Raw genomic sequence first — 72,089 nt, 5'->3', positions numbered from 1 at the left:
ATCAGCCTTTTGACAGCACACAACATGAAATGAAAGGATTTTACTCGAAATCCTGTAACACAAACTCAGTCTCAACCAGCCGTACCTTCGGTAGCGTTTCTACGCTAACGAAAATACCACTCCAAATTATTGCCAAGTCATAGTTAAGGAGCACACACCCCTGTAGCCACTCAGATCTGTAACCTTGGGATGACCTGTTGTTATGCCCCTTTGTACAGCTAAGGATCATGAGGCTAAATCCTGATGTTTTGGTGTTTGTGCAACCCAAGGGCGGAACGAACACCCAACATCAGTCATGGTTGTCCAGTTACTAACTGCATTTTGGCACACCTTAAAAACTCATCTTTTTTTTTTTTCAAATACACCTCAATTTAGACCTATACGTATCACGTCTTCTGTTCTACAGTGAGCTCGCCATGCACTACTCCTCCTGTGCATCTGTATTTGCTATACTTAAATGTTTATTTGCTTTATGATTTTGTATATCTTGCATGTTGTTCAAACACATAGCCTTTGCATTAGCTGCAGTTAGCTGCGAATTTAGCATTGTCACGGAACTGGTGTCTCATGTCCGGAACATTCTGGCTACGCGATACTGTATGCAAACTATTTCATTCTCGATAAAAGTCTCCGCTACGCACCACACTAAATAAATGTTATTATATAAGATAATGAAACGAGAAAAATTCCAAGACGCCATGAATGCACACGTTTGAAATAGATGTATTCTCATTTGCATATATGTGCAGCACAATAACCGCTTAATTGGAAGAACTGTTCCCTTTGTTAGGACTAAAAGCCCTGAGTCTGAAAATACAACTTATAAACAATACATGCTATCATTCCATATGTGTATAAACAGCATAACACGCAACAACAAACCACATACACACAATGTCCACACCCCAAGCTTTCATGATGCAGTAAATGGGTGATCTTTGACAATGGCTATTCATTTTCTCATCCTTCTTCTGAAATATCCTCAACGAATCATTGTCACCAGCCCCCATTTTTCAAAAAAAAAAAAAAAAAAGGGGGGGGGGGTGAAGGTCAGGTTCAGTACTTAACCAGAGGGGGGGGGCCTATCTCTTAAACTGTACTGTGTGCGTGAAGCTGAGGGAGACTGATGGCTGATCAGTAAAGACAGGCCTGCCCCCTCCCCCCCTCCCCCTGGCTGCAGCGGTCAGGAGGCTGAGGAAATGAGTCTATAGTATATTTCCCCCCTGGAAAAGATCCATATCTGTCTGAGGAAACCTACAGCGAACAGACCAGCTGTGGAATGAAAGGAGCATGGTGTTGGCTTCGGTGAACACTGTGCTGGGCTTTAACCATCTTTTCTATAAGCATCCACTCTAAAAAGGTGATAAGCACATCTGTACTCAGGTCTTTAATCAACGACTTGGGAAATGATACATATGTGATATGTAAATAAAATCTTGTTTTTTGGGATTTTAGCTTTTTGTTTGTTTGTTTTTTTTCCAAAAATTGAATTGTCTCATTTTCGTTCCACACGAAATTGTAATGTCTTTGTTTGTTTTGCTTCAAACATAATGAATGCAGAGGAAGCAATTAACGCTTTCCTATTAAATGTTTTCAGAAAGGAAAACAGAAAAGAAAAGAAAACAAAACAAAAAAAACAACTGACAACAGACAAACTGTAACAATGTGTCAACACATAACAAACGTTATTATGCAAACCTGACAGCATACGACCATGAATGCCAAAAAAAAAAACCCTAAAAAACTAAACAAAAAAATCCCCTCTGAACTGACAGTGAGGTAGATTTCTGACAGGTTTCCTGGGCACCCTACAGCCCCAGGGTTGGGGGGAGTGGGGGGGTAGGGGGGTTGTGGTAAGCAGAGGTTTTAGAACATCGCTCACCTATGATGTCAAACCACAGAGGACCCTGGGTGATCTCTGTACTGATAATCCCGACCAATTGAGTGACAGGATCCGTTTCCATGACAGCGAAGGTGAAATGGGCCTCATCAAAGGCCAGCGTGTCAGAACTGGGCGGGGGCTTGGGCAGCCACTCAATGTGAAGCCGAGCTTTGGACGTCCTGGCAGGATTACCGTCATCTGTTGCTTCAACCTGTGGGATAACGAGGGATTATGAAAAACAAAAACAAAAACGATGATTCTCCAATGAGACATGAGGCGAATTTTTTAATTTGTGGTCCATAATAATAAGAGAGAGGCTTATGAAAACGTGTTCAAGTTTTCGGGAAGTCGGTGTGAAACCCCCACGTGCGTTACCGTTAGGATACTGTAGTTTCCCGCTCCAAAGTCTCCTCTCGAGGTCACCACTCCGGTGGTTGGATCAATGTCAAACCTTCCCTCCAAACTGTCTTCCAGGCTGTATGTTATCATGCCATTTGGACCTTCGTCATCGTCACGGGCGACCATCCTGTAAACGTCCTGAGGTTGGTCTGTGTCGTGCTGTTCGGCCAGCTTGACCTGGAAGAGTTTATGGCTGAACTGAGGGCTGTTATCATTCTTGTCCAGGACCTGGATGACCACGGTGGCAGTGGAGCGTAGGGCAGGAGCACCGTTATCAGACACTATCACCTGAGGCATGAGAGAGAGAGAAAGAGAGAGAGAGCCACAATGTATCATATCTAATGTATTTTAACCATGTAGAGTGAAAAAGTGGATACTGGTTTAGTGTAATAGATACATGTTCTCTCAAGACTTGTTGCATAAGTAAATCTGAAAAAATGCCATATATATATTACCTTATTTTCGGTATTATACACTTATTTCCTTATACACACACACACACTATATATGTGTGTGTGTGTGTGTGTGTGTGTAAGACTATATGTGTATATACACATAGGATGTATATACTGTGTCTGTATGTGTGTGTGTGTGTCGTGTTCAGTTTTTTTCTGTCAAGTTTAAAAAAAATCTGCCAGATCTGCTGCTTGACTGTGCTCACCAAAAAAAAAAAACCCTAGTGTGGACAAAAGGCAGAGACCTGCGGCTTTATGACCTAATTAATGAGATGTAGAGCAAGTTAACTCACTTCAATAATGTGCTCCGCTTTTTGTTCCCGGTCCAGGGGAGAGAGGGTTCGGATCACACCTAAGTAAACAGAGGGGGGTGGGGTGTGGACATGTTGATCAATGGTATGGTTTTCAAATAAATGGTACACCTGTTAGAATGCCCCAGGGTTGTCTTTTTCACTCTCCCTTACCACCAGTTTGCTTTTTTAACCGTGTTTATTTAGTCAGTTTACACTGGTGTAACCCTTTGGGAAACCTTTGGGCTGTGGTGGATACAGCTTCTCCTCACCAACCCTGCCACGCTCTCTTTACCAAACCAAGTGGCCTGCGCTCTCTCTAAATCCCCTAATTAATCCACTAATTGTCGTGAAAGAGCCTGAAAATGAAGCAGATTTTGAGAGCCACCACACTGCAGACAACCAGCAAAATGCTGTGTATTAAATCCACATAACCGGTTTAGCAGTAATTGGTCCTTCTTTTTTTTTCTTTCTTTTTTTTTTTTTTTCAACCGTGCATGACGAAGAGTTTTTTTTTTTGTTTGTTTTTTTTAAAAGGAGCTGCAGACAACAAGGTTAACACAAGTAGTCTGGACAAGCTGCACTGGTTTACCACATCTGCAATAAACAGGATAGGGTGTCATTGCAGTTGCTGGGTCACGCAGGAAAACAGATACCCTCAGGGTCTTTCAGTGTTTACAGCACTCAAAGCGAACCCTGCTGGGTTTTAACGATCACCACTATTTAGGCAGGTGATTTTTCTTTCTCTCACTAAAGACATTGTAGAAAGTGTGTTTCTATCGTTAGCATGCACCTGGGCCAAGGACCCCGAGAGTGAACCCAGTCTCACACGGCGCACGAAACACACAACAGACATTTCAAACCGTGCCCAGGCCATGACATCACAAAAGTCCCTCAGTATTCACTCAAGAGTGCGTGATGTTTCATTAAATCCCCAATACACACTAAGCTAATTCTTCTTTTAATGTATTTTTTTTTTAACAAAGTTAAAATCAGCGCATTGTTCTCGGACAATAAATCAGGTCCTTTCTTGAATCTCTAAGCCGTTAAAGTTGTTAGCTTAGTCACACAGCTCTCTATCTCTGAGTCAGCTCACTCTTGGTCTGACACAGCGAGAAAGAACTACAGGGAAGAGATCAAAACGAATAGGTAATAAAAGAAAAAAAAAACTATTTTTGCCGCTGTTAGTCTTTTTTTTTTTTTTTTTGAGTTTGGCTTTGCATACTTCTCTCTAATTTGTTGGATTTTTTTTTTCTTTCTTTCTTTCATTTAATATTCTCCTTGATCCTCATGCATTGGACGTCCATATGATGTACAGTTTTCTAAACTATTCTAAACTATCTGGCCAACGTTATACAAAGTAGGGAGTGTGTGTGTGTGTGTGTGTGTGTTTTTTGAACATTTGTATGTAAGTATATTAACGTTCAAAAAAACTTTTTCGGATGTAAACTCCACATTAAGCCCTTTTTTTTTTTTTTACTCTTTAATCATCAAGATATAAGACTTCCACAGAAAGAACATTGTTAGATTTCGAGGGTGTTTTTGTTGGAATTAACCATCTCACAGAGCTTTTACATAATGTACTCTAACAAGACTGCTTTTCTTTATATGTCTTAAGTGTGGGGTGGAGTTCAAGAATCAACAATGAGAAGACAAGCCGAGAACGGACAAGCACAAGCTTGTGACTCGTGTTAATACCACGCTAATTTTCAATGCTACGTTTCAAAAGATCAAGTTAAGATCAATTTTGTACAAAGGCCACAGATGACATATGGTTTGGAAAGGGGGGGGGGGGTGTTTGCATGTGTTTCAAGGGTCTCATTAGAAAATTCACCGCGCCCATATCTATAATTTGAAAGGACTAGAAATATTTCACAGCGTCTCACTGAAAATTTGGCTGTGCAACTTATCCTTATGGTTACACACCTGAATCACTCCCAGGCTGTGTTCAAACATGTTGATCAAACTTTAAATACTGGTTGCATTATTCCAGTTCAGCAGACCAAAAGATGTAATAGCTTGTACAGTTTTATGGCTGCATAAATATCCTTAAAACATGTGTAACAACAAAAAGCCTATTACGTGCACACATACCCCATTTTATTAATACTATTTTTTTTTTCACCAGAGTGTAGCGCATTACTGTCAGTTTAAAAACGAATGTCCCACGGAGTGTTTTCAAAAGACGCACTGGGTAGAGGATTATTTGTACCTGTCCTGGAGTTGATGTCGAAATAGGTGCGCTGAGATTCTTGAATCTGGAAGGTTAATTTCCCTTCAGAGGCCTTGTCCACGTCTGTGGCAGCCACATGCAAAACAGATTTGTCCTTGGGCGCATTTTCTTGGACAGAGGCAAAGTAGACAGGCTGGGACAATTCTGGAGGATTGTCATTGACATCAAGCACTTCAATATACACATCTGTCCAGGACTCCAGGGGCACAGTGCCCAAATCCGTAACATAAACAGTCAGCCAGTAGTGAGGTACAGCCTCACGATCCAAAACGTCTGCGGTTCGAATTACACCTGAAACAAAAATAACAGTGATTTGTTCGTTAATACAACAAACAGGTACACTGAAAACATTAAAGTGCTGAATTCACATTTAGGTATGGCTAAATTAAGGGACTTATTGGTTGAAATGTGTCATAGTTTAAAAGTATTAAAAATTTTACGTTAAGGGGTAGCATTCTCCCAAGTGATGAGGTTTCACTAGGATTAAATTTAATTTTCAGAAGATATAACTTTTATCTTTGCACATCTTGGGATGGTGCTGTGGTCCTACACAGTCAGGGGTTAGACGTGTGGTGTACCATTATTAGGGTAAGAAACAAAAATGTACCCAAGTAATATGAATCGGTGGTGTTCCACACAGAGGGTTACTGGATTTCAGCCATGTCTGAAACCCGACACTGTGACTTTGAAAGCTGTGTTTTATTGATTTGTCTGACATGAACATGGTCTGTTTAAGTCATGAAATATATATATATATGTGTGTATATATATATATATATATATATACACATGCATGTAAAAGGCTTGTATGACAGAAGAGAAACAAACCCAGAAGGCATTTTACTGGCTTTTTTTCATCACATTAGAAAGCTCTTTAAAATCTGCTGTGAAATGTGGGTGTTTAATGAAACTATGAACTCCCAGATGCGCATTCTACAGAAGTTGCAGAGTAACTTCAGCTGTGCACAGAACTTAGCATTAATCAGTATGGAATTTCTCGTTTACCTGTTTCCTCGTCGATGGTGAAGATTCCGAGTCCCGTGCCGTCGTGAATACGGTATCGGACCACTCCGTCTCTCCCTGCGTCCTTGTCAACCGCTGTGAGAGTCAAGACTGAAGTGCCTACTTCAGCATCCTCCATCACATGAGCACTGTGCACAAACGAGGTAAAGACTGGACGGTTCAGATTTTCATTCACGTCCAGAACCTCCACTTCTACAAAGCAAGAGGACGACAAGGATCTGGGCTGACCGTGGTCCACAGCACGAACGGTAAGGTTATAAAACTGTTTCCTCTCAAAGTCTAGTTCTTTCCCCAGCGTCAATAAGCCTGTGGACGAATCCAAGAGAAAGACACCATTCTCGCTGTTCTTCAGGTTGTAGCTTACCAGTCCTCCACTGCCAAGGTCCAAGTCATAGCTTTCAACCCACAGCAAAACTGTTCCTGAAGGAATATCTTCAGGGACTTTTATCTTGTAGACCTTGGGTACAAACTTGGGAGGATTATCATTAATGTCCTCCAAGGCAACCACCAGTTCTGTCATTGACAAGAGCTGTGGGTCTTCTTTTGCTTGATCTCTGGCTTCAATCTTTAAGTTGTATCTGGGTTGGGTCTCCCTGTCCAAACGGCCAGTCACTTTCACCTCTCCAGTGATTTCGTCGATCCTAAACAAATCGGTGAACGTCAAAAGGGAATATTTGACGGCCCCATTGTCATCTTTGTCAAAGTCCATCGCGTGCACTTGAAAGATGCTCGTTTCAGCTTCTGCGCTCTCAGGAATGGTCAGCACGTACCTTGGCTGCTCAAATAATGGTGCATTGTCATTTACATCCAAAACATTAATAGCTATGAATTTCCATGCAGAATACTGGGGAGTGCCTAAATCACTGACCGTTATATTCAAAATGTAAAACTCCTTAACCTCCCTGTCTAATGTACAAACAATCTTGAGTTCCCCTGTGTTGATGTCAATAGTGAAACATCCATCTTCATTCCCACTTGAGATAGCATAGATTAGCTTCCCATTGAACCCAGAGTCAATATCAGTGGCTTTAAAGTGCATTATAGTTGAATTTAGAGGAAAGTCTTCCTTGACATCGATGGAACTTGGAATGCCAAGCGAAAACTTAGGGGAGTGGCGATTTATGATATGAATATCAGAGATCAGGTCCTCTTCTTGGATGCTCAGTACTGGCTTCATAGATTCAATTAGTTTTTCTGTCAATTGTTTTAAAACTCCTATTTCTTTGCAATGAGTAGTGGCTGTTTTGTCCTTGTCTGTGACATGAATGGTAACAGTGGTAGGGTCAGAGCTATATTTTCCATCTGTTGCTGTTATTTTCAGCACATAGGAAGGACTTCCTGTCTCAGCAAAGTCTACAGGGATGGGTCTGGCCAGCGTGATGTTGCCAGAGACGGGGTCAATCTCAAACAGCCCGTGATCGTTCCCCGACACAATGCTGTATCGGATCTGCTCCAGCTCATCCAGATCGATGGCCGTCATCTCCACAATGGTTTCGCCTGCAGCGAAGTCTCGCGGTATGGACGCATTGCACGCTGCCGTCTCAAATAAAGGCACGTTGTCATTTATGTTAGACATGGTGACGGTGACGGCACACTCGCTCACGTGGCTGAAGGGGCTGCCACTATCAGAGGCCCAAATTCTGAGGTGATAATGCCTTTTCATGAGCTCATAGTCAAACTCCTCTGAGGTGGAAATAACCCCAGTGAATGGATCTATGGCGAAAGGCACTGGAGCAGTATTGGCAATCGCATAAGTCACAAAACCATTGTTTCCCATGTCCAAGTCTATGGCACTGACTGCTAAGATGCTCGTTCCTATAGGCACGTTTTCTGGTAGCGTGGCCTGGTAAGAAGCTGAAGTGAATTTAGGGATGCTGTCGTTTTCATCGACGACGTCAACTATGACGTGTGTCACGGCTTCCCCGTGATTTGCAACCACATCAAACTCGTAATGAGATCTCTTTTCAAAATCGAGGTACTCTGAGGTCACGATTACGCCTGTCTTGCCATTAATTTTGAATTTATCACTGTCAGAGTTAGCACTGATTTGGTAAGTGACATTTGAGAGAGTTGGATGCACTGATACTCGGACTACGTAACTTTTAAGAGGGGAAAATTCACTAAGGGCAACGTGATATATTTCTTTCAAGAATGTCAGTGGTGCAGTTTGGGGTGAGGGAATATGGATATTCTTTATTGGGGTTAGCAAGGGGATATTGCCTCTCTCTTTCGCTTGAAGCGAGATATTTAATCCAAATGGGTTTTGTGACCAGTTAATCCTTTTTGTGGAGACCACTTGAAAGTCACTACCCTGCAAACTGGATGGTATAATCTCAAAACACTTCAGCTGATCCTCTTCAACAATACTCAAAGTGGCAAGGTTTCGCTTTGCCTGAGGCTCCACAATGACATTCACGGTAATTCCCTCATCGTCTGTTTGAGGTGCCATGAATCTGATGTGGTTGGCAAGAGAAATGTTTTCAGTTATTTTCTGAACCGTAATGGCGACTCTCGCAACATTGCCAAATTTCTGCACTCCAGATATTTTCTTTGTCCTGTCCTCTGCCAAAACCGTGAGGTCATACCTGTCTCTCTGACCGGCATTGAGCTTTTTGACAAGGGTGACAATCCCAGTAAAAGGGTCTACAGCAAATGGGTGAGATGTGGTTGTGAAAGAATAATAAAACTCAGCGTTGCTGCCAATGTCTGCGTCCGTCGCGCTAACTTTCACAACGCTTGATTTCAGCGGCGTATCTTCCTTGATTACCACATTGTAAGAGGCAGGATAGAAAAGCGGTTTCAGGTCGTTCGTATCCAGCACCTGAATCGATACTTTTGTTCTCGCTTGATATTCATAAGTGCTCTCCTTGGCCTCGACGGTGAGAGTGTAGGCGTCCCGCACCTCTCTGTTAAGCAGAGCGGAATTGCTGCTTCGTGTTTTTATGCGCAGAAAACAGAAGTCTCCCAAAGAGACCTCTTCTGCTTTAAAAAGTTCGTCGTCATCTCCGGCGACAATTTTGTACTTGATCTCCCAGAAAGGATCTGTTACTACGATACCCATTCGAATGGGGCTTTCCACGTAGGTCCTGGGCGGAGAGTTCTCATTGATGCTAGCATTATATAAATGATGGGTGAACCTGAGCAGAGAGCTGTCCTTTACCAGGCTCGTCTGACTTCTCGATAACTGTATTAAGACTGCCGTGACAGTGAGCAGTGTGGCCCAGTCTTTGAAGGCCATCGTCACGCCGTCTCCACATGGACCCTTAGACCTAGTTAGAGGAGGGAGGAAAAACACACGTTTCTTTCATTGTTTTTGCTTGTTTTGGGTTTTTTTTTAAAAATACAAACCATGACCTGTTATTAAAACATAATATATTAATACTACTTCTGAAGATTTTTTGACAAGGCTACTCACTCACAATAGCCCCACTGTTCAAAGTGTGGTTCGTTGTGACCACACACCCACGTACGTACACACACACACACACACACACACCTCTGTACTTGTCTGTCTCATCAAGTGAAAGCCCACAGTAAGGTATTTTGTCTCCTGTTCCAACATGCCTTGACAAAAGCAGCATTACATTGTTTGAGCTTGAAAAGAGCCTCAAAGCTATTTTAGACAGGTGCCACATTTTCACACAACAACAATTTACAGGTTTTACCTGGGATCACTCATGGTTGTAATACTATTTCAAAGCCACTGAAGTTCTGTTTCATCAAAAGAGGTCTCTTTGTCGCTAAGGGGCATAACAAACAAATTTTTCCTCTGGAAAATTAATTAATGCTTATCTTTAATATTCACTTCTGCTTTTTATTTGGTTATTTTATTTTTTTTAATATTAATTTTATAGACATGCTGTTTTAAAAAAAAAAAAAAGTGTGTATTGTCAGGACATGAAAAACAAGTACTATGTCGTGTTTTGTCAGGTCTTCTCCTTTGAGACAAAAGCCATAAAAAGATCACTTAAGAGTGTGTATAGAAATTTACCACAGGAAAATGCTTTAGTCTGCCTCCATTAAACACAATCTAAACAGCCCTTAGCCCTCTGTGTGGATCGATTATCTGAACAAAATCTCTTTTTCTAGCCATTATGTTCTACTTCAACTCATTTTCAATGCGCCTTCTCCTCTTTACAAACCTCCTTTGCAGGCAGGCGGATTAATTATTTAACGAGGGGGTAATCCATCAACAGTAATCTACATGTGATAATCTATATGTGATAAGAAACATAGAATTAAACCATAAACTGTAGGGGTTTTTTTTCTTAATTCACCTGACTGCTGTAATTCATATCAAAAGATTTACATATACAAGCCAGTGCCAGGTTTGAGCTATAATGCATTAAAAATACTGAAAGGAAAGATTCACCACATCACTAACCTTTTCACACTTTTTGCACTCCAACCCTCAAACACCTTTGAAACAGGCCACTGGGCTCTGTAGCCAAGTGTTAATATTCTGACAGCTAGCATCCGCTGCTCAACACAGTGGAAGTGTGTGTGTGTGTGTGTGGGGGGGGGGGGTGCTATTTCTTTATTTGACTGTTTGCATTCTTTGTTTAGTGGTTTGTATTGTTCAGGGTATGTTCTGTGGACTGTGAGGTCAGATATGAAGGGGGGAAAAAAGAGAAAAACATTTTCTGAACAACATCCAACTCATATTCTGTATATTTTTTTTCTACTGAAAGCCACTCTAAGTCAATAATCTAGGCCAAGCTCCATCACAATGGCTTGTTTGTTCTTGATTTCTCCGGTTTCTTTTTGTCCTCAACCAATGACATAAATCAACATTATTAATTAAATATGCACCTAAGAAAAAGGACGTAGTTTGGAATGAATGCCTTCACTGTTGGGAAGCATCCTACTTAGTATTTGTAGCTAACATTTTACCTTGAAATCAAGGTAAAAAAGAAATCAACCATTCTGAGTGCATTGCTTGCTCAGTAATGTGGATATGTCAACAAAGGAATTCTAGTTTGGACATGTGCAACTATTTAACTATCAATGATGGCTGATAATTCAGCTACACAGAAACCACTTAGCTGGTTATTTAGCCAGGTACTGTTAGCATTCAGCAACTTGCTAATTGCTTGCTCTTACAAGCAGAGAGAGAGAGAGAGAGAGAGAGAAAACAACTATATGTTGGGTCATATAGTGTTAGTGTGTGTGTTCATCAAGTACTTTCTCATATAGGATGAACACCCCCACCCGCCACACACACTCCCCCTTTAATTTAATACAGTTGCCTAAATGTTGTTTATATGCTGTGTGTATGTTTATACTTCTGTTTGAAATTCTTTACCCCCCCCCCCCACATCTGGCCCTGAAACTTCTTCTAATCTTCTAATCTGAGTTCAAAGCCCCATTAGAACGACCTACATTAATTTGGTTTCGGCAGAAATGAGGGTAATTTAAAGGCCAATCCATATGGAACTCAGACAGCTAGTTACGGTTGTGAAATTCCCATCAGGCAGTGACTTGTGTGTTAGCAATAGGATGTGTTATGTGTTCATGCCCTGAGGTCAACATGATCTGCTACCTGTAGCCACTTGCTCAGCCAGGCGGCAAGGACTCTAAGATCATGTTTCAATATTATCTCTCACACCACAAGCATTTGACGAAATTGGCACTTACAGAAAAAAAAAAATCTGATCTGCAATCTTGTAATCTGTGTGAAACTATGAAAATATGAAAAGAAAACATCGTAATGATCAGCACTGAAGGAGAGAGAACTTCTTTAACGTTTAACAGAATATTCAGAAGGTACAATTCCATCTCACTCCTCCAAGCCATTTCAATTTCTCAACTTTAATTTTTCCCACCGAAACCACTGTTTTGTTCAAATATTAATTTCACCATCTCAGTCTTTCTGAGGATCAGGTGAACAAGTAAAAAAAAACTCTTTCTAAATCCGTTTGCTGGCATCGGGAGGACACCCACACAGCTGATGGTTTCGTCTTAATTCTTTAGGGGGCAGAATGCTCAAGGTGCAGAGATAAGGAAGGAAAAGCAAAAAGATTTGTGGCTCTGAACTGTGAGTCAACTTGTTCTCCTAAACGTGAGTCATTCAGAAAATACAAGTCTGCACACTCAAGATGTTTGCTAAGACAGACTGTGTTCGGAAGAATGACACTGCCCTTCTGTATGTTCTGGAAGTGTTAACAGTTACAGTTTCCGGGTGAGACAGATGAGATTCCCACTGTGCAGTCGTGTCTAATGATCAATGTATTTAATTAAGTGCACACACAACCATCTCTCTACCACAATAGAATGTTAATTTTTTTTTTTTCACGCACGCCAGTCTTTCTTAATCTTTAGACAAATAAGTAAAATACTTCTAAATTACTGCTGATAGTAAATTATCTGTTTTTTAGTCATCTCGTTGCTCTCTGAACTGACCTTTGACTTTTAATGAACATGTAAAACTGCAGCAGGCTTATTAATTCCCACACCCAGTGCTGGAGGCAGAGGCAATTACCCAAATTACTGGGAGGGGTCTCAAGAATGGACTCCTAGGAGAAATGGCTTAATTCCAATTTAGTGGGCTCAACGCACTTTTATAGAGGGTCGCCTTCCTGTGGCCCCTAAAAATCTTAATGCGCCTCTCTGCGAAGCCAGAGTTCACTCCCTCCTCACATCGGCGCCTTTCTGATGACTACACAAAAATGTAAGGAACAAAACACGTGGTGCGTTAAAGAACTGAGTTTTGAAACGGAGAGAAACGGTGAGGAGTGGAGAGAATGACTGGAGGGTTATCTGAGGGCACGTCAAATGAAATTCTTTTTTTTTTTTTCTGTTAGTTTGCAAGCACGTCTTTTTAAGACTAATTTCCCTTATGCCAAAATTTATCCCACAATCTGAAACAACCTGTCTGCAAAAGTTAGCAACAGAAATTAAAGCAAAAAAAAAAAACCCTGATTGAGACCACTGACATAACTGACACGGCTGTGAGCCTGTTGCTCATGTCTACCACGGCATGTAGACTAACCAAAGTGAAAGAGCTTTGCAGACACTTAGCCACCAAGAAATGCTCAGAACTTTAGACTTACCTGGGTTCCCGTTGGATAAATCTTCCCTGAACTTTTTTCCTCTCGCGTCTTCAAACTTTCTGCGCTTAAACATTCCAACACGACACCGGTGTCGCTTCCTCTCCTTCCATTATGTGTTTTACATGGAGTACTGTAACTCAGCAAACTCAGCGTCAGCTCCGGGTAACTTGGCTTTAGCTGTTGAGTCGTCAGTTGAAATACTGGTAAGATACCTTTTTCCCTCAGGACGCTCTTCCACACCCTCCCTATCCCACTGACACCGGCCCTCCCTTTCTCCCTCCCTCCCCCAACAAGTAAGGCACAGGAGCACAGATTGTGGGCTGTTTGGGCTGTTTTTCTTTTGTTTTTTTTCTTCTCTCTCTCACTAATTCTCTCTCTCTCTCTCTCTCTCTCTCTCTCCCTTTCTCACACACACACTAATTCTCTCTCTCTCTCTAATTCTTTCTCTCTATCTTTTTCTCACTCAGTCTCTCTCTCTCTCTCTCTCTCTCTCTCTCTCTCTCTCTCTCTCTCTAGTTCTCTCTTTCTCTCTATCTCTCTCTCTCTCTCTCTCTCTCTCTCTCTCACACACACACACACACACACACACTTTCTCTCTCTCCTTTTTTGTTTGCATATGGGCTTGGAGCAGGTCCAGGGAGGTTTTCATAAGTCTGTAAAATATGGGTGCTCTTGTCCTCTTGTGACATCTTTCGTCAGTGAACACTATAACGTATTGCTCTTTTCAAGTAAACCTTTATTGTTTAGTACTCCCTAATGTTACTCCTATTATTGAAGAACAGAAACATTCTCAGCATTAAGGTTTGTCGATGCTGTGTCAACAGAATTTATTGAGCTTTTGATGTTTTGTATGTGGTGAAGCAAAATACCACCACTCTGAAGTCAAAGAAAGTGAGTAAGTAACTGGAAACACAGATGTTCAGTGCACTTAAAGCAAAAAAAAAAAAAAATAAAATAAAATGAAATAAAAGAAATGTAATTACATGCTATGTGTTCTCATGCTACTGATAAAAACCCCGAAGCCTGCTGTCTTTGTTTTATTGTTGTGTAAACAGAGATGTGTTCTCCCGTTGGATTAACAGGGGTGTGTTGACTGAAGAGCCTCAGACAGAACGGAGAAGACAGCACAGACTCAACGCTCTCCATCAACAGAGCTGTATCGCTGCAGGCAAAAAAAAAAAAAAAAAACCACTTCTCATCACTGATCCGGGATCAGCTGCAGCTCCTTAAATCCCAATCCAGATCATCTAAAGCCGAGAAGCTTAAGTGGCCTGAGAGCAGCACCGAACGGCCAGTTTGGTGTTTCATTACGACTCCCGGCCAAAAGGAGATGATGTAAGCAGGGCCCATGCGCTGTGCCAGGACCCACCAAGATGAGCACATGGACCCAGCGAGCAGGAGAGTGGGCATGGCCCACAAATAAGACTCAACAGAAGGTGGGCACAGTGCCACAGGCAGCAGGTGGACCATGCAGAAGCACACGCCGAAGATGAAGTGAAAAATGTACAACCCTCAGGGCAGGAGAGAAGGATTTAGCAAGAGAACCAGCTGGATCATAGCTTTTTTGTTTTTTGTTTTTTTTTTTTTTGCTTTTTTTTTTAATGTTTATTTATTTAATTCTGTTACACTGCTAAGCGAAAGTGGTGAAGGGGTCCGTAGAGCTAAAATTCTCTCTTGAACAGTACCAAATTGTGGATGCTAAGGCTAACTTATATCTAACTTATAATCTGGAAAAAAAGAAATATAGGTTTCAGATGTCAACTAAATGACAAGCTAATTGCAAGCTATTTGCTCTGTAACATATGTCTCAAAACTGTCATTAAGCTAATTGGTCATTCATTTAAACATGTCTCTTAGTGACATAGGTATGGCTCCAGCTCTCAGATGGAGTGGACCATATTTCTTATCCTTTAATGATTTATTTGACTAACGGAGCCACATTCCTCTCCAAAACAGCAGTATGACCTATGTCTAAGTTTGGAGCTGTTCAAAAAACCAACCTTCATGCCTCCCACCCATTCTCTGAATAAGGCACAAAAGCTTGTTCTGAGGACAATGAGAGTGTGAATTGGGCAGCTTTCTTCCTCTCCTGGACTTGGGTCTGCTCTACACACATCTGAGCCCTGGTCCTCTGAGACCACAATTAATTCCAGGAGGAAGTTTTGGTGTAATGAAAACCAGCAGATCAACATTTAACACTTAATGAAAAGATATTGTCTTGTATTGTTTTGGGGTTTTTTTTTTCTTTTCTTTTCTTTTCAGTTTGGATAAAAAATGTTGGTAAGTGTGAGTACAATTCAGGTTCATTTTGAATCAAATACTTGATGTAATTTTATACTGCTGTGCTTGATAACTCCACTGAAGTTATGTATGAAGTTATATATGTAAGAGATAGATAGACAGACAGATAGACAGACAGATAGATAGATAGATAGATAGATAGATAGATAGATAGATAGATAGATAGATAGATAGATAGATAGATAGATAGATAGATGGGGGGGGGGGGGACTGGTATCAATGAAACGAATAGTTCTGAATGCCATGTAATATAAAATCATGTACTGGAGTTGTGATGGCTATCCTTGTTTCCCTGAAGAGACCCTGTTGAAAATACTGAAGTCCATTCCAATAGACAGGCCAAACCTACGGGCTGTATTAGGAGGTAGCTCAACTTTAACTCTGATAAAAACCGAAAAAAAACGTCAAAAGTAACGCAAAAGAACGTCATATGTTATGATGGATCCGTAGAGAGACGAGATGTCTTATGACAGAGTAGAAACCATTTAAAATTATGTTGAACGTTTGAAAATATAAGCACACACGATTAACTTTTGGTGATTAAAGTGGAAAGCTTATACAGTATTTCCAAGAAGATGTAAACAGCTGCGAGAATTTGGCAGCGAGATCTGGCTCTCTTTACATTTTTCAATCCTCCTTCATTACCGTCTGGTTCCTTCTTCCTCCTCCCGCTGAAAGTGTATAGTCCGATCGGCGGAGCAGATCATAGGCTGCCTGCCTCCCCTTATCACGTCTCTGCCCACAGTAAGAGCCAGGGAAAGAGAGGGAGAGAGCGAGAGGGTGCTGGAAGAATCTGTGCTGACTCCTCACATCCACGCAGCCAGCTTTTTACCGCGCTGCCACCGCAGAGGCGTTATAGAGCCATCATGAGTCGCGCGACATGACATCTCCGCTGCTTTTTCCCCCAGAGGCCATCCGCCTCCTAAACGCGCGCCCTGAGATCACTCCCCCGTCCTCTTTATCTGTTTTATTAATTTATTTTGAACGCGAGCACCGATTATTACTTACGTTACTTCTACATAGGAATATGTCTGTATGCACATATTTCGAATGTTGAATCTGTTACATGTGTTTTATCCTGTGTGTCACTCATATTTATCACTGTAACACCCTTCTTTGCGCAAACATCTGTTGAATTTTGAATCTGCTCTATTGTTTTTATACTGTATGGTATCCTGCACAAAGTGTCGTCAACTGCTGTACGTCCTTGCACTGAATACCAAGAGAGGTTGTAGTATATCATTTACATATGGCAAATAAAGTAATTCTGATTCTGATACAACATGTCGCTAACGTTTTAAAAGGACAACGGACCAAATTATACGCGTTAATCCGCTGTGATAAGTATCCATGACATCTTGATAAATCTATTTACACAGTAGCAAACCTGTTAAAGGTCAGAGCTCAGAGACATCCTTACAGAGATCACTATGCTAACATCAGGTCTTTTCCAACTGATAACAGCAGCAGAGAGCAAAGAGGGAAAACATTGTTTTGAGTATGTTTGAATAGGAAAGAGTCTTTCGACTGCAGACAGTTGGTCTCACTCTACTTCAGTAGCTGTAAGAGAGAGTCCCGCCCCGGGCTTTCAGGTGTCTGTCAAAATGATAGACACACGAATGATTGAGGGTCACAACTGTCCACGCCCTGTAAACAGACAGCTGAAATCACTGACCACTAGACTGACAGGCTGGTTCCTCACCTCTTAAGTCGTGTTTGTGCTGGAGCCATGCTGACTGCTGGACAAGTACTGTTTGTAATACCACAGGAGGGTCAGAAGGTTCTCAGTTTTTTTTTTGTTTGTTTGTTTGTTTGCTTGTTTGTGTATTTTATTGAGAGCATATCAAATTCAGTTGCAATCAGAATACAGTACATTTGCATGTTTGTGTGTGTGTGTGTGTGTGTGCGTGTGCGCGCGCGAGTGAGTATGTGTTTGAGAATATATGTGTGTGTTTGCGTGAGTGCATGTCCCTGTCTATGTGAGTGTGAGTGTGTGTATGTGTGTGACAGCATGTTTGCGTGTGTGTGTGTGTGTGTACGTGTGTGCATACTGGTCTCTGTCCTGAAGGGGGAACAGAATTACAGAGCCAGGCTTGCAAAATCACAACTGAATATCATTTGTTTGCACTTAAATAGGCACAGATCACAACATGTCCAACGCGGGGAAGCGATTATCGTTGATGTAATTGTTATAAGCTCTCACGGCTTCCACTCACGTCAAAATATCTTAAAGAACTGAATCAAAGGACCAGGCTTACAGTGCAATCATTTGAGAAAAAAAACAAGTACATTCAAGACAATTTGGTGAAGTTAAAGCCTTTGAAGTGGGAGCTCCATTCTCAGAGTGTGTAGAGAGAGAGAGAGACACTGGTCGTTTGACACGACTCTGATTCATAAGGGCATTCCTCACAAATGCTTGGCCCACAGAAGAGCTATGGTATGAAAAACAAGTTCACACCAACCGTGGATAGGGGAGAGTTTGATGATGCTTTGATAATTTTTTTTCTCTCCCCATCTCATTTTTGTTCTGAGAAAAAAAAAATAGCAGATGAAGATAGCAATCAAACATAGCACAGATTAGAAGAAGTAGAATAGCTGGATTTTCTGTGTAATGCATTTATTATTATTATTACTATTATTATTATTGTAACGGCAATTTCTTTTCTGTTTTGAAAAATTTGTGCCACCTCACGAAGAATCAGAAAAGAGTAAAAAAAAAAAAAAAAGAACAGAGGATCACTCCACGATTCAGCGCAAACGTGGTCTTTTTCTGCTGACTGACACTCGGACACCTTCGGAAAGAAAGAAAGAAAGAAAGAAAGAAAGAAAGAAATCACACCTCAACTGTTGTCACAGCTCTTAGACAAATTCAAAGCAGATTCACTCATGGGAATTCTTCTAGTAACCCAAGCAATCATAGCCCTGTGTTGAACCGCATCTCACTCAGCAAAGATATGTATGAATAGTGACAACAGCTGAATGGATGGGTTTAAAATTGCCTGCCTGTTTATGGTCTGTGTGGTGATACAGCGTGAGATTGCAGGGGTGAACACGGAGAGTGCAAACACTGGCAGCTTGCTAATGCGTCAGTTTGTCGTGGGAGCAGTAATTGAGAATCACACTTGATGGCAATTTGTGCGTGATAAGGGAAGTCTCTCGCCGCATACAAACAGAGGGCAGAGTCATTTAACAGATTGAAAAAAAAGAAAAGAAAAGAAAAGAAAAGAAAAGGGAAAAAAAAGACAGTGCTTGTCTTTTAAACAAGCATTATGCCTGAGGAGAGACACTCTACCCTGAATGAGCAGTCTGTGCACTGTAATGGGGAAGGTTATTTCATTAACTTGTTTGACTCAGAGAAATTATTCTTTTGTAAACAGAACTGGGGGTTTCTAGATATGTCAAAATTTAGTGTCATATGAAATACAGAAGCATGAACATGACATTCTCAAGAGAATGGAACAGGACATTGTTTCCTATTCGCATAATACACGCTACATTCTGAAAACCAGGTATGGACAGACTGAAACTATCTAATATGTAATATTATCTCAGTTAATATCTCATATTCCTGTAGTATAATATTGAATAGTGAATATTAAATGAGTTTTCCTCAGTACATAAATAAAGAAATAAATCTTGCTGTAACAGGCAGCGCAGTGTGTCAACTTTGCCAAGACTTACAAAACTTGACATCTGGAGTATTCTGCAGCAAGCCTCTTCTCCATTCAGTCATACATCACAGTTCCATTTTGTTTCTCTGTTTCTCTGTGTGTGTGTGAGTGTGTGTGTGTGTGTGTGTGTGTGTGTGTGTGTGTGTGTGTGGGTGTGTGTGTGTGTGTGTGTGTGAGTGTGTGTGTGTGTGGGTGTGTGTGTGTGGGTGTGTGTGTGTGCGCGCGCGCAGAGACGAGAGCAATTTTCTGAGAACAGAACATCTTTGTCTGGTGCTGTAGAGGAAATAGACTGACCTCTTCATTGTTAACCATTGGCAGTTTATGTTTGTTGACACAAAAAGTGGACTGAAGCTGCGTGCGTGCGTGTGTGTGTATGTGCATGCGTGTGTATGTGTGTGTGAATGTGTGCACGCACACAAACGCATGTCTGTGAGTATTTGAATGTTTATTTGTATATTTGCGTGTGTATGTGTGTGCATGCGTGCGTCTGTGTAAGTGTGGATGTGTGTGTGTGTGTGTGTGAATGTGTGCACGCACACAAACGCATGTCTGTGAGTATTTGAATGTGTATGTGGGTGTGTGTGTGTGTCTGTCTGTGAATGGGTGTTTGCAGGCACATGTCTATGTGTGTGCCTTTCAGTGTTTATGTGTGTGTGTGTGTGTGTGTGTGTGTGTGTGTGTGTGTGTGTGTGTCTGTGTCTGTGTCTGTGTCTGTGTGTGCACACGCATACGTGTGACTGAGTGTGTGTGCAGGTGTGTGTAGTTATGACAATGCAGAACTGTAACAGTTTAAACATTAAACACTGTGGATGTCAACAGCACTGGGACAGACCTTAGGTTGAAATCTTGATGCTCAACAAGTCTTCTAAACAGCACAGTGACCTACTTCACCATCTCAAATGCAACTGCACTTCAAGGATTTTTTTTTCTTTTTTTCTTTGTGACATTGGACTTTGCCATTTGCCACACAAAGCCTCAACACAACCATGCAGATGTTACCCTCTACCAGATATTGCCTTAGAGATGCCTTTTTGCTGACTGATTAGACTAGTCAGGAAGCCAAACACACACACACACACACACACACACACACAGATGCAATCAAAACAATGAATTAGGTCCACATGTTTAGTGCAGCTGCACAGAATAGAATATAATTATTGGATAATGATCTGAATCTACCATTGTGAATCCTCTTATTGGGTAAGAGTGTGGATGTGGAACGGCTTAATCCATTTCATCTCCCTAAGCCTTAATCAGCCAGCATACTTCTACCAAGCTCTTACAAACAGGTTTCTCAGACAGTCTCTGTCATGAGGGTGGCACCTCAAACGTATAATTAAAAAACAGGATTGATCTCTCTCTCTCTCTCTCTCTCTCTCTCTCTCTCTCTCTCTCTCTCTCCCTCTGTCTCACTGTCTGTCTGAGGAGAGGAGATATGCCTCTGAATTGGATCTGTGGTGATAGAAAAAACCCACATTATTACATTACATTATGACTTCTCTCACAGGACCCCCAAAAGCTCAGACATGCTGAGACTTTGGAATAGAATAGAATAGAATAGAATAGAATAGAATAGAATAGAATAGAATAGAACAGGTTATTTTGTTCAAAGATGCACAGGGGGTAGGGGCACACATAAATTATATACAGAACATTGTAGTGCATTCACATTACAGGATTCTCCTGTAAAGTACAATATAAATATACTTAACAGATTTCAGAACAATACAGACACACACACTCACACAAACACACATTTATATTTATAACATCTCTGAAGAGCTGCAGTACACAAGAAGACAGGCAATGTTCAGTGTTCAGTTAAACCAAATGGCCCCCTCCTGTGAGCAATGCTTCCTTCCCCCCCATCTCCTCCCCACCCCCGGCATGGGAGTGAGGGAAGAGGAGTAGAGCCTTCTCCTGAATTACTATCACCTGTTCCCTCTCCAAACCAGCCCCCGAGAGCTGGGTGCCTGTGCAGGCAGGGTGGAGGGCTGGTTGTGGAGGAGTGGAAGAAAGGGGAGGTGGAGAGGCAGATGGAGCGGAGTAGGTGGGAGAGGGCATGGGACCCAGCTCAGCACACCATGCCCAGGAAACACAATCAAAACTCCCAGCAGACCCGCTGGGACTGACACGCATGGCTCTCTCTCTCTCTCTCTCACACACACACACCCAGACACACACACACACACGCCAGCAAACATGCACTCTCTCTCTCTCTCTCTCTCCCACACACACCCAGACACACACACACACATGCCAGCAAACATGCACTCTCTTTCTCTCTCTCTCTCTCTCTCTCTCTCTCCCACACACACACCCAGACACACACCAGCAAACATGCAGTCTCTCTCTCTCTCTCTCTCTCTCTCAAACACACACACACATGCACACACACACACACACCACACACACACCAGCAAACATGCACTCTCTCTCTCTCTCTCTCTCTCTCTCTCTCTCTATCTCACACACACACACACACGCACACACCAGCAAACATACACTCTATCTCTCTCTCTCTCTCACACACACACAAACACCAGCAAACATGCACTGTCTCTCTCTCTCTCTCACACACACACATACACACTCACACACACACAGACCATTACACTCACTCTACTCTCTCTCTCTCTCTCTCTCTCTCTCACTTACAGTTGATTAGCACAGGTCTTTTTTTACATTGCCATATGCCTGAGCATATGTGCGTGTGCTGATGGCATGGAAATTAATAGTACACACCAAGCAAACGAGGGAATTAATGCATTGATCGTAGACCTTTTCACCGAACAATCTAAATATGAATGAATGATGAAAAACACAGGAACGTGTTCTTATCTCTCCAAGATATACAGGGCATATATATGCTATCTATTAAACTTTCACAGAGACATCAAAGCAAATGTGTGTGGTGTGTAATACATCTTGGCTTTTTGGGGGCATTTTTATTCTTTTTTGTTGTGTGTGTGTGTGTGTGTGTGTGTGTTGTTTTATTTTCTTTTGATTTATCCCAAACATCCATGTTGAGGGTGCAGAGAACTGGTTTAACCAGGCGGTCTTTTCACTGCACTGCAGCTCAGCGCACAGATGCAATGTTGTTAGTGTTGTTAAAGTGATAAAATTGCTTTAATATTCCGTTAAATAATTCATCAGACCGCTTGTGCCGCTAATTCCAATGCTTCAGCAAAATGACCATCCCATTCTACGTCACAGAAAATAAGGAAAGACAATCGCCGTTATTCCTTCATATGGTATTTAAAATGTCTTTTCTGTTCACCCCCCCCCCCTTTTCGTGTATCAGTGAGAAAGCTGTAGCATTGTTCCATCTCATCTCTTCATCTCTTTGTCATATTTCTTTCCTCCATCATTAAAGACTGTGGAACAGGCCTTGGTAAGCAACTCTGTTTCAGGCACCGTTGACATACAGACAGTGTAGCAGATGCACATGGTGGAAGTGTGACTGGACCGCAGGGTCCAGATAAGATTACGCTTTATTTTCATTCTCATTTGAAATAAAGAGCCTCTGTGTGGAGACCATGGAGGCTTGTCTCCGCGCCGATAACGGTGAAAAAAAGGGATTCTTTCTGTTCCAGTTATTAGATAAGAAAGAATGCACAGGGAACTAAAGACATCTTCAGGGGCCCCCTGGCAGGCGTGAACTACACACACACACACACACACACACACACACACACACTGACATGGCAAAGGTTAAGCTGTAAGCATTCATGAGGATCTGAGAGAGAGATATCACTACATCCTCTCCTACATAAATCTTATACCCAAGAGTTTTGAACTGGGTTTGTGTGAGAAGAGACCTTTTGTATATAGCACACCCCATTTAAAATGCATATGTTAAGATTACTTGGTGTCTGCGTTGTTAATCAGACACTGCATTGTCCAAACGTGAACGTTTACACAACCTCTCACGTCAAACGACTGACACATGAGCACATTCGTGTACACACACGAGTGAATTTGGAATGTAGGTGAAAAGTACGTTTTCATCTCCTTATGGAAGCACCTATATTCCAACCTTTCACCCAATCTAGCTTTTAAGTGCTGAGTATGCTCCTTAAAAAAAAAAAAAAAACGGTGTCTTTTTTCCTCAAAACGGCTTTGCCCCAGCAAGTCTCAGTATCCCTGTGCGGGCAGATGTGTCTGTCACTGTTGCTCAACAGTGCTCCGGGCAGAGCTTATAACAAGGAAGTCAAACTGTGAAGTTTTAACTCTGTCAGTTAGCTCTCTCTCTCTCTCTCGCTTCCACATCGCGGTATGGCAAATATCATTAAAACCAGGTCCGGGTCCAAAACGTGCAGAATGCAGAAAACTGTCTCAGATTTATGATTAGCTGACTTTCAAGTTTGAGGCTTAAGATATATCATTAAATGTAATTCCTTGGATTTTTTTTTTCAGAATTCATATCATGTCAAAACACCATCTCTAAATTACTTTAAAGGGGGAAAAAAAATCCATGCTTATAAGTGACGAGTTAACTGCGTCAGGTTTGCCATGAACTCTCATAACAGTATAATGGAAACAAAGGCATTTCAGTTTTCACAAGAAATATGACGTTTTCTCCATATAAAACCTCTGAACTCTGAACTGAAAAGTGTAAAAAATAGCAAAAGATGTGTTTCAGTGTGGCAGTGTTTTAAATATGCTTATTTGTTAAGGAAATCCTGAAAGCGACCCCCGTTTAACTTACTTTATTTATACAATCTGTTGACGAACACCACTTTCACCTCCTCTGTGAAATGTTTATTCATGATTCAGACAGAGGTCAAATCCTCTCTGGGAGTTCAGAGGACAAAAAAAATAGTCTTGAATATTTATGGCTGTGTAATAACCAACCACAAAAATAGTAAATGAAATAATTAAATAAGCAGGCCACAAACCACAAAATAAGCAGATGGGAAAACCCAAACGATACTTTTTTATCAACTCCTTCTAAAGCAAATATCCTCGTTAAAAGGTCCAATGCCTCCCTCTTGCCAAGGAGTTACGGATGAAATTCAACACAGTAGTCTATTTTAAATATCGGCTATATCCGACAAGGTGTACATACATCTCTCGCAGACAGATACATTTAACCCAGATCATGTCTTTAAGTCAGGAGGTACATTCTTGTGTTTTGATATATTGGGCATTTATCCAACGCTTTGTCAGTAGTAAAGATGGAATGATGAAGTTAGAGCTGACATTTAAACTAACCTCATATTTATAGCCTCTCCGCTGAGGTGACAAGAAGGTTGCTGTGTTCTAAACTACACTGCCCTTGAGTTATTCTAGCACTTAGGTCAAACGGTAAGAGAAAAAAAGACGCTTTCGTGGCTGATAGTCGCGAGATCTGTGTGGTCATATGGATGAGTGAAAGCACAGCCCATCAATGCGTCGTAATTATGTTAAAGAGCTATTAAGTTATTATGGCATTGTAGGTGCATGAGTTACTCACTGGAATTTGAGTATTAGTGACACACACCCCCCTCCCTTTCCAAACCCAAGCCACCCCACCACTCCAAATTCAAAGGAGGTATTAAAGCGAGAGAATTTGGAGGATTTGGAGGTGCGAATATGCAACCTGAGTTATGGGCCACGGGAGGTAGGTGTTTACCCCACAGGTGTGTGTCACCAACCTGTTTGTGTGAGAATATGAAATGTTTTACAGCTGCAAGATGCAAATGCACCGTCATTTCTACTGAGGTCTAATGGACTGCATCTTGGGCCACTGGCAGGGTGGATATGATTAAAGTAGGCCTCCACTGAATAAAATACAGTAGAGTAGAGCTTTTAATTTTTTTGTGTATTGCGTCAAGATACGACACATATGCGACTCGGTGTATGCGTAACGCTCTGTGGAAAGTTACAGAGAAGTACACCAAAATCTTCCGTTCATATCACAGAATTCGACAGGTTCTGAGGTGAAACTTGCATTCTTTTCCCACCAGCGAGTGAGGTCTGACGGGAGTAAAAGAGATGTGCACGGAGACAACTTTCGTACGACCATCAAGTCAATACTTGGCAACGCATGCATATCAAGTCTGAACGCTCTGTTCCAGGGCTTGCATGACTGAGATCTGAAATGTGCGATTAAAATCTCTCTTTGCTTATGCTTCAGTACAACACATAAAAGGCAGCTCGCCATCTCCCTGTCTTTCTCATCAACTATGTAAAGATCACAATGAGAATATGCGATACCATGTGTTCCGTTATAATAATAATATGTTGCATTTGTCATGTCCCTTGTTATATATTTTTTTTACCATTTCTGAATACGAGAGATTCATTTTTTGTCTCTGTAATTCTGTCAATATCATCTGAGCAGCAGCCTGTGAAGGAACAGAAGAAAAACTGCTATTCTCCAATCTGAGTTATTACTAGATGTGTTTATGTCTCTATGTCTAGTCCGATTTTGGCACAAAAGACAATGTTTTAGTACCTGCTAGAGGCAAATCAAAACAAACAGTACGGCGTCAAGCCTTTCAGATGCGGAAAGCATTGCAGGCAGTGTAAATTAGTAGAGCACATCCAAAGCACTTCAGCAGCACCAGCACGCAGGGGTTCCGAAGCCCTGATCTTCGCATTTGTTTCTGCAACATTCAATCGCACGACAGTTAACTTTCGCGGCACACATTTTAGCACATTCAGTCATCCAGATCTACCATTTTTACAGCATATATGAGAGTTAGAAACATCACGAGACTGTGGTTTTCAGTGCGCACCAATTAACCAGTGTTTTCTACATTTTTTTTTTGTATTTTCATGCGCCGAAAACGTGCCCTACATTGACTGGTCTTTTGTAATCACACCTGCTCAAGTGTGCGGTACAGGACAAAATCTCTAATCCCTTTTCAGAAAGTCTACCAATTATCTCATTTACACAGAAGGATTTTTTTTTTCTAAGTGAAAAGTCCCCGTTGTTGTTGTAGTCTTAAATGTTTGGGAACACTAACGTGGCTTGGCAGAGAAGTGTGTAATCTGTTCCGCTCTGATGCCGATCGAGAGAAAGGCATTCTGCTCCCAGGATATGGGCCGACAGTTCAGCGTGAGTCCATCGAGCAAAGGAGATAACATGGCTTGTATAAATTACACTGCAATACAACAGCGACAATAATATCACTGCTGAAGATTTGTATGCACGAGCTGAACGCACAGTGGTTCTCTACGATGAAACACACTTATTTCCACATACTTATTTACGCATATTTCCTATAGCAGGCCCGCATACCAATACAGTGAGACGCACTGAATTTATGCAAGCTACAGCACATTTGCACGATTCTGTAACACTGTACTAAACGCTATGTTTTGCATTTGCGAACCTGTGCTTATTTTTTGCGACGTAGAACTGCTCTGCATGTACTCAAGGCACATATGACCTCAGCTTTAGACCAGGCGACCAAACGTTTTATCACACTATGTGTTGTAGTGTGCATGTGTGCATCATTTAAGAACAAGATCTCCACCTCGTGGTCAGAAATAGACAAAACGACGATCGTTACGCGTGTGCACGCTCATACTTCTGTCTTCCAAGTCCAGTAAAAACAGGGATTGCCGAAGAGGGATGAGAACGCACGTCGAGGCTCAAGTTGCTACCTGTGGATTCTTTGGCTGAATCATCCTCGTGAATTTCATCATATCAACATTAAAACATGCCCGTCTCTTTTAGACTTACATAAGAATGAATAAGGCCTAGAAACACGTGAGGATTTATAGAGGTGAAAAATATGGAATGACTGATGGCCGTGAGGCACGAGGCCGACAACCTGCCTGGATCGGATTGGGAATGATACAACTTTCAAAGCTGTAGGAAGTCATAAATACACATTTATTGATATCTCATATCTTTACTGGTGTAGAGTGATGGACTATTGCTTAAGAAGAATTAAATTAAATGCAGTTCGCATTTACTGAGTGCCCTGAAGCTTGAGAAAAAAACCTCTACCAAACGGCTTATGGACTGACTAGCATGTTTTATATTAAATTATGTTTGTAGGGTAAACACACAGTAACGCTCTGGAAGTAATCTGCATCACAGTAAATGTCGTGGTTCAAGTGCCTTACCTGACAATTAACTAAAGAACACCAGAGATTACGCACAAAGCACCCTAGTCCTCCCGCCTTTAGAGGGCATTGTACTGCTCTGCAATAAAGGACTAAACCATAAACACGGAAGAAAGTGACCAGAAACATTACCGATAGTCATTTAAAGCCTGCTGCGAGAAGTTGTTTACGCTCATTTAGTCTAACAGTCTGTCTTTGCAGCGCTCAGTTGAGATCTGTGCTCAGCCAAAAGCGAAACAATGAGGAGCAGTATTCCCCTGCTGATTGCCGTATGCACATTCAATCTATGTATGCTGCAAGGTACGTGCAAGGCACATTTCAGGAGAAAATTAACGAAGGTGAGTGGATTGTAGCGTTTATCATATGTAATGGACCTATTGAAGCGACTCGATGAATAAACAGCCTTGACAGACGTGTACATGAATAACCTGTCATGCCACCGTATTGTGATCTAATCAATGTTTCACATAACCGGACAGATGTGGGGGTTTTCTTGGGCAAACTGCGGGAAACCTGATGATCCGGCTGTTTTAAAGACACTAGAATTGTCTCCTGACCCCATTGCTATTCCGGGAGATTTAACAGCAAGTGCAATGGGGACCACATCGGTTGAGCTAGCCTCGCCACTCGCTGTGAGTATACGTATCCGTGACCTGAAATTGTTATGCAACGAGTTATTTCCAAATTTAAAAGTATTGAAGTTATTTCAGTTGTTAACGGTCTAATATAGTGGACAAAGTGCTCCGAGCCGGTCGCGTTCTGCAAACTCAGTTCATCACGTCCTGGAACATAATGTTCGAGACCATTATATTGTGTCGTTACACCTTCTCGCGCCTTTGTTTTCTTCTTAGTTTTTGGGACTGGATCATAAGCTATGTCTGAACAACAACGCTGGTTTGCACATTTCTGTTTATGGAACTGATGTCTCTTCCTTCCTTTACGTTTCCTTGACCTGCCAAATTAAAAGGCACTTGTTTTGTTAGAGAACTAGAGTTCTCATGGTTCCCCACTGGTTTCGTTCAGGAAGTTCACCACAGACTCTAAAATGAAAGAAAAAACTATGACCTGAAGTTAACGCATGCTATATTTAGTGGGCTACCGTATCTTTTTTTAATTACTCAATGTTGCGTTAGTGCACATTTCAGCTCGTAAAACTGTGTCCAAACAGTGAGTTTGGTAAATTCCTCTACAGTCGTAACGGTTTAAAATTAGCCTCGTGAGTAAATTTGGATTACAGCTCCTTGTCTGCTCTTACAAGCCATACTTACAAAGAATATGTTTTTTCTGTCTTGGCTGAAACTAATTTTGTGTGAGATAACATTAGTAATCATTGTCTGTCTTGTGCCAAGAGACCTCTGTTTGTTTTGCTACAGTTTGCTCCTGTGACTATCACAAGACAAACTGTAAAACTGGGATTGTCCAACCAGATTGTATGTCAATGCCTGAAGAAAGTATAGCCAACAAAACCTTAGGCTCTCTATCCTGTTTGACCCAGATATTGCTCTGGTCTGCTTATGTATTTATCCATTTAAATTGTTTTCTGTTTAACCCCCCCCCCCCTCCCCAAAGTTGAATGTGACGCTGGAGAAGGAGGTTGCTGGGATCTGGATAAAGGTGCCTTGTGTGGAGGAGGTGGGAAGCTGCCACTATTCTGACATTTGTGAGCTTTTGGACACACTTATTCCCCCAGGGCAGGACTGCCCCGAGCCCCTGCACACGTACGGCATCCCATGTCACTGTCCCTTCAAAGCTGTAAGTCTGCGTGTGCAGTTTCACTCAACACTCACTTCACCATACAAGTGTATCATGAGGCAAACTCAGCATATAGAGAGGTGCTCAAAATTTGCTGACCTCACTCGATCCTTATAAGATACATGTTAACGAATATTACAGCTGCGGTTAACACTGCTTTGTTTTCTCTGACCAGCCATGTGAGCATTTACGTAAGGGGGGGGGGGTGTCTAACATGTATAATGTTGTAGCAGAGAAACATAGAGCAATCTGCTGTAGCTGAGAAGAGCAGTATATTGTTGTGCAGGATTGTAAGGAAATGAAATCTGCTGTAAGTGCAAAAAGTACCACAAAGTCCCATGAAAATGTGTGTGTGTGTGTGTGTGTGTGTGTGTGTGTGTGTGTGTGTGTGTGTGTGGGGAGGGGGGGGGGGTTGTTTGTTGGCAGCTGATGATGCAGGCATAATTGTATAAGGCTTAAATGTATAATATCCAATCAGGACATTGACAATGACTTAATAGTTTGTTCTGCTAAGCTTCTAAACTGTTGTAATCATATATGACCACTACTTATGACTAATAAGCATAACTAATAAGAGATAAGCAATAATTATAGCATCAGTGTTGGAATTAATCTAATGGGCGCCCATGATTTTCACTTGGTGAATTTGACAGAAACATCTTCATGTTAGAGTCCTTTGTTTAATCTGATAGACCTAATTATTTCAGTCTTTCCATAGAAATCCTGACATAGTTAAGCAATCTTGCCATTTTATAAATATATTTAAAAAATTATACATACATATATGTTGTACATTGGAGTACATCATTAAAGAATAAAAAGGATGAAGCTTTCTTTGGTCTTCATGTGACATAAAGTTTTGATGTGCCTATATAGAAAGTGATCTGCCTTTCAGACATGAGCCTTGTGTTGAAAGGAGAAGTTAGATGGCTAAGCTCTGAATCCAGATTTATGGTAGACCCCTCTGATCTTCCCCTTGACTCCAGGCATTTCTCTGATGTGTGACGTGAGAAACTGTCTTGCTGTGAATCACAAACAGTTGAGTCTAAGTTACAGCGTGTGTAGCGTGCGCCTAACAATGCATGTGCTTAACCTTATTGATACATACGATGTTTTAGACTTCCCTTATGGGTTTATATGTTGTACCATAATATTTCGAGAACTAAAAATGTAATAATGATTTTTAAGAATGTTATTTCCTCACTCAAGGAGAACAAATGTTGTCTTAACGCAGCCTCACTCATTTTTCAGTCTCTCTCTCTCTCTCTCTCTCTTTTAAACTGTGTTTACTGTTAACTGTGTCTGCTCACACCCTCACTAACTCCTGTCAAACTGTTTCTGTCACAGGGCGACTACACGCTGCCTCAGACCGACTTCTACCTGCCGGACGTAGACCTGCCCTTCTGGCTCACCAACGGCAACTACAAGGCGCAGGGTGTTCTGGGAAGCGATGGGAAAGAGCTGAGCTGTGTCAAAGTCAGCCTCTCCATCCACTCCACCTAACCCCTGGGACTGGGAGAAACTCCGCCAAACTACTGCGGGACATTCATTTCATTCCTCTGTGGGTTTTTTGGTTTTTTTGAAGTATCTCTGGGCTCCGTTAAAAGGGTTCTGTGACTCGGGAGACATGGACAATTGCTGTGAGAGCATTTCACAAACAATCACACTGATCTTCCACAGGTTAAGTATTAGTTTTAGAATGCAAATTTAGCTGAGAAATTCTCCTTCCAGCCATTTCAGAAGCGATTTTACTCGTGTCATTTTTTTTTTTTTCCTTAAACTAATGGAATGTGAACTTATTAACTCGCTTTTAAACTACATTTATGTTCGATTTCTTTAGGCGTTGTTTTTAATGGAAGCTTTATTTTATATGTTGCGCATACACTTTGCACAGAGCAGCATTGATTTGTTTTTGTTTGTTTGTTTGTTTGTTTTGTAGATGTTGTTGTATCCCATGATGCTGAAAGGGATTTTTTGTTTTAATTCTAATGCCTTTTGGTACTTCTAACAAAGGTTCTTTACTATGTTTAATCTGTCTCTCTATATTATTTTGGGAGTAAAATATGAGCGCACATTTTCTCTTTTTCTGTTTTTTTTTTTTTTTTCATTTCTTGTTTACAAATGGTGGTCTGTTTAGTGTACCTTGATCACATTGCACAAAAGCATTGTTTTGTTTTTTTTTTGTTCAACAGTAATAACAAACATCACCACACCAGTGCCTAAATAAGACATATGTCCAAATTTGTGAATTTAACCAAAACCTATAGTTCTGTTAATAGAATGTTATGGACTTCTTATGATTCTGAATAAAGGTTTTAATGAATATGGCTAAAGCTTAATTGATTCTTTTTCTAGAGTTTTAACAGACTTAAATATGACGGTGTTTGATTTCCTATGGTCACATGAAACAGTCAGGTTATAAGTAAGAGAACCCCTGGATAACTTTTTGTGTGTTTCCTGAAAAAAAGGGTTCAAAAACTTTATCCTGTTATCTGATTTTAAACCATGAGGGTACCATAACAAGTGCACTTTTCCTGCCTCAGGGAAATCCTGTGGTTTATACCTCTGTTGGCCACTTGGTGGTGCCATTTTTCAAGTCTGTCTCACATCTGAGGGTAAACACTTGACAAAGCAACACAGCTATGAAACTAATAATGAAATAAACTTTGCCAATAGCAATTGGAGTGGATTTTATTGTTAATGATCTTTCCAGACTAAAGGATGTTTATTTCTAAATAGAAATGGGTTTTTTTCCCTCTTTGGACCCAACTAAGATTGCTGAGAAATGTCTATAATTCAAACACAGCTCTGTATTTTGTCCTGTGGGCCTGTTAAAGGTTTGGTTGCCAATGTTCAGTCAGGTCTTTTCATCTGCCCTTATCATTCTTGTCATTCCTAATTTTGTGAGCTCTGCTGTTACCACTCAACCATTTTACTTATTCCAGATGTCCAGGTGCAGCCCCTTCTGACAAGAACAGACTATCACAACGCTCTGAAGTGTGTGAGTGTGTGTGTGTACTCAGTGTTTATGCATGAAAAGATTTTTTTCTTTTGATTGTCTGAAACACAGTAACAAATTATTACTTCAAGGTTCGAGAGGGTGAATTTTAATTTGATGATCAAGGGAGAGGGAAAAAAAAATAAAAGGATGCTTTTCATACTGTGTTTGAAATCGCTGTGATATGTTTTCAATACATTTTTGTCCTTTATACACAACACACAACACCCCTCATTAACTTGTTTACTTTTAAACATTTTGTTTCTGACAACCACAACATTCTCTCTCTCTCTCTCTCTCTCGCTCCTTCAGTTCACACATGGTCTAAGGAAAGCAATGGAAAGAATGTTATCTCACAGTTCACTGTGAAAGAGAGCAAGTTTTTTTTTTTTTTTATTTACTGGGAACTGACTGGAACTGGTCCTGTTCCCCGTTTGTAATGGTGTGGCTGAAGGAGTCGACCCATGTACGGCGATCCATGGGCCTCGCCTTTCTAAAGCTTCCCCCCTAAAACACATACCACATCAACACTGGGTGGTTTGACAGAAAGGCTTGGTACTGGTAGACCTAAGTCTGTCTGTTAAAAAAAAAAAAAAAAAAAAAAGGCTAATGTTTTAAACCCCTCTTAAGTCACATGTCACAACAGTGTACGCATGCTTAGTATAGCTGGTGTGTGTGAACTGGTTCCAAGCATTATAACGACAGAGTTACTCCAGCGAGTCTGCTATGTGCATGAGCCCCTCTAATTGGTTTGAACTATGTGTTAATCAGAGGAAGTTGTTTAAAGAATACTTGAATGCGGTGGGAACTGGCAGGAGAGACTTGTGTCTGGAATATTTAACCCCCTCTCCTCACTAAGAACTAAGAATAAATCCGCCTTTTGATGTTACTAGAATAAAAACTATTAATGTTGTTAGTTCATTTTAAGGGCGTTGTCTCAGTTTGAGCCGCATATACAACGTGTCCAAACAAACAAGAGAGAAATTAAAAAAAAAAAAAAGAAATCTTCTCTTTTACTGTTTGACCATGACATCATCCATTATTCCTGTCGTTATCCTACCGTTGTGAGATTGGAGTGTTGTTCTTCCTGTAGATAGTGGTACAAACCCCGAGTTATCTGACAGCTTGCCTCTTTATTATTGTAACCAATGAAAAAAGAGCGTGCTGGTAAGTGAGACTTTGCAGCTGCTGCCCCATGGAAAGTTCCTCTGTTCACACAGAGTTCCATGTAACAACTGCTATATCTTTTTTATGTCAGATAAGGGATGCCCCATAAATAGACTAGGTTTCAAAAAAAAAAAAAAAAAATGAAAGTGTTTCAAATTCCTCACATGATCTGAGGTTGAGGTATCACATCTATGCTTAATATAAACCAAACAAGAGAGCCAAGGGGATAAAAATAGAACAGGCCTCGAGGAGCGCCGTACGCATTACAGTATATTCGACCCTGGCATTACTGGCTCAGATGAGAGCTTCGCTATGACGAAAAAAAAAATCAGGAACAAGGACAACGTTGTGGTACAAGATAAGTTATTTCACCTTACCATTGAGGTATGGGATATATTAAGAAGAAATTAACTTCGATTTGTTCATCCCACGCGTTAACCCTTGTATTAATGTAGCAGCTCAAAACTAAAGGGAAAAGTAATTTTAGGACACTTTGTAGAAAGTTACCAAGCAGATGTTCTGGTGTAGCCCACGTTATCGAAGTGCATCGACACATTCCACATTCCGCCAAAGCCGGCTAACTGCTGATGGATGTTTTCTCAGAGTAGCGAACTTTTAAATGGAAACGAGGAAAGGTGTGCTTACTCTCACATAGCTTCAATACTTTCCTAGCGTCCACTTTAGCTTCCTGGCAGTGACATATCACTCATTAGATCTAGGCCTTCCATGGATCTGCATGGGTTTTGTTCATGCCAGTCTCCATATGTCAGTGATTTGGTGGAATAATTACAGCTATGATCTGCTCGCAAAAAGGAAACCAACAGTTCACAGTTTACCCAGACACTTTTATGGACTATTGCTTGTGATGTACGTCTCGATACTATGCGTCTCCTCAATTCCATGTATAACTATATAATTTAGAGACGGTGCAAATCTAGACACTAAATGCAGTCAACTTGGGCATTAGTTCGAAAACGTTGTCATTCAATTGCTGTAGACTAATGCTAATTAAACCTGCTTTGTTTAATGTTCTTCATTATTGCACCTCATCCGATGTATTTAGTCTGACGGCGTCACAATAGCGTATGGAACAGTACACACTATTATAGAACTGGGCGGGGGGTGACATTCGTTTATCATTTGTACTCCAGTTGTCTATCGCACTGCTTTTGAGAGGCTTACGTTTGGAGCCCGCCCACTTTCAAATCAAGCAACCTCGCGCTGTAGAGGAGGCTGAAGAGGAGGCTCTTGAGCAGAACGACTATTTGGAACGAACAGTTACCCCCGTTAAGTGAGGAACAAGGCGATCTGTCTGAGTTTAGTTAGTGTAGGTAAAGAGGTGAGACTTGTTGTAGGCATGGGTTGCTACAACAGCAAGGCATGTAGCCCAGACTCCCAGAGAAAGGTAAGTTTTTCTTCTTAACTTTTCGCGAGAGAGAGAGAGAGAGAGAGAGAGAGATCCAAACGCCGACTCAGTAGCGGAGTCTGCGGTTCTCTGGAATATGTTAAATGTCTTACAACTATGAATTAGATCTCTGTAACATCAGTTTGCCTTAACGCCCCTTCCTTCTTGGGAACAGCAAGATCAAGTATGTTCAAAATAACTAATATTAGTTTTTAGGATCTGTGTATGTTTTAATTAGAATATTCTTCTCCGTTTAAGAGGGTGCCTTCAACGCCTTTATTGAGTATATAAGTTTGTTGTTATCGACTCAGTTTAATATGACCGGTTGGTACATTTCCGCGTTTAGCGGTTCATATCATTTGCCCTCTGTTCTGATTGTTCCGCTTCTATCAAATGGACGTGACTATGTGATCAACCGAGTAGCTCCCAAACAAATTTCTACGACTAGTTGAAAACAAAGCGCAAACTTACGGTCACTATGAGTTCAACTTTTCTGATTTTGAGTCGTTCAACGAGACGTTGAGTTCGATGTGCTCTTAATGTGATTCTGAATCAAGCTAGTAAAACGTAGCCTTTAAACCGGCTTTACTAATGATCTTGGTCAACTCGCATTTCAAACAATCTCACATCTCAGTCAGTTTGGTAACCATATCATTAGCTAGTTTTCAGAAGAATATCACTTTATGAAGCTCTCAACATCCCCAAAACATGGGTTTTTTTTCTCTCCATGTTAGTTTTCAGTGTAGCGTTGCCAACTCCCAGTAAACCCCCTGCTGAAAAAGCCTTAGAAAAGCTTTGATTAGCCCAGATTGTTTGTGGATTTACAGTCTGCAACTGCAGATGGATGCTGTGCCAGTTTCTTTTTTTAAAGAGATCTGACGCGATCTAGCACAGGCAGACCGTTAACCTTTATAGCTCACCTAACCATCTGTGGTGGACACAGGCAACTGGAGAGGTGTGAATACCCCCAAAGGCAAGACAAGGAAAAAAGGCTTTAGTCACAATTTACTGTAACAACGTCATTCAGGAGATGTTGAAACAAACACCACATGTAGGATAATGTGTAATGAAAACGTGTTTACTTGAGGGCAGAACTTTTGGCTTCCTGCTTAAGAGACTCAGTAAATGTGTCTGAGTATTGATGTGGGTTTTTTTCATTAGTGGCATGACGTTTATATGAACAATCACAGTTTGAGGTCTTAATTCAACTTAAGCCCCACTTGTTGAATTGACCAGCATAGTCAATCGCGTTGGCTTGTAAACTGGGTAAAAGTCAAAATAATAAGTCAGTGGTTTTTGGTTGAATAGCATCATGTTTCAAATGTGAATTTAGATGACTGACTTTGCCTCCCAGGTATTGTTCTTGTGTGGTTCGGATTTGTCTGACTGATGGCTCAGCGCTTTCATAGAGCCAAAAGCATTGACTACATGCTTAGAGCCGCAGCATGAAGCCAAACTGCACCTAGACCCCTCAGTATTGAATGACTGCCCTTGTTTTCTGGTAGGAAGTCCTAAAGAAAAGCCTGAAGATTCAGTCACAGGTTTGTGATTGCTATATAGATGTGGTGTGTGTGTGTGTGTGTGTGTGTGTGTTTTAGTGTTCTAAGACACAGCCCAAGGATTGGTCTTATGATCATCTCACAGACTACACGCAGGGCAGGAGAATCAAATGTGCAAACTAAAGTTGGATTGTTCCATTTCTTACCATTTGCCTCCTGGAAGAAGTTTAAGCCTGTTCTGTTCTGTAGAGGGCTTCAACGCTGAATCAGAAGATGGCATTACTTTTTTCTTTCTTTTTTTTTTTTTTTGGTACTACATTTGGCACAAGGGACAGTTTAAATGAAGTTGCCTCATTTACCTCATATAAAGTAGATGAGGCTGATTTTGAAACAGAAAATCCCCCAAATCTTGAAACGAGCAATACACAGGGTTCGTGTCAAAGCCTAGGAATATCAGTTCACAACCCTGACCCCCACCCCCACCTCCATGCGTTTGACCACTTAGTGCTCTGTGTCTGCCCTGGTGTTTTGGAAGCATCAGTAGAAATTCGGCACGTGAGTTTTAAACCGTTAAATCACCTGTGTGTGTGCCCTGACTCTGAGAACCGTCAAACACTCCCTGCTGACCTGGGCATTCCTGCACGTCGCCATGGATGCGTTTCCCCCGTGGAAATCTAAATACCAGGCCGCTCCTGGGTCTTGACACCGGGGGGGGGGGGGGGGGCTATTCGAACACATGGTAGTGATAAGTAATGATCCACTGATGTGGCGTATGTTTAACATGGCCATTCCAACACTGTCTTTTTCTTTTCTTTTTTTTTTCTTTTTTTTTCTTTTTAATGTTTTGTAAGAGGGGGCAGCAGACTACTGTCTGTGGGAGGGTGTAAGAGTATTTATAGCCTTTTTTTCTTTTTTTTTTAATCTCGCTTATGTGTTCATGTTCCCCCATGACCATTTTTTATGAATGTTTATATAACTGTTCGCCTGTGTGCACTGCTGCTACTCCTGCTGCTGGTTAGATGAGCCATCCCTGAAAGACTCTCATCAGAATAATCACTGCTAGGCCAACAAACAAAGCTCAACAAATAATAATAATAATAATAATAATAATAAAAAAAGTTGTCATTTGCTTAAGGTAGACTTCTGGCATTTTCACATAAGCAGTTCTGTGCTGACTGTACATGCATTCTTATTGTGCAGTTTGGCAAAGGATGATTTTGGTGTTGTGAATCAATGGATTTCACATGCATGCCCATGGGCAGAGATACCACAAATCCTTTTATGTCTGTTTTTGACACTATTAGTCCATTTGCAATGCTCTTTATCCACCCTGTACACTCAGATTGGCTTGCTTTTAGTATAACCCATGTCACATCAATTTCACAGCGCTTGCTGAATTTCAGATTAAGGGAAAGATGCGGTCGGAGAATCCTAAAACAACACGGTGCGCTCACAGTTCTGCACTCACGTCCACTCACTGAGAGAGAGTCACTGTGCGGAGTCTGTAATCCTTACGTTTTCATTTTTGGAATAACCCACCCACTTACTCTGGTGAATCACTGTGTCCTTTCTGTGAAGTGCCTCCCCACTTCAGGTTGGTCACTTACGTAACTCAATAGGAAAGCTGCGTTTTAACGGCTACGCTCGACGGCGGAGGTTCCGTTCTGTACAGAAAGGACCCCGAGCGTTGTTCGCTGTTTAATGATACTGGTCGAGGCGTGAAGATATGCTGTGTTACTGTAAACAATCTGTGGGTGATGTCAGACTTTCAGCGACACCGTGTCACTGGCATGTGGGAGCGAGAATTTTAAGACTGCTCTGGAATGTGGAGGATATGTACTTACGTGAGACGACTGTAGAATTCCAAAACTCATATGAATTTCACATGAAGTTCATTATTGTTTGATTGCTACTGATCAATATTTGCACACCACACACGGTGCTTTTTTTTTTTTTTTCCCCCTTTAATGTCAGTCAGGATTTGTGTAATCATTAAAGGCGTGTTAAAAATGTTGGATAAAAATGCATTTTATTTACTTTTTATATCTTATTTACATCTATTCATTTTTTGACATTTGTTTAAGAGAGGTCGGGGGGGGGGGGGGGGGTTGTAATTTGATCTATTGTCAGTGTATCGTGTAGAAGAATATTAGTAATTGCTATTCTCCCTCCGAAATGTCACTGCTTAAAATGAAACATTGTGTTCTGTTCCCTCGTTCAGAAGAAAAACAAAGTAAAACAAGGAAAGAAGAACTCAAAGGAGATCGGTGCTCAGGATGGAAGTGGTAAGTGGTTTCCTGCCCTGCGCCCCTGTCATAACTGTGTATACGTGCGCTGGGCCTTGTGCCGCGGTGCTACCTGTCAAAACACCTCTACATATAAACTGACTCCTTTAGTTTAGAATCACAGACTGTGCTACAGGTAATATCGCAGGTAACAAACACCTGCTTGTGTGTTTGTCTGTGTCTGTGTATGCAAACATGCATATATAGATCATAGTTTAGGGACGAAAGGTATCGGAACTGCTAGCGTAAAACGGCGAGTGAGGTTGTTTTGTGTTTTTTGTGTGTGTGTTTTTTTTTAAATACTGTGTGCTAGGAAACTCCTGCTCTGTGCTTATATTCATATACCTGCTATAGAAACATGGCAGGCAAGGGCATGTGAACTGAACAATCAGTTGATTTGTATCTCATAAGTTATAGTTTATTCCCCTGAAGATGAATGATTTGTGACGCCAGAGTTTCTCTTCCCTTTTGAAAAACAGTTGCAGGTGCGCATTAGTCTTGAATTACAAAGCTCTTTCAGTGTTGGTTTCAGACTTTTCTAACTGATTATAGACCTAGTTTATTTTGCGCGAAAACAGTCTTTCACGGAGCTGATGAGTGATAGATTGCACGTCTTCCAAATTCATTGTTAGGCTTTGTTGACTTTGGCCTCAACCAGTGACTGAGTAATGGTATGATGATGAGACCTAACCCATGGGTTCTGACTGTGTGTGAGATTATGACTTCTGACTGAATGACACCGCACAGCATCTCGGATGGTTCTTTTGGGAAAGACGGATCCGAGGCTGAGTGATCGCTAACGCTGCGTTGTTGTCTCCCTCCAGGAAAACTCCCATTGGACGAGCTTTGCGCCGGCGTGGAGAAGCGTCTGGAGCAGTACGTGTGGCAGGTCAAGGTCCTCCAGGATGCTTTGGAGGCTGAAGGAAACCTGGAGAGGGACAAGCTGCTGAAGACCAATCTCCATGGAGATCTCTGCCTGCTAGTCCACAGCATCACTGAAAAGGTCCAGCATTTCACTTCGAGTCTGTGTCTGAACTTTTACACCTGTAACACGCCGTTCAATCTCACAAGAAGTCCCCCCCCCCCCCCCACAAAGACATGCACCGTCAAGCTGAATATCATTCACAAGAGAGAACAGAAAACAAATACCAGATGACGCAGATGTGTAAGGTATTGTGCAGTTGTCAACGGTAATGATAAAGCGATGCCTTTCCATTACGGTATGAAACGGGAACAGTGCCGATCTGCGAGCGTTTGTTATGATGCCTGCTCAGCACTTCATCCTCTGCACGGACTGAACGTCAGGAATACTTTGGCACGCTGAGGTATTAGGAAACTGTGACCGACGAAACCAGACCTGTTTTACGAGAAAGCCAGCCCTTCACAGACCTATAACTTCAGAGGGCTTTCTGTTTCTTTTTTTTTTTTTTTCCATCGCATAATGTAAAGAAAACACCTGTCCTTTACAACAAAAAACAAAAGATGACATGTGTATTAACGGGCAAGTAATGTCTTCCCCGTCTCTGTGACGGAGTTTCTCAAAGTTGTTCATCTAGTTCTCTTTAAACTCAGAGACATTCCAAGACGTCAGCTTTAGACAGGAGGAAATTTCACTTTTGGTGGAATAATTGTACGTTTGTAGATGGTCACACTTTTTCACGTCCTGGCCCACTGTAAAACCTACCTGGACATTTTCCTTTTTAACTTAGATACATTTTTCTGCAAAAGAAAAAAAAAATTCATCCCGTAGCAATGCTAAAAAAAACACACTAAAAACTCCTCAGATTCACCATACCATTAACAGTGTGTTCATATTGAATTCTCCAGTGAATGTGTGTGTGTGTGTGTGTGTGTGTGTGTGTGTGTTTTTTTTAAATATCGCTTGAGTTAAAAAAAAAAGAAAGAAAGAAAAAAAGCTATTTGAGAGCATATCGTGTATAATTTGGTTTATAGCGTTCTTTTCATTCTCACAGGGGACAGGACAAAGCGTTATATTTCACTCCGTATATTTCAGCATGTTAAAAAACGCTCGTTGGTATACCTACCAGATTTCAATACATGTAAACAGTCTAAAACACTGGAAAATGTCGTCCCACTCAAATAACATGTTGGAAAAGTCCGTTTTTTTTTCTAATATTATAATGGACCCATATGTCATAATGGGTGAATTCTCCCTCTCAAAGAGACTCCCATTTCAATACAGGGGAGGGCCAGTCCATTGAGGTCACATATTTCACTGTGTTTGAGTAAACTGATGATACTTTGTCTTTGCGTCTTGTGTCTTCTAGGTAAAGCAGGACACGGCCAATGAACTCCAAGGTCCACATGCGGAGCAGATGAGGAAAACCTTTGAGGAGCACACCAGCAAATTACAAGGTCAGAATGGAGGCACATAAGAGGAGACACTTTCCAGAAGTCTCCCTGCCTGTTCACATTTCTGAAAAAAGTTATGATTCATTCATTTCTGTTATGGAATTGTTTGTGTTATGGTTGTTAAGAGCGACACCTGCTGGAAATTTGTTTATTTTGCCTTGAGCAGAAAAGGTTAAAAAAAAAAAAAAGAGAGAGCGAGAGAGAGAAAATGATTCATATTTGTCGAACCAAGTTCACGTTTGGTTCACGAAAGACGGCATCAGGCTCATGTTTCTTTTACTTTGTTGGGTCTGTGTTCAGGTTTGATGTTCCATGTGTTAATGGTTTCCTTTAAACTAAATTCCGTTTGACGTACGAAGCTCGTCCATCAAAGAAACCCGTAAAATAAACCGCTCGCTCGGCCTGTCAACAAAACAGCAGCAGGAAAATGAACTGAAACCCAGCAAATCAACCTCACATTCATCCTCGTTACATAAGTCTGTATTCCGAGTCTGTATGAATGCACTGTAAATGTAAAAGAGCATGTGACAATCAAAAGGAAATTAACGACACCCCTCCCCCCCTCCCCCCCCGGCTGCGCTAACCCATTACACGTTTTGAGCGTTCGTCTGAAGACACTCTAAATGAAATGACTTTCGCCCCCACAGAGTTGGAGCAACTTCACACCGAGGAGAAAAAGACCTTAACCGAGACACATCTGGCAGAGCGGAATGAGATGAAGGTAAAACATATGACCAGCGATATTCATATTCACTTACCCTGTCACATTCTTATTCACTTACCCACTGTATGTTGCCCTGATGTTAGTCCCTTCATTAGATTAACTCAGATGTCGTGTAACAAACACTGCATTATGCGTTTTTATTTTTTTATTTTTTTCTTCTTCTTTTTTTTTTTTTTTTGGGCACATTACTCATATGACATGACTGGTGTGAACTCTGTGTGAACCGTGAACAGGAGCAGATAGAGTCGCTGACAGGGGAGTTGAAGCACTTCACTGAGCTGAAGAGAAGAGTCGAGGCGTCCACCTTGAAGAAGGATCTGCAGAGAAATATAGAGGTACGATGGGCGTAGAAAACCGATCGAGCTTCTAGATGGGTAGACCTGATTTACAATGGGTAGACCTGATTTTAGGATGGGTAGACCTGATTTTTGATTCTCACGAAAGGCAAAGTTTGGGTCGCGTAAACGTCAGAGTACTTTTTTCGTAGAGGTTAGGGTTAGGGTTATTGTAACTCAAATCTATATTAGCACCCCTGAGACAGAAAGCTCTCAGATTTAGTGTATTTAAATGAATGGTATGATATCTGGCACCTCTCTCTCTCTCTCTCTTTTTTAATGAATTGTGCTTTAGTTTGTTCTACAAAACTTGCATCCATTTGTCCTATTACTTACCCCTTTTTCTTCCCCACAACTTTCTCTCTCTCTCTCGCTCTCTTTTTTTTTTTGTCTCCACATCTCTCTATCTTTCTGAGCAGACACACGGCAGCCCAGGTGCATTCTGGGAGCAAGAGCAGGAGAGTCTGTTGTTTGTCATTGAAATGAAGTCGGAGAGTATACAAGAGCAGAGAAACAGACTGCTGCAGATGGAGGCCTTGGTACACACACACACTCCCACACACACACACACACACACACACACTCCCACACACACACACACACACACACACGTGCTCACCTTTTTTGGTCCGAATGGAAAAAACTGACCTCTTGCACCCTCCATTTCCCTTAACGGTGGTGTGGGAGCTATGACGGAGTCATATGTTTGTGATTTTAATGGTTGTTACTCCCTTTGCACTCCTGTGTACTCCTGCACTCCTGGAAGATTACACAGCGAGTGTGTCGGGGGGGGGGGGGGGGGTGTACGCTCATCAGTTGTTTACATTCTCTCTCCAAGGATATGCTAGTGAACATCAGATCTTCGAGTCCTGGAGCGATATTCAACACATGAATGCCTTAAAACCACTTCTCCGCTCCTGTCGTGAGAGCGAAGAACTCTCCTCTCGTGCAGAAAGTGCAGATTTAACGCTCATAAAAAAAAAAAAAAAAAAAAAACCTCCCAGAGTTGGCGTGTAAACAGAACTCAGACTCACTGACTGAAACGCACAATAGTGTTGACTGTCCCACCAAGGGATCCCCCCCCCCCCCCCCCCTCAAGCTTGTCTTCTGTAGATGTGCATCAACAACACTTTCTGGGGGGTTTTTTGGTCTTTGTTTGAGGCACAGTGTGTTAATTAAGTGTGTATTGTTGTATATCAGAGGCACACACACACACACACAGTTTTTAATCCTCGTGGTTCTGTGCATCTGGAAACACGCCTCACAGACTCTGTGGTTCTCCACTCCGCCCTGCTCTGTTCCTCAACCCTTCTCTGCCACTACTTGCAGACTTGATCGGATATTTTATTGCCTGTAAATTATATGGTGTTGCTTTTTTACATGCACTCCTTTCATAAGGACTTTAAGGACAGAGAGATGCAGTGTCAGAAAAAGAGACTCTGGGATGGTGTGTATATTGATTGGGCCAGTAGCAGACAGGCTGTGAATTAGAGAAACTCCAAATCCCATAATGCTTTGGGCCTCAAATTTGAAGACAGTGTCCCTTAAGTATAACACTTCATTGTTTGCATTGTGCTGATATGGAGAACAAACACACAGGCACACTACACTTAAGCAGCCGTCCATAAACAATGAGGCTTCTTCGATGAATGAAAGGCGTCAGTTTTGTTTGATCCTGTCTGTTAGTGAAAATGTTTTTCTGATGATTACTGCAGGCGGAGAAAAAGCTCTCCTTGGAGGATCAACTCGTGCATGTTCTGCAGCAGAACGAAGACCTTAGAGTTCGGATGGAGAACTATCAAACCCTTATTCAGTAAGGCCTGTTCCCTCCAGTTATCCTACCCCTCTGCTCAGTTCTCAATGCCTAAGTCCCTTACTGGGTGTCATCTGGTACCAAAGGAACATCACTTTGAGCGTTATACCATAGTTAAAAAGCTTCTTTATCAGTCTCAAGGATTCTGTCAATGTTTTTATTGTTTTCCCATAACCTCATGTGCTGTGTCAGGTGATACTGTCAGGTGATATACACGAGTCAGCACCTTTTATATAAGTTCAATAAACTTTGTTTGTCCTACTAGCTTTTTGTTACTGTAGCAATACATGGAACATTGGTGGACTCCTTTTTCTCCCTGTTGAACGAGTAGTACAGTTTTATTTCTGTACATAAACGCCACCTAGTGGCCATATGTATAACACGACGAATAATGTGTCGAGTATTTGAATGAGCTGGAAGACCAGATGTTTTTGAGAAAGATTGTGTAAGGTTGAGGGGTGATAGAATGAGGCGATCGTTTAGGAGTCATCTGGTCCGCGTTCCCGAAACCGTCACACGTCTTTTCTACTTTACAGGCAACTGTCAAAAGAACAGAGGGACCTGCAGGAGGCGCTAGAGAGGCAGTGCATGGAGAACCAGAAGCTTTCTCAGGAGAAGGAGGAGCTCCTCTTCAAACTGTTGCACAACCAAGACTCCTCTCGCTCCTCTCGCTCCTCTTTCCACATGTCCGCTCCCGTCCCGCAGGCCTCCGTCAGCTGATGGAGCTCCAGCGCAGCCCTGAAATGTGACTGCCGTAACCAACCTGCTCCCGCCTCCGCTTCACTGGGACCTGGCTCTGCTGACACACTGCAGGAACTCTCTCACATCTGCCCGTTTGCCTCAGTGACAGTCAAACTGAGAGTAGGAACTCATGTGCCCCGTGAGGCCTTACACTGATGTTCATTTTTTCATTTTTTTTCCATTGTTAAAATGTTTTTATCAAACTTTTGCTACCCCGTTGAAACAGTTTGCGTTATGATACCGAAGAATTCTTGCGAGGTTTTTTTTTGTTTTTTTTAATCCGCATAACTATGGAAAAAAATTATTCTGACATGGAGCGAAACAGCGACTCAAGGGTTCAACTGTTATTTTTTTTTTCTCTTCGCCGTACGGGACAAGAAAAAATGCAGTCACACTAAAATGTGTTTTTTTTTTCTCCAAAGTGTAAGAACAACTTTTTTTTTTTTAACCTGTAACATTTCCAAAACCAAAAGCACTTCTAAGTGTTTTGTTTTTTTTCAGATGCACTAGCACTTTTATATCAGTATTTTTATGTGTTTGTGTACGTGAGAGAGAGTGTGACAGACTTTATTAGCGTGCTGGCACAAGACTCGTGTATCTGCATAATCACACTTTGGATATGGTCACAAGCGTCAGCTATGAGCACCTGGGTAATTGGATGGAGACTTTTATTTTGAAGTCAAGTACTGGGTGATAACAGGAGAAATACAGCAGCGTTTCTCTGATATTCTCCGAACAACACAACGCACGTGTTCAGCTGTTTCACAAAGGGGCAACGTTAGCACTGGTGAACTCGCCCAGTCGAAGAAAAGACGGCATTGTTGGACATGGCTCAGAGTTTGTCAAGACGTCAGCGTGGATGGATGTTTTGTTTTGTTTTCTTTTCTTTATGACTTTTGTTTTTAATGAACATCATGTGACTTGTTCTTTCTGTGCTACTGTAGAATTGTTTACCTCTCGATCGGTGCCTTTTGTTTTTGAACATCAAGTCACAATAAAAGCTGTATCTTGAATACTGTATTTCCTATGTCTTATTTTTCATCTCTTTTGTCTGAAACAGATACACTAGTATAGGGCAGGGGTTACCTGGGGACTGGGGCCTTGAAATATACTGACCTCATGCTTTATATATCACTTAGGGATAGTTTCTCAATTCTTTGTGTCAGGATCTTCTTTAGCTGCTCTGTCAGGCCAGAATATTACCCCAGGCTCTGATTAACTGAATCTGTGTAAGTGCTGAATTCAAATGAACCGCTGAGACAGAATGAACTTGGTTGTGTGAGTTGATCTACACAGAGCTTCGTTAATTTCCCTCCGTAACCACCAGGGGGCAGAACAGAATAGAGTAAATTGGGAAATGAAACTGATCAAGTCTTCTCTGACAGAAGGCAAGTTCTCCTTCATGCTGGTATCTCAAAATCTGCTATTTAAGTAATATTAAACAGCCTCGATTTGACTGCACCAATGAATGTTTTACACTCTAAGCTTCTCACGCTTCAGCTTGAACAGATCAGTCAGCACAGGTCACTGAGGTCAAAAGATATTATCAGTGCAAAACCTCAGAGTTAAGATTACGTAGATTTTCATAGGTAATAATTAATCTACTGTTCTATATTTGTAACATAATTTTTTATAGGCATATCTATCTATATATCTATCTATCTATCTATATATTTTTTTTCTTATGATCATACACTTTTGTAGTTCAGCTGTAAACAATATATACTAAACATAGCAGGTAGCTTTTAGTTCTTTGTGATATTAAAATCATTAAGCTGAATAAAAGCACATGAGCTGAATGGTTTGATGAAATGCCATCTATGAGGCAAAAAGATCACAGAGAGACAGAAACCTTTAAACAGACTTAGTAGAATAGCATTTAATACCCCTTAGGGAACTAATGGCCATCCCGTCAGTAAACAGCTGGACCTTTGAGCATTTAGTAAGGTTAACTCACCTCCTTACTTTCACTATGGCCAGTCAGGCGAGAAGGGCCGGTGGGTATAGAAACGTGACCATAGTCATGTGATTGACAGACTCATTGGTGATGTTTGTTCCTTCTACCGACCTTGTCAATTTGTTCTCTCTCTCTCTCTCTCTCTCTGTCCCTCTCTCTCTCTCTCTCTCTCTTTCTGTCTGCCGCTCTCTTTAGGGGCTGTTGACCGGATGTTAGGATCAGCGGTTGGGTGGCTGTTTGACATGCTGGGACAATGCCCGGCCAAGCTGCGGGATAAGTGCAGGTCAGGCCCCCCTGTTACAATGTCATGCGGTTCCCAGAGCATTTGCCAGCCACCTGGGAGCCCCTCAGCGTCCGGGGATGGAGAGCTCTGTCGGGCAACAAACACAGCAGAATAAGGTCCACAGACGCGCAGTCGACAACGCATAGTTCTGCAGGCAACGTGTCAAACCAGTGGTCTCCGCGCAAATGGACTGGATAAACCAACATGTCCCTGTTTATATTCTGTAAAAGGAAAAAATGTGTGTGTGTGTGTGTATATATATGTATATATATATATATATATATATATACACCAGTCTTTTGAGACACGAAAACATGTTAGTGCACCATAACGTAGAGACTCATGTCGCTTTGTTACTGGATGTCAACGTAGGTCACTACTATAAACTGCTTCAACAGATCATCTGGGTTATTTTACTTGTATTTCGTGCAAAAAATATACCGTAGCATAGGCCTGTCGCGCGTGAAGGATTTTTACCGTATATTCATGAGAAAAGATTATTCTGAGGTCTAAGTCTAAGTTTGAGGTTTTAAATGTACGCCGTAGTCTAAACGATAACAGTTATCCAGTGGTTGTGAAGTCGTTACCTCGAAATCTTTTGGAATTAATACATCAATATTGAAGTGCCAGATAACTACCTTGCATTAATTCAACCTGTGTTACACTTTTCAGTTTTCAGGTCGCGGAATTTTAATGAGTAGAACACTTAAGTACACTTATAAAAATACCGTTAAAACCCCTCTGTGCCGGGGCACAGTGATTTCTAAATATAATTTGTATATAAAATCACCCTGATGAGCCCTGTTGCACACTTTTCTTGGGTCTTCTGAGTTAACAGTGCCTAGTTATTTAAACAATCCAGATATAAATGCAAAATAAGAAGAAGAGGGGTAAAAAGTTGAACAGTTGGCTACAATAGGCAATTGATAAGTCATCTCGTTTTGGTTTTAAAACATGAAGCCAACAAAAGTTAATGGAGACTTAATGTTGTGCTCTTTAATCGTCTGACATAAAATCAATAGATAGATTGATAATTGCCAAATAACATCTGCTTCGCTTCTCGGCAAAGTGAATCGGGTCTGAGAAAAAAAAAATAAGTTGACGATGTGACATCCGCACGGAAGACATCATCTTTACAGGTGTAAGGAAGTGGCGGGAGCTCTGTTTTGTACACACCTGAGTCGTGCAAGGTCCCTTTGTGCATTATTAGCCGTATGAAAGTTATACAATACCTGTCCTTCATCTCATAATTTGTTAATTGCTCTGTAATAGAACCATCCCCATATTCATTAACGCGGCTGAAAATAATGTGTTGCTATTACATCTGTTCCCATGTCCTCAGTTAGATCAAGTGTGAAATGCATTTTATGTGTACCGTATTTATTACATTTTCCATTATTTTATTACATTACCCTTACGTTACTAAGGAGTGGAAGAAAAAAAAAAAGGATCTCTGCAAAATTCAGCCCTAATGTTAACCGCTATTTTAGTGCTGTAGAGGTGTTCTTTGTCACTTTGGCTTAGAACAAAAAAGGTGAAAATTGCACCCTGGGGAAAACAGCTTTGATTAAAAGGTGTAGTCTCCCCCCGCTGCCACCATCGCCCCCCTTTACACGCTTTTATCCTGCCTCATTTTCCGTGCTTGATTTTTTGGCAGACTTTGGTTTGCTTAATGTACCATAACTGAAGCATGGCATCTTTCCACCCAATACAACACCAAAATAATCTATATAACTATTTATGAGCTGATTCTCAGGCATAAAATCCAACAAATTTAGCTTAGCTATGGTTTTTATGTCACATAATGAAAGCTGTCGAGAAATACAACGCCAAGAGATCATTCCCAAGCGTCTCGGCCCATTTTGATAAATATCGCAGGTTTAGATTCTCGAGCACTGCTCCTTGGTTCGTTGTTGTTTATATCATCGATTACAGAGGATGTGCGGTAAACATATTAAGGACTACAGCACGTCTCCACTTTGGGTTTGATGAGGACCGGCTTTGCGCAGGGATGCGAGCGAAACCACCTGGAAGCGCACAGGGAAGAGGAGAGGAATACGCTAAGCAGACCTGATGCACTGGCTCCAAATGCGTCCCACCTCGAAGACAAATAAAACACCAAGTGTTCCTACAGGCAAGTCTCCATGTACAGATGGCCCGCCTCACACATACAGTCAGCCCGTTCCATACGTGAACGTCCAGGGCTTTTTCGGCCTCGATTCTCAATACTGTGTGATTCTCCAAGCCTCGCGGCAGTAGAATTGCGTCTGTCCATTTAAACGCTCCCCCTCCCCCGCCCGCCTTTGTTTTCTTTTTTTTTTCTTTTTAAATTGTCTGTTTATCTTATTCTCCTCCAGATGGGGTGTTTTGTTGAACTACCAGTAGGCGCCACAAGAGGTCCCTATGTTACAATAAAGCCGATTCTTCCTGCAGCTGCTGGAAGACGGGCGCTTGTGGTTGTTTTTGATCAGATAAGACACTCAAGTTGTTTGTTAAACCATTCATTTAAATATGCGAGGAATAATAACGTCATAAATCAAGAGCTTGAGGCACACATTGCCCCTTTGCGTCGACGAAAGTGACATTCAAAGTGATTTTCAACAAATGTTAAGATTAGTACCGCACAACTGAGTTAAAACTTAACTGCCTTATTGTGTAGTAGATACCACTAATACAAATGCTTATTTTGCCCATACTTTTTTTTTTACTCTGGTGATCTCACTTACCGATGTTCTTTACCTTTAAATAAGTAATGTTTGTTATAAACCGTAGCAGGTAAACTTGAAACTCTCCTGTGTCCTGTTCATCTGTCCCTAAATGATTGTAGCATCAATAATCTCTAAAATCTGTGTTTTACTCACACTAGTCAGATTGTCACAGAAGGGAGGGAGGAGGGGAAGGGGGAACCATGAAGAATTATTCCTGTTAAACTGCCAACACGTATGTTGGTTGCCTGTCACCAAAGATGAGATGACAATTAACGGCATATGGGAGAAATAGATTAGCAGAATAGATTAGGTAGGAGATGACTGGTTTCTGTCCCTTTGAGGTATGTGCCGGGAGAGCCCCTCACAACCACACAGTACTCTATACGCACCGTGTGTCTTCGCTTGCTGAGGGATATGGTTAGCTACGACATTGTTGGCATAGCTCGCATACAGGCGAAAACATGTTGAAGAAATAGAGTTTTGTTAATGGTATACTCCCTCCAGCAATTTGTCCCTGACAACAACACATAAATTATCATTTAATAGCTGTATATATATATATATATATATATGTATATATATACAAACACACACACACACACACACACACACACACACACATATATATATATACATGTATATATATATACCTTTTGCAGCACTGGCTAAGGTCTCAAAAAATTCAATGGGAATTTTTAAAAAAAAATTTATTTGCTTGTTTGTTTGTTTCCTCTAAAAGTAAATGCTCTTGTCAGTACAAAGCGACTTTCTGAAATATTAAAGAGAGAGGTAAAAGTCTCTTGGGCTGAGCGTATCAGAGGGCACTGGGGAGGGAGAGCTCTTTAAAAGCTGGTCCCTGGTGTCTGTATTTAAAGACAGGCTGCACAGACATATTCTCCTGCCAGACTAATTATTATCTAAAAATCCATGTGATGTAAAAAAAAAAAAAAAGTTGCAGCCAAGAGATCTGAGTCTCATTCTGGAATGACCAGGGGAGCAGAACGGGCTGCAGTTTAGGAACCGACTGTGTGAAGTAAGTAGGTTCTGCCCCGCCTCCTCCTCTCCTTCCTGCTTTGAGTTTCATTCAGACCTGGACACATTTGTTAAGTAACCTCATACGGGCAAACTCACACGTCTAAACCATGTCATATTTGTATTTACTAAATATTCCAAGCTCTCTCGGCACGTCTCTGCTTGATCTTCTTTTTCTTTTTTTTTCTTTCTTTCTTTCTTTTTTTTTTTTTTTTTTTTTTTCGCCGATGTGTATTTTGTTTCCACACCTGCTGATGGTGAATGAATGGGAGGTTGAGACCATCAGCACGGAAGCGTTTGCTGGTCGGGGGGCACAGATGAGCCCACGGCAAAAAAACGAGCTAAATCGGTGACAGCTAATGGATGAAAGATGTGGCCAGGCCGCATTCTCTCCGTGCAAAACATCCCAGAGTTCACTTTCAGCTCCCCCTGTCTCTCTCTCTCTCTCTCTCTCTCTCTCTCTCTCTCTCTCTGTCTCTGTCCCTCCCCCTCTCCCTCTCTCTCTCTGTCTGTCTGTCTTCTTTTTCTTCTCTTTCTCTCTCTCTCTCTCTCTCTGTCTCTCCCCCTCTCCCTCTCTCTCTCTCTCTGTCTGTCTGTCTTCTTCTTCTTCTCTTTCTCTCTCTCTCTCTCTCTCTCTGTGTCTCTGGGTTCACTTATCATGTCAACTTGTGTCACCTCTGTGAAATGAAGCAAATTACAAGTTGATCATTGATAAAGATCATTTTTCAAAGACGTAAAAGGCTTAGGAAACGTTGAGAGGTGTAATCACTGACCGTATCACCAGTTACAGAAAAACAGAATATTTTTATTTATCAGGTGAAATATTCATAGTCACTTCTAAAGTTACCTCCTGAACAGAACACTTCATTGTGTAACTTGGTCAAAAAGGTATGGATTCCATAAAAGAGACATTAACATAACATTATCCTTTAGGTTTTCTTATATTTTGAGTCAGTCTTTGTGTGTAAGTAGGCTAACACTGTGTGAAGCAAAAAATCTGTCTCAGAGGTCTCGAAAATTGACGGACGCAGAATTAGTCTGAAATTAGCCGTTAAACAAGACTTAGCACCAAAAACAAACAATGAATCAACATAAAAGAAAACAGGAAAACAAACACAAAGGTGCAGAGAGGCGTTTAAGGCTTAATTGCGCACACTGGGGACCAGTTTGGGCTGGTTAAGGCCTCTATTTAAAGCCCTGTCACCTTTAGGGATTGCACTGGAAACATACGCTACCACAGGAAGACCCCAAGGGCTTGGGAGGTGCCCCCCCCAACCCAACACACACACACACACACACACACACCACCCCCTGTTCTTCTCCCTGTCTCAACTCCACCACCAAACAAAGAGAGGGGCACCCTCCCCTGACACCTGTCAACACGTTAGGTGTCAAATAAACATCCTTTCAACCTTTGCCAACAGGTAAGTGACTGAAAGGCCGACCACTTTTGGACATCACAGCTCTTTGCTTCAGATTTACTAAAGCAGAACTGGATGACAGAGCCATCTATAAGGCATGGTCTACTCTCTCTAAAATCAGAGTAGGACAGACACAGACGCTTCAGGAGAGGAGAAAAACCCGGATAGTCCGTCCACACCTCTTTGTCTTCAGACGACTCATTTGGTTCGCATTAATCTGGGTTTTGTTTTTTTGGTTTTTTTTTATGTGTCAGTCCTGTTTCTGCCAATGCGGCCCCCGAAATCGCTCAAACAGTCCTCCTCATTTACCTCGTAACTTCGTCTGTTTTATTGGCCCAAGTGCCTCAGAGTGATGCCTCCAGCTGTCAAGAGTGCTTAGGTATGACTCTAAACTTCTGCTTTTATGACTACTTAGATGGTAATATATATCGTCCAGAATTCCACAGGTGTCTTCTCAAAGTGGTCTGGATCAGATAAGGCCACTCTGACAGTTTTCCCGCCTAAGCTCCAGGCTCACGCTGCGGCTGAAGGCCCGCGCAGGAAGGAAGGAAACGTGAAAATAATGGTATATTTAACAGACACCTTCACTATAAATCTCCATACAGACGTCAGTAGTTAGGATAGTGGTTTCTAACGAAGTCTAAGAACCGCCTAACGCGTGCAAATGGCATTGAAATTTGGGTAGGTCCCCATACCTTTGTTTAATGACAGGGTTTTTAAAAGTTAATGACATGGATCGGCACAACGTGACATTTGACTGAGACTGATTGCGAAAAAAAAAAAAAAAAAAAAAACCTCTCCTAGTTCCCTCTATTAATCTCACATTCGAAGCTGTTTTAGCGTTCGATTCAGACTCGATGATCTCTGTGGAAATTCATTGTTACCCATTTGTTGGCTCCCAGTGAACTGATGGATTGAAAACCCTTGTGACCAAACAAATAGTGAGTGATGTTCGATGTAAAAAGCAGACGTTATGGGTGATAAAGGCTAAGACGTAATTACGGTGACACTTGTCAGTTTATTGGTGTCTGGTCTGGCATGTTGTCATGAATAAAAGCTGGTTCGTGTGTCTGTGCTGGGATGTGTCTTTTGCGTCACTGGAGGGTTTTTGTTGATTTTTTTTTTGGGTTTTTTTGCCAGACTGTACAGTGCAGATGGTAACAAACCGTTTGTCAATCATCCAGTCCGACAGAACAAAACAGGCCGTGTGACGTATCTGTCTGTGAACTCAGGCTGGATCTGCTGGGCCACTCCTAAGTTCATAATGAAATGTATTGTGGAAACTGTCACTCAGATGTTAATCAATTCACATAATGCTCCAATGGTTTATACCCTCGAGGACTGAGGACCGACTTTGTCAACAGAAAGGGAAAAAAAAAAAGAGAGAGAGTTGTTGTCTGAGTCTGTTTGGTTGAGCACAAATATACAAGATGTCTACATATACGTGAGGGAGATGGATGGATAAAAAGCAATTGTAAGGTAAGCTGGTATCGCTGATTTAATGAGACAATAAAATATTGACATGTCCAGTCAAGCCATTTTCCTATCATTGTTTGTAACTGTGAACTGACGAGGCTCCACCTTTTTCATGTTTAAGGAGGAATCTGTCATCGGATTCAGGCCTGAGGTCCTTCATATGAAAAGTGGATCTGACGGATGTTAGAGGACGGAATGACTGAATCACACATGAGTTAGCGCACGTAAATCATCATTCCAAACCGGCTCTTACTGAAATTCCTCCCTCGGATTTCGGGAAACGTAGAAAAAAAAAACCTGTCTCTCTCTCTCTCTTTCTGTCTCTCTCGCTCTCTCTCACTGTCTCTCCTTGCCAAAGGGGTGTTGAGTCAGGCCAGGATAAGCGTAAATACGGTTCGTATTGTCAATACTTCAGGTGCTTTTGTTGAATTATCCATCCAGGTCCAAACTTGCTGTATTCCACCACCCGTGCCCCCCCACCCCCACCCCGACTCCCACCCCCCCCCCCCCCCCCCCACATCAACAGACCATTTAAACGAGTAATGTTTAAATTAAAAACTCTTCAGTGTCAAGCGGTTTAACGTCAGACAATTCATGACTGTCGGATTATGGTGAGGTGAAACAGAGCTGTCTCTGTGGTATCGCTCCGGGCTCAGCCGCTCTAGTCCAGACTGCTCACGTGTCGGCTTAGTTCAAATAAAAGCGTGCTACGCTCGAGCAGTTTTGTGATTCTAAGGTACATATCCAGAGAGATGCCATGAATTGCACTTGGCGTGTTCAGGTGGATGTTGAGTTTATCTAGTGCATTCTCTCCATTATGTCAGATGTCTTAATTTTGGTTTTGAGAGCTCACGGTGATTAGCTCATTTGTACCCGATGTCAGTCATCTATACTAATTGATTGTCTTTGCTCTTGGTGGGTTTTTTTTAGATAGAAATCTGTGCGTAGAAGCTCTGAATGAGGCTTAATAGAGATTAATAGTGACAGAATAAGCTAGAGGGAATAAAAGGACTGACGAGTTTATGCTGATACCAATTCAAAATAAGATACAAATGTATCTGGGTGCATTTCTGTGATGTCCAATGAAATGACGTCATCTGAATCCAAGAGGGCTGGTGGATAAACATCTATTCAGCCGCAGTCATAAAGCGCTCCATTTGATCTGACAGGGAAACGTCGCAGCGCTTTGTGAATGTTAACTCAACTGATTATCCTAAGCCTCCTCAAGCGTTTAGTTTTGACAAAGGCCTAAAAATGAAAATGGACATGTGCACACCTTCATCCATAAAGGCCTGTGCGCATGTGTGTGTGTGTGTGTGTGTGTGTGTGTGAATGTGTATGTGTGTGTGGCATGTAATTCTACTGTTTCAATGATTAACAAGTCCAGTAACAGCCTTTTTTAAATTTAATCTGTGAGGAACCTTCACTTTGCTCTGTGTAGTATTACTTTTAACTGCATTACTGCTGAACAGTGTCAGGGTTATTTTCACTGCATTACTGCTGAACAGTATCACATGCCTTTTGACTGCATTACTGCTGAACAGTGTCACATGCCTTTTCACTGCATTACTGCTGAATAGTGTCACATGCCTTTTGACTGCATTACTGCTGAACAGTGTCACATGCCTTTTGACTGCATTACTGCTGAACAGTGTCACATGCCTTTTGACTGCATTACTGCTGAACAGTGTCACATGCCTTTTCACTGCATTACTGCTGAACAGTGTCACATTAATTTTCACTGCATTACTGCTGAACAGTGCAGTATTCCTTTTCACTGCTTTACTGCTGAACAGTGTCAGGGTTATTTTCACTGCATTACTGCTGAACAGTGCAGTATTCCTTTTCACTGCTTTACTGCTGAGCAGTGCAGTATTCCTTTTCACTGCATTACTGCTGAACAGTGTCCGGGTTATTTTCATTGCATTACTGCTGAACAGTGTCACATATCTTTTCACTGCATTCCAACTGAACAGTGTCACATGCCTTTTCACTGCATTCCAGCTGAACAGTGTCAGGGTTATTTTCACTGCACTGCTGCAGAACAGTGTCACATGCATTTTCACTGAATTACTGCTGAATAGTGTCACATGCCTTGTCACTGCATTACTGCTGAACAGTGTCACATTAATTTTCACTGCATTACTGCTGAACAGTGCAGTATTCCTTTTCACTGCTTTACTGCTGAACAGTGCAGTATTCCTTTTCACTGCATTACTGCTGAACAGTGTCACATGCCTTGTCACTGCATTACTGCTGAACAGTGTCACATGCCTTGTCACTGCATTCCAGCTGAACAGTGTCACATGCCTTTTCACTGCATTACTGCTGAACAGTGTCACATGCCTTGTCACTGCATTACTGCTGAACAGTGTCACATGCCTTGTCACTGCATTCCAGCTGAACAGTGTCACATGCCTTTTCACTGCATTACTGCTGAACAGTGTCACATGCCTTGTCACTGCATTCCAGCTGAACAGTGTCACATGCCTTTTCACTGCATTACTGCTGAACAGTGTCAGGGTTATTTTCACTGCACTGCTGCGGAACAGAAGTGCCACTAGATCTGTGGTGTTGGCTTACAGTAAGCAGGCGTTAAGATGAATTTAAAATTACGGTTATGAAATAACATATTATTTAATCAGTCAGATAGTGCCTGTAGGAACAATATAGATGAATATCGTGCTGAAAATAGAGGAGGTTGAGGGACTTTCATGACTGAATGCTATAACTATCTCTTGCTCTTTCCCTCTCTCTCTCTCTCTCTCTCATTCTCTGTCTCTCTGTCTCTGTCTTCTCCTCTCTCTCTCTCTCTCTCTCTCTCTCTCTCTCTCTCTGTTAAAGCTACTTCCAGGTTACCGACATTTCAATCATTAGTGGTCTTCTCTATCATAATATGTGAATTTCACATCCCTAATTAGGGCTCCAGGGGCTGGCTGCATAAAATGAACTGTTAAGAGTAGTCTTGACAAGTCATTCGTTTCAATTTTTGCTGTTAAGTTCGCCGTTCTGTATCGTGAAAGAGAGACAAAATTTGAGATCTCTGAATGTGACTAGTGAAGGTGCATGCAAAAGAACAGCATAGCTGAGCGCTGAGCTAAACAGGGGGCCGTTAAAAGATTAGAAACATAATTGAGTTTTACCTGCACATCATCATCTCAGCCTCGCTCTGCTGAAGCCAGAAATAATTCAGCCTGTTTTTCTCTGAGGCTGCCATAAACAAGCTAATTTGACAGAATTTGAGCAGCTTACACCTACATGTTTGTCAAGAGCCATTGTAAGCGTAGCTTTACCTTGGCAAGAGACAAGCAATTGAAAAGACGGCAGGACTAGCGTGATCTGATTCTCTGTAATGCTTTAATTTGGGGTTTCCCGTTCCAGCAAACGCAGGGACCAGCAGGTCAACTCCAAACAGCAGAAGGAGCCAACCAATCCCAACCGTCACGCAGCCGAACAGACAGGAGAGATTAAGACGTCAAGCGGACGAAAACCGACACTGTCCTAAATGAAAGCGCTTCTGTCATCCACTTCTACAAAACAGCAGCAAAGCTGAAGGAGGTGGGGGGGGGGGGGCATAGCTGTCACTCTCGCCCAATGGCTGGGAGAACTGTGCCATCAGGAGATGCCATGCACAAACAGATGGGAGAGTGAATTCGTCTTCACTTGCTGGTGTATATCAGAGGGGAAGGGGGGGGGGGGGGGGGTTAGTGACGGCGAGGGAGAGAAAATCAAGCTTATGATGAATATAGAAGTTCCCCACAGGGGAGGGGTGGGGGCTGTGGGGGGGGGGGGGGGTGAGCTGAAGTAAAGCCTTCGGCCGTTGGAGGTGAGAAGTCTTAATCCATAATTAAACGATCTGGCACTTTACAAAATACGAGACAATTACAGGGATAATTATACCAAGCCTTCACACAGTGCCCGTGGGTCACAATTAGCATAATGCAGACTTCACACAAGGAGCACTCGAGCATCTCCAGGTGTGTCTGCTCTAGTGCACAGACCCACTGAGGAGGTAGTGTGTGTGTGTGTGTGTGTGTGTGTGTGTGTGTGTGAGAGAGAGAGAGAGAGAGAGAGAGAAAGAATAAGAGAGAGACAGAGACAGACAGAGAAAGAAGGAGTCCGCACATTTTGATCTCTCCTCAAAATCTTGCGATACCAATTCAAATGTCCAGCTCTGGTGGATTATTAACATTATAGACATTTGTGCAGCACAATTTTTTTTTTGATTTTGTCGAGAATGAAAACATTTCTTTTATATGGTCTGCCAGTTTTGTTTCACCATTGGACAGGTTTTGTGTAGGAGAAGATGTCACCATATGACATATTCCCCAGCACAGTGCCAGCATGCATTAGATATTCGGTCGCTCTTGTGTTATTCGTTGTGGTATTTGTCTAGAGTGCTATTCAGTGGTTTATTACTGAGTCAGGGCCCACAGGCCTCTGGGTTCTCAGGACAATTCTGCTGCATATGCATGACATTAGAGAAACATGGGGAGTGAAAAAGATTTACCAAAAAGAAAAGAGAAAAAAAAAAAAATCCTTCATTTACGAAAACATAATTATCTCAATTTACCATCATACTGAATCATATCAGGTCGTAAATGAGTTTAATTACACAGTATCTGTGTCATTTCGTGTTTGCTAATTAAACCATTTCTTGTATTGGTACACAAACATCTGGGACTCGTAATAGAGCGTAAATAGAAGGGCGGAGATCAGAGGTAGTTAATTGACTGACTCTTCAGGCTGTAATGGAGGAGTGGGGTGGTGGGGGGAGGGCAGGAGGTGTGTGCGTGCGTGTGTGTGTGTGTGTGTGTGGGGGGGGGGGGGGGGGGGGGTGTCATTGTACCAGCTCCTGAGACATGTCATCATATCATCAACTGTATATAACCGTCTTAACTTTGCCATCTGCATGGCCAGCTTGGCTTCTCTCATTAGACTGCCATTATCTATTGACAGCTGAGAATGTCCCCAGCCCAAACATCTGTCTTTAAGCCGTAACTCACGTGGCAGCAACATTCCAGTCTCATGTTTTTAAATGCCATTTGTTTTTTGGTTTTTTGGGTTTTTTTGGGGTTTTTTTAAACAACTTGGTTTCCGCAGCGTAATGTAAAACATCTGCAAATCTAATTATCATAGCTATGTGTTAATGTTATGTATTAATGTTATCAATTAATGTATGTGTTCAGTGTTTAGTGTTAGTGTTATTTATGAGTGTTATGTATTAATGTTATGTATTAATGTATGTGTTCAGTGGCTAAGCAGAGCTGTGATGCTGTGGATTTTTTGATATAGTTCTTGTGGTGAAAATCACTGTAAAATCCCCCGAAGAAGAGGCACTGAGACTGAGTCCATGTAACAAGAAAGCATTATGAAAGACAAGAAAGAAAGATTGAATTCTAATGTTCTTTTGATTTATTCATTTATTTATTTAATAACAAGCTGTCATTCCAGAGATGACATCAAAGACTTACTATATTTATTTATTTATTTATTTATTTATTTACAGCGGAACCTTTTTTTGCCTTCCTACCACACAGACAACTTTAGCCGACTGCTCGTGTTGCTGAATTTTCCACACTTCCCGTGGTTGTCAAGTTGGTAAGAAATTTTTTGGAGTGTAAGTTTGCCCATGGGAGGCCGACAGCAGCAGCGTCATCTGTATGGTTGGCATACTGCCAGTTCTCTAAAAGACAAAAACACTCCCTCACAAGACTTTTCTTATTTAGAAAGGAACTGAATTTTTTTTGTTTTGTTTTGTTTTTTTGTTTTGTTTTTGTTTTTGTTTTTGTAAGGACCTTGGTTAAGAAGTCTGTCACAGAGCAGAGTCATAACTGGGGTATATGTCATATGGTGACATCTTCTCCTACACACAACCTGTCCAATGGTGAAACAAAACTGGCGGACCAGATAAAAGAAATGATTTCATTCTCGACAAAAGCAAATCAAAAAAAAAAAAAAAAATTGTGCTGCACAAATGTCTATAATGTTAACAGTCCACCAGAGCTGGACATTTGAATTGGTATCGCAAGATTTTGAGGAGAGACAGATAGCAGCCTAACAGGTGAGATGTGAGCTGGCGAAGAGGGACTTTCATTAGCATTAGTGAGTACAGCAGGGTCTACGGTGACTATCAGTTAAATGGCTCCATCCTGTCAGAAACTGTTTCCACTGTCAACATGTGTGCTAATGCACTAACACTGCAGCTCTGCCAGGCTGTCCAGAAATGACAGATCTTGAGTTAAGAGTGAGGATATTGACAGTACACACTGATCACAGTCATTACTCCGTACACACACAACATCCTCTCTGTCAACGTAATGAGGGCATTAAGACCTATGTTTATCCAGTGTGTTTTTAGGACCAAAAATGAAAATAAGCCGTATTTGTCTCTGAGACGCACTGTGTGTATGAATGTGTGTGTGTGTGTGTGTGTGTGTGTGTGTATGTGTGTGTATGTGTGTGAGCAAAAGAGAGAGAGAGAAAGCGCGCCCTTGCACATGTATGTGCATGTGCATGTCTGTGTGTGTGTGCGTGCGTGTGTATGTATGTGTGTGTGTGTGTGTGCGTGTGTGCGTGTGTGTGTGAGTGTGTGTGTTTAAGTGTGTGTGTGTGTGTGTGTATGTGTGTGCATGTGTGTGTGTAAGTGTGTGTATTTAATTTACTTTGTGATTTATGCAGAGCTCTTTAGTTGTTCCTGCGGGGGGTTGGGGGTGAGTGGCTAACACAGGCTCTTTGCTGTCTCCACCCATCTCTAATGGCCACAGCCCTCCTCTCTTCTTCTCCCAAACAACTGTGACTGTTTTAAATCTGCAGACTGATTAGCCCGAATCAATTAAAACTGCCATGCTGAGTCTAACAGCAGCTCAGTGTGGTGCACTTAGAAACACATTCATCAGCCTCACTCTCTTAATCATGCCTTAATTACAGCACGGCCCCGAGTGCCCCGGACGACTACAGCAGCGCAGCCCCTCACTGCCTCTGACCGTGGAGACGGCAGAGCTGAGCGCCGGGGAGAGAAAAGGTCAAAGATCAGTGAGCGTCGCTGCGGCGCTTCGGTCTCTCACCATAACTAAAAAAACAGCTCGTCATATTGGAGTCACTCGCTGGAGAATTACAGCTCTAATGCTCAGTCAAGTGAAGCCTCTTCACTTTAATGCTATTAGTCATGGCAACCTGTAATGCTTATTGCCCGAAAGTTGTAAAAGAAAAAAAAAACTTTGATGTGAGTGGGTTTTATATATATACATACATACATACATATATATATATATATATCGATATGTTTGCTGTTAACTGCTTAGTTAGTTAGTTTTTTGCCTCCTAGGTTGTATTTTATAATATAATATAATATAATATAATATAATATAATATAATATAATATAATATAATGGCATTTTTGCCTATTCTGAGGTGTAAATATAATGGTACACAAAATATTTATCTGTGGTATCATTAATCCTCGTTCAAAGCAGTGGATAAGATGATTTAGTGGAGAAATCAATAATGACTGTAGTCTGTCAATTAAAGCGGCTTTTACACTAATCCGCTGTTCATTGTGGAACGTCCCTGGAATAATGGGGGAAAAAGTGAATCGCTTTAATACCGTCTAATGACGTTACCTCCAGAATAGCCCCATACTGCTGGGAACAAGCTAATCCAGCCCGCGTTCCTTTTCTAGCGGCCGTTTTCAAACTAGCCGCCTCTCCTCCCACCCCTAAACCCCTCATGGTGAATCTGCACAATAGACACCTGCAGGAGACTCAGTCAGCCCAGGTTCCCAAAACAGCTCCTTCCTTTAGAGCTGCAGGACCCGAGCACAACTATAGTCCCCTCCCCAGCCAGCAATTAGTCCTGTTTTTTTTTTTTTTTTAAACTGCTTGTTTCCTTCTCTGAGTGAGTTTGCATTCCCATTAACCCCCCCCCCCCCAAAAAAAACAAAAAAAAACAACAAAAAAAACCCCTTGACGATATTTAGAAATGTAGTGCCTTTCACGACAGGAAATCTTTGTGAAAACCGAAACGGAAAGCTGATGTGTTGTTTTTACTAAATCAAACATTTGTTAAGTATTTTAGTATTTTGAGCTGCACTAATTATGATGACATGTTCGTACGCTAAGCTGTCCCACCCCAATTCATTCACTCAGTCCTGTTGGCACAGTTCCCTTCAACACCGCACCATTGTGGATCTGAAAAGGGAAAAGATGAAAGCATTAATTAACTTGTCCTCTCATTTCCGCTCAGCTTGTCTTTTTTTTTTTTCTCTTAACCCCCCCCCCCCCCCCTCCCCATCCCCCCCCCCCCCAAAAAACTTCAAATCCAGAGAGAAAGGGAGAGGGAGGGGCATAAAGGAAATGAAGACAAGTATGAGAAGGTATTACTGGAAGTTTTCACTGCACTTTTTTTTTTTTTTCGGGAACAGATTGGAGCTTAATTTAAAAAAAAAAGAGAGAGAGAGAGGGAGAGAGAAAGAGAGAAAGAAAAAAAAATGACGCATTGGAAAATATTTACATGATGTCATATGTTGGCAGTTCCCACACAGTGTAACATTCGATGTGAGATTTGCCTAAACTCCAAGCACTCTTTTTACACAGATTCACACGGAGAGAACGTCCAAACGACTACAAAGCCTAAGATTACAAAGACTGCAAGCCAAGACTCTCGAGTTTTGGGAGTTGGGTGAACATTTGCCACTGACTCGTCTTGGGAGACACGTTTTTCTTTAGAATGTCGGCAGAAGAGGTAAGCATGCCTCCATGCCAAGAAAAAGCCCTCACAAGGGAAGAAGTGGAGACAGATGGCCATTCCATTTAAAAACAGTGCTCAGTGTACTTGGAGAGACTCTGGATATAGTTTGCAGTTAGCTAAGAGTCAGGGGAAGCAGATGCCCGGACATATGCTTTTCTTCAAATGATCTGCCTCACTGGTGGGATGAACGCCTTAAAAGTTTTTTTTTTCTTTCTTCCTTCCTTCCTTCTCTCTCTCTCTCTCTCTCTTTATCCCCGTCACTCTCTCTCTCCCTCTCTCTCTCTCTCTCTCTCTCTCTCTCTCTCTCTTCTTTTTTTCCTTCTGCCTGGGATCTATCTATGTCGGTGATACTGGGGTGGAAAAGGGTCGGCTATCTCCAGTTCGGGAAAAGTGGGTAATAAACAAATAGCGTCTAAGCAAGCGGTGATATCGCAAACAGAAAAGACATTAATAAAGCAATTAGTGAGGGGGAAGTGGGCGTAACTCAGGCCTGTGGAACACACTCATTAGTGAAGAGCCCGCAACAGATTTCAACAAGCAGCCTTCTGTGGTCTCGGCTTTTACCGAGAACCAGTCTCTCGCTATTCACTCACAGCTTCTCTTTGAGAAACTTGCCAACGTTTATTTTAACGTTTCTCGGAATGATTTGCATCTCTTTTCTGGTTAACCATGTATTTATATTAAACCTGTAGCTCTACTTAAAAATTATAATACCAATAACAATAACAATAAAAATGTTGTCATCGAGTGATTTTTTCGCCTATTGTTCGGTTGCTTGCAGTACACTTTGCAATCGTCATAATTAGGCGAGAGATAGCTGATCCAGCTGGAATTAGTTAACCGACATGTCTTTGTTTAATGTTGTTTCAAAGGGTGGAAAAGAAAAAGAATATAAAAACACACTTGGAAAAAAAAAAAAAAGAAAAAACAAAATCAGTCATCAGGCAAAATATTATCATTTGAACTCAACAAGCCGAATGAGGGCAGGAGCGCTGACGGATGCGCGTGAGGTAAAAATACCTTCCCTTGCCTGGCAGAGGTGCCAAGCCCCAGGGGCAGAAGGGGGCGTGGCGTTTTAGTGGAGCTTGCCGGCACCTCGGAAGGGCCCAGAGCAAACAATCTGTGGTGAAAACAAGATGGTACCTTCATTATCGGCTCTCTCTCCCCACACCTTCTCCTCATCAGCGCGGCTGACTGACAGCTGAGGTGCAAAAAGTGGGCGCCTGTCACACAGAACTGTGGAGTGGGTCTTCCTCCTGGTCCCCATGTTGTACCAGGTGCTGTTGCTCACTGTCTGCTACACACACACACACACACACACACACACACACATGGAAACATACACGAACACACATACAGACATACACACATGCGCACGCATGCGCACGCCGCATACAAAACACACACAGAGATAAACAAACACACACACACACACAAACACGCATGCACGCGCACGCATGTAATCACACACACACACACACACACACATACAGAAACAAAGATACACACTTAACACCTACACATTTAACCATTGCATACATATATTCCCATGTTTGCTCAAATATATGTTTCAGTAGACACACACACACGCGCACGCGCACATTTACACAAAAGACAGATTTTGTCTGTCTACCTGTTCTCTTAACTCATTATAATCTTTCACAGCTGTGGCTGCAAAAAAAAAAAAAAAGTGATCAGTTTTCACACACACACTTAGCCAAAGTGAAGAGTGGGGATGTGGTTTGCCCACAGTCCTGAGAAAAATGAATGTTCTTCTCCTGTCAGTGTTGTTATGGTTGGCTAATAACCACGGACGTTTTTGACCTTAAGACACACTCTTCAGGTCTTAAACTTCCACATTTCCTCTACGTGGAGGCCAAGGGTGGGGGGTCTGGTTGGTGGACATTTTCCCTCAGGCAATGCAGGTGTGTGTGAGTGTGTGTGTGTGTGTGTGTGTGTGTGTGTGTGTGCCTGTGGTCGAGACAGACAGGTCTGGATGAGCACTTCCATAAAGGAAAAGAAAAAAAAAACAAACAAACAAAATGAGACGAAAGACGTTTGCATGAAAGAGGCGAAAGAAAAGCTTCGGCTCCCGGAGACTCAGGAAAGCCAGGGGGGCCCTTTAAGTCACATTGTGCTGAATCAGTGGCTCCCATCAGAGTGAGAAATGGAAGAACAGAAGTGTTTGTGAACTTGTCCATCCCTCTGCTCGCCTTCATGCTGAATGTGATATGTGAGAATCGGGGGAGAATCCCCTAAAGCAAAGCATCCGCCCTGAGCAGAGCTGGGCCTCACTGACTAATGTGCCCTCCGCCTCTGCCAAGTCCATGTAACACCTTCCCCTTCAGCACCTGAACTGGCAGCTGGACCCCAGAGAGAAGGAGAGAGAGGGAGTGAGAGGGAGAGAGAGGGAGAGGGAAGTAGAGAAAGGAATGGAGTGGAGGATTTGGGGGGGGGGGGGTGTTACTCCTTAAAGCAGTTAGAAAAATGTTGCTTGTTTAGTTTGGAACGCTAAAAGTACCCAAAAAAAAAAAGAAGTTTATTTTCAATTGCTAATCTTCTTTTACGGCATTCTCACAGTTATTACTGTATGAAACATGTAATAAATAGTGAAATATGTTAAAACTGTTTTGATATTCTTCTTTTGAGGTTTAATGAAAATAGTTGAAAATTTTCTGTTAAATATCTCTTTTGACCCCACATTCAGACACCCTTTACACACATCAGTCAGACAAACAGTGTGTGTGTGTGTGTGTGTGTGTGTGTGTGTGTGTGTGTGTGCAGGTGGTTGGGTGCGGGTGTTGGTGCATGTGCAAGTGCCTTTCTGAGTGTGTGAGTGTGTGTGCGTGTGTGTGTGTGTGTGTGTGTGTGTGTGTGTGTGTGAGGGGACTCTTGATGCTATGTTTGTCATGCGGGGTTCAGTTTCACGCTGGATAATCCTCATAACCCACATGATAAACCACATGATAAACCACAGTGAGATGTTGACGAGTCTGTCATCAACTTCCCACAGTTTTCCTCCGCGTTCAGTGCAGACTAATTACAGATCCACATGTGCACGGAATGTAGAGCACATCGCAATATTTGAATACATGAGCAATAAATTACCATAAACAATACACTATTAAAGCACATTTAGTTGTGACATAGTTCCAAACTAATTACGTATAGTCAAAACTAGACAATCACACAGGTCTCCAATGGATAAAGTCTTTCGCTAAATAAACCAAGCCTGCACAGACAGCATGGAAAGACATTTCTCACCAGTGCTTAGTGACATAAAAACGTCTTCAATAAAATCTTTAAAAGTGTCAAAAAGAGACGTTTATCTCTTCTGTAACGTATTTCACACGATTACTGACTTAATCTTTTCAGTCATCATAACATAAGATAAGATAGAACTTTATACATCCCAAGGGCAATTCCTGTGCCAGAGGTAGCTCAAAAACAAATAAATCACAACATAGGAATGAAAGACAACAGTGTAATAAATGAGGTAATACATATAACAACAGTGCGTGATAGAATAACAATAAAAGTGAGGCAATTTAGTAAACAAAATAAATACACAAAAACAGAAAGTCGAATAGGAGAAAAGTGATGTTGCACATGAAGAGAGTCGAATGGTAGAAAAGAGATGTTGCATCCAAGAGAGACAGAGAGAAGTTTAACACGTTTTGGGAGATATTTCATGAAGATATTCTGCCATAGATCTCCTCGCAGTAAATTCTTACTATTATGAAAAGAAGGCACTGTAAAAAAAACAAAAAAACAAAAAAAAAACCCAATAGCATCAAATCATTTAGGCTTATTAAGTTTATGCTCTTTTGTAATTAGTGTATCAAAAAGGCTTATGAGTACCGAATAAAAGAGCGCGTCTTGACATCCTTTCTGAGGAGCGGGACAATAAGTCTGAGGGAAAAGACTTGTCTTTGCAAGCCATCTGTCCTCAGCTCCGACGCTTGCTCTAATTACTGCTTCTCTCTTGGCTAATTCTATCTCATTAGGCATCGGGAGCATGTGCAATCCACACAAGCACTGCGAAATTTGCACTAAAAACGCTAGCTGGAGCCATAATGGGGATCAGGAAATCTGTCTGGTGAGAAAGGCAATTCACACTCGCGGCTAAACGCTCATTTTGCTTTTTCTTCTGTCTGAAATTTGTCAGATCATCCACACAAAAACATTGTTCCGGTGTCAGGATTTCGCTCCAAGATGGAAAAGAAGTCACACATGCATCCATCAAAGCCAAATACGCCTCGCGCTTTGACAAACAACAACAACAACAAAAAAAGAGAGAATATCACATTTAGAAAATGTGAAGGCAAGACAACAAGCCCACAATATTGCAGGCACCAGCAAATAACACTTTTTCTTTCTTCACAAGAAGCTCTCGTAGCCTTACATGCTAAACAGTCCATTAATAGCTGTCAGATCAGCACCTAGACTGATGTTGTAAATCTAAATATAATTAAAATGATATGATGTCACCGGCATAACAAATAAGAATCATTTCTCTTATTTCATGGGTCCTCAGATAGCAATAAAGAAAACTAAATAGATAAATACATAAAAGCCCAATGGAACCTCCCTCCTTAAATACACCAAGCCTGTTCTCTTGTTAGGTAGATGCTCGCTGAGGTAATTTGTTTTTTTTTTTTTTCTCCTGATTTTATCGTGTTGTGGTTCCTGTCTATTGTTAAGTCACATTAATATAGATATAATATGTGAGAGACTGAAAGTGTTCTTATAAAATGCATACACCAGTTGTACAAGTCATTACAAAGCTCCTGTGAGAACATGTCAGTCAGGAGAGGTAATTGGAGTCATTGTTCTGTTGTAAACAGGCTTGTGGTTGCTGGTTAACTGGATTTGGCAAGAGCTGTCGGCCGTTATCAACGTTTGAATCAAACACAGAACATGTGGAAAAGGTGAATAACTAACACTGAAGCCGTGATATTCAAAGCCCTACTGTATGAGGTTACAGCGTCGTGCTTGTGCTGTATTCTGGCATATCTGCAGAGTGATTGAGCTGCTTTAAGTGAAAAAACTGCTCAAAGACACCATGTGTCTTCCATTGTCTTACACAAAAAAACAACTAAAACTCAGGAGAACTCTAACTGTCTAGAATTTTATTTTACCAAGGATCCATTATGACATCATGACTGGATAAAAATAGAACATCCCATTTCTGCGCATTCACTTGACTGAAGTAGGACTGGAGTCTCTACTGCGGCAGATAACAGGTATAGAAATATAATTATTCTTTTCCAAATTTTCCAAATGTAGTACCTAGATGATACCGATTAACGGGGAAAGATTCTAGCTTTTGAACACACAGGCCTGGCATCCCTAAACCTCAGCTGGTTATTTTAACCGGGCACACATGGACTGAACCCAGATGAATTTGTTCCATGCTGGTTTGAATACTGCTACTATAGGTCTTATGCCTTTCCTTATGCAGGATGTCTGTGTCAGGTGAGTTCTCACCCTCTCACCTGACCGTATCTGTGTTGAGGGCCGTGGGGCTAAGGGCAAAAAATCGCCACGGTGGCAGTAACCCTTACGTCACCGTCCAGCTGGGCTCACACAAGCTGAACACGCCGGTCGTACCGGACACCCTGTCGCCTCAGTGGAACTTCTCGGCGACCCTCCCGCTGCCGGGGCCGGCGGACGGAGCTACGGCCGTGACGCTAACGGTCATGCACAAGCGTACCAGCAGCCCTCTGCCAGACAAGTTCTTGGGCCGCGTGGAGATACCGTTGGCCGAGATCCACGGCGACAAGCGGCTGGGCGCGAAAACGTAAGTTATTTTGTGTCAGTCTTTAAATCTCTCAGTCGCTTCAGTCCTTGAGAGAAGTATTTCCTGACTCATTCATCAATAAAATCAGGTGAGAACATGAGCAGTTTGCCACCCTCATTGTCGGGAGTTAACGAGGAGCAGAACTTATGAGGTTTGTTATAGCAGAGAAGTTAATAAATCTACAGGGATGTGGTTTCAAAGTGTCAGCGGAGACATAGCTCATTTTAAAATGAACAACAGCGAACAGGTACTATTAAAGACATTAAAACGCATGGTCCAGTCCTTTACAAAAGTGCACTTCATGTCATGCTGGTTTTCGCTCCCACATAATCAGAGGCTAATTTCCACCCACCAGCAAAACAGAAGTGTACATGAACACCTCAGCCAATCAGAAACATGTATTCTAGAACTGCCTCACGTCTCAGTGGCTCCATCACACAGGGAGCCTATTACTCATTTAACTCTGATAACACGTGATGTGTATTGAGGTCAACAATGTAGCACTAAAAGCTTGTTAAACCTAAATTTCTTTATTTTTCCATTACCATGTACACATTTTCTTAAAGGGATGAATGTTTAAATTTTGTGCTCCCTCTGGTGGTGCAGAGCCTTTGAATTTCAGTTCTTGAGGCTTTTTGAAACACTTTCAGGTCTCTGACATAGGGCTCTTTTGTGCTTTCACTGTATTGTATCGCAAGCATGTAGTAATCTGATGTGACTAATAGTGACAGCGATGATACGTTCTCATATCAGCAGTGGACCATTAAGCTTAGCAAATACACTGTGCAAAGACAGATCTTCGTACTTTGTGCAACATTGTCTGTTTGCTGAGTTTCGGTGCTGCGTGTGAGCGTTTGCTCTGTTTGTCTCTGCGTCAGAGCTTTGTCTCTGTGAGATAGTTTATTTGTCTGAATATGATAAACTTCTCGTCGCAGGTTCGCTCTTCAGTCGGAGCCTCAGAAGAAAGCGAAAAGACGAGGAAGGATTGAAGTGTCTGTCCAGCTCTCGCCAGATCCCAGACACCCTCCCACCCACACTGAAACCCACACCCAACCCAGGTCCATCTGTGCCAACCAGCACATCAGCTGGGCTGCTTCTGCTCAGGTCAAGCCCCTTCCGCCGCGCTCACGATGACATCATCTCTGTCTGTCTGTCAGTCAAAGCAAAAGAACACTTACTGCTCCTTGCCTTAACTAAAGCCAGGGAAAAGCTAATCAGAGACGAAAAAAGCAAAAGATCTGTTTTTTTTTTTCTTTTCTCCAACTTACCAGTGCCCCCCCCCCCCCACCCCGGCATTCCTGAACACCTATAAATAAAAAAAAAAAGGAAATGCATGTAAACACTAAACGATGGATCCCATAAGATGTTTCGATCAAACTGAAACGTGTACGTCATGAGAACATAACAAACCCCTGTCTATCTATGTGTTTCAAAGACAACCGAAGACATTAGAAGCATCTGTAGGCTAGTTCGACTTGGACGGCATGGGACATGATGTGCTGATTGGCTGGCTGTCTTTAATGTGTGCAGACGGCGGTCGGGAGATGTGAGCCAATCCAGCCATCTTGTGCTGTAAATCCAGGGCTGAGCGCTCTCCTGCCATCTGTAGCGCCCGTCGCCCGTGTGCCCGTCGCCAGCCCGGGCTGCGTCAGCACCGGCTCCGGTACCCATTCTTCCCTCTTATTCTGTCTCAAACCTTTAGCGAGCTTTGTCATCTTTTATCTCAGCCTCTCTCTGCATACGCGCCGTCGGCCGTGCCAAGAAAATGTCATCGGAATGTTCTGCATCTTCTAGATCCAGAAAAAAAAAAAATATTTTCAGTCGGTCGTGTGTTTGATATATTCATCTTAATTGGCACGAGCGCTGTGATCATTTTATGATTTTAAATGATCGTTCTCTAAAACATTAATGAGTGGAAAGGTTGTATTAAACTTCTGTGTCGACAACGTTTATTAAGTTCACAGAAATCAGACATCAGTGAGTATTATACCTGCTGATAAAAGACATTATGTCTTTCTGTGTGAGTGTATACCTACTGATAAATGATAATATACAGTTTCGCAGAGTTTTACAGACCCAACATTTAAAGAGAAGTAATTATAAAAATGATTAATAAATAAGGCACTTGGTTAAGACAATGGAGGTGTAACACCACAGGGCAGTGATATCTGTTCTATTTGACCAAGAATGTTTGTTTCCAGCAACCAGTGAATCTGTATGGGAAGACGCCATAGAGCCCAGTGACCAAGAGCATCTCCTGGGAGAGAGGGAAACTGGAGTTACCGTAGCAACCCAGACGTCCTTCATCTTCCCAATGGTCACCTCGAGACCGCCGCAGCTGAGTCAGAGGCTCCTCCGCTCTGGTCTGAGACACCGTTGCTGCAGGTGGAGGATGAGAATGAACAGCGGTGCCGGCTTGGCGTTAAGACGCAGCGACTTCTCTTCAGAGTCTTCCAGACTCCTCCACGCTTCCCCGCCATCCTACCGTTCGTTACGGGACTCTCGTGACAAAATGAAACCGGAGGTTTCCCCTGAGGAGCCCAAGGGTTTCCTGGCAAAGATCGCCCTCTGCTTTAGGACGGCCTAAAGATCCTGAAGCTCAGCTACCGTGCGCGGCCTTCTCTGACCAGCCCGAGTGTCAGTTAACCTGACCATGCATCCCCCATCTAACACAGGCATCATTAAAGAGCTCAGAGGCTGTCCTTCATCTCATTTTGCCTCTCAGTATCTCCCACTGTAATCCATTGACTCTCTTAACATATGTTTTTTAAAGTATGATAAGGATAAGGATCCATTGCATTGTTTAGAAATGGAAAAGCAGCACGTTCAAACACATGCACATGCACACACATAAACACACACACACACACAAAGCAACAACATCTCCACACCTGAGGTGACAAAGCTCTCACCTCCTGAGCACAAGCAGGTGTGAAAAGCAAAAACAATAGGTCTTAATTCTAAAAGAGTGTCTCACGTGAGACTGTAGCAGCGAGCCCCACCGTGGGAGCGTGAGCAGTCCCTAACTTCTGCATCTGCACTGCTCCTTCAGGTCCTCACATTTACACCGACTTACCACAGCAAACAGCAGGGTATGCAAGAACATAACTGTTCACTTCAAGAGAGAAGCAACAAGGCTACACATGTGTGATGTGTGTGTGTGTGTGTGTGTGTGTGTGTGTGTTAGAGAGAAAAAGAGAGAGAGAGAGAGAGAGAGAGAGAAACACTTGTTTTTACATCGGGGAAATCAGCGATGTATTTAACCCTATTGTGTCTATAGGGAGGGCAGAGCAACAAAACCAAACTCCCACACAGACATCACCAGATCCACCTCCTCTCCTCCTCTCCTCCTCTCCCTGCCGCCGTATCTCATTTAATGCAGCGATGTATCATGAGGGAAAAGGAGGATGGAGTGATATTTACCTATTCACACCTCTGATGAGTGACGGAGAATTGAATACACGCTGAGAGCAGAATAATTGATTTGGACGACTGCCATGTTGGGAACATCTGTTGGCCTGACATCCCCCCCCCCCCACCCCCCACACACACACACACACACATACACACACACGCCCTCCATCCAACCCCCCCTCAACAAAATGTTTTCTGATGACATCGTCAACGGAGGATTAATGCAGACATAATTTTACATATGGTTTTGCTGTCCCATAACTGTATGAATCCCATAAATGTTATAAACACTATGAATGCAACTATGTGTGGCATTAATGTTCTGAATCCATAAATTGGTTGATATGGTAGTGCCACATATGTCATGAATGTAATAGTAACTGTAATTGTAATTGTAATTATATATTATATTTACTGTGCAGAATCCATCCAATGTTTGCTGAGTTTATGGCTTGTTGGTTTTCAGTGGTTGAAATTATAATGTTCAGTACACATTAGACATATGTTAGAGCCCATTCAGCACACAACTGTGAAAACACGTAAACAAACCAACATATTATTTTAATGACTCCTTAAATTATCACGTTTAAATGAAAATATCATTTGAAATGATGTTTATAGCTTAAGTATGCTCGCATACAACACCCTCACACACACACACACACACTCCACCCACACACACACACACACACACACACACACGCACATATATGCACATACATATACTTCCTTCTCAACAAAACTGGTTGACTAAAGTAAATTGGTTGTGCTGACACCCC

At 41.8% G+C, this 72,089-nt stretch overlaps 3 protein-coding genes across 3 annotated transcripts in view; 2 read left to right on the top strand and 1 right to left on the bottom strand.

The window, feature by feature from the left end:
* fat2 (FAT atypical cadherin 2) overlaps positions 1-9,532 on the bottom strand; it is a 36,259-nt gene extending 26,727 nt beyond the window's left edge. Inside the window, exons 1-5 of the mRNA XM_030766262.1 lie at positions 6,265-9,532; positions 5,239-5,550; positions 3,030-3,088; positions 2,258-2,569; positions 1,883-2,093 (exon numbers count right to left, since the gene is read on the bottom strand). Coding sequence (XP_030622122.1) covers positions 1,883-2,093; positions 2,258-2,569; positions 3,030-3,088; positions 5,239-5,550; positions 6,265-9,520 — 4,150 coding nt within the window. The 5' untranslated portion in view covers positions 9,521-9,532. The remainder of the gene's footprint in view (positions 1-1,882; positions 2,094-2,257; positions 2,570-3,029; positions 3,089-5,238; positions 5,551-6,264) is intronic.
* An 18,076-nt stretch (positions 9,533-27,608) lies between these two features.
* LOC115805799 (ganglioside GM2 activator) lies at positions 27,609-30,992 on the top strand. Its single transcript, XM_030766484.1, has 4 exons — positions 27,609-27,714; positions 27,856-28,008; positions 28,946-29,128; positions 30,476-30,992. Exons 1-4 carry the CDS (start codon positions 27,616-27,618, stop codon positions 30,629-30,631), a joined length of 591 nt encoding a protein of 196 aa, XP_030622344.1. The 5' UTR covers positions 27,609-27,615; the 3' UTR covers positions 30,632-30,992.
* Positions 30,993-34,650: 3,658 nt separating this feature from the next.
* Positions 34,651-44,447, top strand: ccdc69 (coiled-coil domain containing 69). Its single transcript, XM_030765578.1, has 9 exons — positions 34,651-34,698; positions 38,419-38,482; positions 39,307-39,485; positions 40,771-40,858; positions 41,503-41,576; positions 41,813-41,914; positions 42,334-42,453; positions 43,630-43,727; positions 44,264-44,447. The coding sequence occupies exons 1-9, from the start codon at positions 34,651-34,653 to the stop codon at positions 44,445-44,447; spliced, it is 957 nt and encodes a 318-aa protein (XP_030621438.1).
* The last annotated feature ends 27,642 nt before the right edge of the window (positions 44,448-72,089 follow it).

This window comes from Chanos chanos, chromosome 2 (assembly GCF_902362185.1).
Source record: "Chanos chanos chromosome 2, fChaCha1.1, whole genome shotgun sequence".
In the NCBI taxonomy this organism is placed as follows: Eukaryota; Metazoa; Chordata; class Actinopteri; order Gonorynchiformes; family Chanidae; genus Chanos; species Chanos chanos.
This window is presented reverse-complemented; position numbering and strand designations above follow the sequence as displayed.

Bases quoted from the DNA above. Each gene is read 5' to 3' on its own strand.
- LOC115805799 (XM_030766484.1), top strand. From the start codon at position 27,616: ATGAGGAGCAGTATTCCCCTGCTGATTGCCGTATGCACATTCAATCTA. The intron at 28,009-28,945 runs GTGAGTATACGT...CCCTCCCCAAAG, and splicing joins AGCTAGCCTCGCCACTCGCT to TTGAATGTGACGCTGGAGAA. The intron at 29,129-30,475 runs GTAAGTCTGCGT...TTTCTGTCACAG, and splicing joins GTCACTGTCCCTTCAAAGCT to GGCGACTACACGCTGCCTCA.
- ccdc69 (XM_030765578.1), top strand. From the start codon at position 34,651: ATGGGTTGCTACAACAGCAAGGCATGTAGCCCAGACTCCCAGAGAAAG. The intron at 34,699-38,418 runs GTAAGTTTTTCT...TCCCTCGTTCAG, and splicing joins GCCCAGACTCCCAGAGAAAG to AAGAAAAACAAAGTAAAACA. The intron at 40,859-41,502 runs GTCAGAATGGAG...TCGCCCCCACAG, and splicing joins GCACACCAGCAAATTACAAG to AGTTGGAGCAACTTCACACC.